At 32.2% G+C, this 60,369-nt stretch overlaps 8 protein-coding genes and 2 pseudogenes across 12 annotated transcripts; 7 read left to right on the forward strand and 3 right to left on the reverse strand.

The window, feature by feature from the left end:
* Positions 1-4,046: 4,046 nt before the first annotated feature.
* LOC100801579 (uncharacterized) lies at positions 4,047-5,048 on the reverse strand. Its single transcript, XM_003544611.4, has one exon. The coding sequence runs from the start codon at positions 4,967-4,969 to the stop codon at positions 4,184-4,186; it is 786 nt and encodes a 261-aa protein (XP_003544659.1). The 5' UTR covers positions 4,970-5,048; the 3' UTR covers positions 4,047-4,183.
* A 1,038-nt stretch (positions 5,049-6,086) lies between these two features.
* Positions 6,087-10,296, forward strand: LOC100803155 (mitochondrial import inner membrane translocase subunit TIM50). Its single transcript, XM_003544613.5, has 10 exons — positions 6,087-6,495; positions 6,692-6,780; positions 7,243-7,279; positions 7,925-7,986; positions 8,094-8,207; positions 8,518-8,622; positions 8,712-8,810; positions 9,096-9,255; positions 9,445-9,547; positions 9,881-10,296. Exons 1-10 carry the CDS (start codon positions 6,306-6,308, stop codon positions 9,921-9,923), a joined length of 1,002 nt encoding a protein of 333 aa, XP_003544661.1. The 5' UTR covers positions 6,087-6,305; the 3' UTR covers positions 9,924-10,296.
* A 625-nt stretch (positions 10,297-10,921) lies between these two features.
* LOC100804220 (pectinesterase QRT1) lies at positions 10,922-14,275 on the reverse strand. Its single transcript, XM_003544615.4, has 5 exons — positions 13,406-14,275; positions 12,608-12,803; positions 11,828-12,031; positions 11,496-11,731; positions 10,922-11,258 (listed from the first exon to the last, which is right to left on the reverse strand). Exons 1-5 carry the CDS (start codon positions 13,711-13,713, stop codon positions 11,111-11,113), a joined length of 1,092 nt encoding a protein of 363 aa, XP_003544663.1. The 5' UTR covers positions 13,714-14,275; the 3' UTR covers positions 10,922-11,110.
* Positions 14,276-18,804: 4,529 nt separating this feature from the next.
* On the reverse strand, positions 18,805-23,117 carry LOC100775690 (pectinesterase QRT1). The gene is made up of 5 exons (XM_014766887.3): positions 22,768-23,117; positions 21,660-21,915; positions 19,688-19,885; positions 19,291-19,526; positions 18,805-19,136 (listed from the first exon to the last, which is right to left on the reverse strand). The coding sequence occupies exons 1-5, from the start codon at positions 23,037-23,039 to the stop codon at positions 18,989-18,991; spliced, it is 1,110 nt and encodes a 369-aa protein (XP_014622373.2). The 5' UTR covers positions 23,040-23,117; the 3' UTR covers positions 18,805-18,988.
* Positions 23,118-28,690: 5,573 nt separating this feature from the next.
* On the forward strand, positions 28,691-30,360 carry LOC100806181 (serine acetyltransferase 1, chloroplastic). Its single transcript, XM_003544619.5, has one exon. It carries the CDS (start codon positions 28,888-28,890, stop codon positions 29,941-29,943), a length of 1,056 nt encoding a protein of 351 aa, XP_003544667.1. The 5' UTR covers positions 28,691-28,887; the 3' UTR covers positions 29,944-30,360.
* A 1,465-nt stretch (positions 30,361-31,825) lies between these two features.
* On the forward strand, positions 31,826-36,060 carry LOC100808133 (proteasome subunit beta type-7-B). Of its 3 annotated transcripts, none has more exons than XM_014767108.3 (9): positions 31,826-31,901; positions 32,090-32,242; positions 33,374-33,515; positions 33,664-33,760; positions 33,843-33,912; positions 34,002-34,106; positions 34,561-34,659; positions 34,754-34,841; positions 35,765-35,972. In XM_014767108.3, exons 2-9 carry the CDS (start codon positions 32,102-32,104, stop codon positions 35,836-35,838), a joined length of 816 nt encoding a protein of 271 aa, XP_014622594.1. In that variant the 5' UTR covers positions 31,826-31,901; positions 32,090-32,101; the 3' UTR covers positions 35,839-35,972. The 3 variants fall into 3 exon arrangements, with proteins under 3 accessions (XP_014622594.1, NP_001347345.1, NP_001347346.1); NM_001360416.1 differs by having other exon boundaries at positions 31,850-31,998; positions 35,765-36,060; NM_001360417.1 differs by having other exon boundaries at positions 31,850-31,956; positions 35,765-36,060.
* Positions 36,061-36,834: 774 nt separating this feature from the next.
* On the forward strand, positions 36,835-40,548 carry LOC100809570 (pentatricopeptide repeat-containing protein At3g06920-like; annotated as a pseudogene).
* Positions 40,549-41,173: 625 nt separating this feature from the next.
* On the forward strand, positions 41,174-43,782 carry LOC100776234 (desmethyl-deoxy-podophyllotoxin synthase-like; annotated as a pseudogene).
* Positions 43,783-45,846: 2,064 nt separating this feature from the next.
* LOC100776770 (desmethyl-deoxy-podophyllotoxin synthase) lies at positions 45,847-48,467 on the forward strand. The gene is made up of 2 exons (XM_003545053.5): positions 45,847-46,937; positions 47,628-48,467. The coding sequence occupies exons 1-2, from the start codon at positions 46,035-46,037 to the stop codon at positions 48,246-48,248; spliced, it is 1,524 nt and encodes a 507-aa protein (XP_003545101.1). The 5' UTR covers positions 45,847-46,034; the 3' UTR covers positions 48,249-48,467.
* Positions 48,468-49,873: 1,406 nt separating this feature from the next.
* LOC100777311 (intracellular protein transport protein USO1) lies at positions 49,874-54,930 on the forward strand. 3 transcript variants are annotated; one of them, XM_006595633.4, is made up of 5 exons: positions 49,874-50,294; positions 50,400-50,489; positions 52,126-53,078; positions 54,205-54,559; positions 54,659-54,930. In XM_006595633.4, the coding sequence occupies exons 3-5, from the start codon at positions 52,211-52,213 to the stop codon at positions 54,681-54,683; spliced, it is 1,248 nt and encodes a 415-aa protein (XP_006595696.3). In that variant the 5' UTR covers positions 49,874-50,294; positions 50,400-50,489; positions 52,126-52,210; the 3' UTR covers positions 54,684-54,930. The 3 variants fall into 3 exon arrangements, with proteins under 3 accessions (XP_006595696.3, XP_040865104.1, XP_003545102.3); XM_041009170.1 differs by lacking the exon at positions 50,400-50,489; XM_003545054.5 differs by lacking the exons at positions 49,874-50,294; positions 50,400-50,489 and adding an exon at positions 51,804-52,052.
* Positions 54,931-60,369: the final 5,439 nt, after the last annotated feature.

The raw sequence follows: 60,369 nt of genomic DNA on the forward strand, positions 1-60,369 counted from the left end.
AAGAAAGAATAATCCAAATCTAATGTTATTAAATAGATATGAAGCTAAATTACATCAAGAGTAATTGACAACCAAATTTCTAATAAAGGGGTTTAACCTCTCATTGTCATGAAGACTTTACAATTACAAAGAGAAAAATATTTAATAAAGGAAGAAAAAATAAGAAAAAGAATAAAAGGAAGAAATAACTTCTAATGTTTACTTCTCATTCTTCTCATATTTTCGGTGTCTTCTCATTCTTGTCTCCTCTTCTTAATTAGTCTTCTTTTTTTAATTATCCATGTTTTCCTTACCTAGTATGTTTTTTTTTAATTATTTTAAATTCATCAATTAACTTGCTTTACTTAATTAGTTTTACTTTTCTTAATTATTTCCATCTTTCTGAATTATCTTGTTAATTTAATAATTATTTGCTAAAAAAAATTAAAAGAGAAAAATTATAAATTTTTATATAATTTAATACTAGAATATACTCATAATTACCCGTTATGAGTGGAAATCTGGTAATTTTTTAAAAGTATCCTTGGGCATTTACATTCTTAGGCGTGCCTTACTTAACAAAGTATGGTACATTGATTATTGAACGATATAGTGGTCGTAACTTCGTAAGTGTGCAACGTAAGTGTTATACAAATAATTATTTAACTCCAAAAAATGTTATACATATAATATCCCTCTTATTAAAATACAAAAGTTGTGGATGCACGTAAGTGTGCAACACAAGTTAGAAAAAAAAAAAAATCCAAATCAGTTTTCCGAGATATACTTAAGTTGGCCTTTTAACATGCTTTGTTAGACTTAAGATGACATATGCAGAGTCTACCGATGCTAGAATTTAGAACATCTCAGAAAACACTAATAGTTACTTTCAAGAGTCCCCCAAAAGATTTGGTGTACACCATGTGTGCACTCCACTTAGATTTCTATTCATGTATTTGCTTTCAAGCGCATTATTGACATGAAATCTGTGATGTAAATCAATTGCAAGCATACACCTCCCATTTCTCATTCTCTTCATGAGATTAACCCTATTTTCTAGGGGCTAAGCCACCGAATTAACAGACCCCACTTCATTATTTTGAATATATATAGAAATGCATTATTAGTATCGAAGGGACAATCATATCTACTGTCATCATCAATGTGATTTATGCATACAACTTCATATGCTTAGTTTTACACATCAAAAGCGACTTCTTCTAAGCCAACTAATCAATAATTTTATCTGTTATAATTTAATCTGTGAGAAGCATCCTTGCCACACGATATATTGCTCATCTTCCCTTTTTTTATGTAACAATATACACGCACTTTTCCTTATATATTCTTCATCTTGGATTTGCTTTTTTTGTATTGTATTAATTATTGCCTTATTTATGCATGCATGAATCGGTACTTTGTACGACACAAGGATAGTAGTTTTTATCTAGAAGGAAGATATATATCTTTAGTTAGACTATACTACTATTATGTAGTTTTTGTCTCGTGAGAGTTAGTCTTAGTCCCACCAAGTTTGGCAGGGTCTTTCCAGACCTCACCCACCTTGATATCCGCTCTACAGAGAGAAATATCAAACAAAAACCTTTCACTTTCGAGACTGACTTCACTTTGGTAGGGAGGATCCACTTGGGACTTAGCTTCATTTGATCAAAATCCATTTAAGGCAGTGAAAATGAAAGGCCCATAGTTTTGTGCCTTATCAGTGTAATGGCATTTATGATTTTTTGGCCATATGTGCCATACCATGTAATTGACAAACCCTTGTGTTGCTTTCAGAAATTAAAAAAAAAAAAAACTCTCTCTATTCTTATACTGTTATACTAACTTACTGTAGTTGTTTCAAGTCTCTAAGTTGTGCTGTTCCCATATATCATGCGTTGTCCTTGTTGTCTTTATACATGAATAGATTTAGAAACTTGATATTGAGCACAAAAGAGTAATCCCTCAGGTTTCAGGCCGTCTAGGACCATATTTCTCCTGGTCCTGGCACAGATATCAATATGGGTTGGATAACAGAGAATATCCCAGAGCTGTAACATGGTCTAATGTGTTTGAATTTGAGAAGGGTCCAGAAAATGGTAGTGCTGAGCTAAACTTTCGGGTGAAGTTACATTTTGTGTGGGAATGAAGGTGTCACATCAAGTTTCATTTTTGTTTACAGTGTTATGCAAAAGTGAAACTATAGATAAATCATGGGGGTATCTGGCTGCAAAGAAAAAAGTTATTGCATGCTAAGTTTGATTGATGGATTCTGTTCCTTGCGGATGCATTATGCATATGAAAATATAGGCATTAATATCACTTAATAAACCTGGCTATACTTACCACTCAGAAATTTCACAACAGTGTCTGTTATAGGCTATAATTGTTTACAAAATTAATTTTTGGAGACAAAATGCGTATTTAACACCTAATAAAAGAGAGAAAAATATATAATATGATAAGTGATATAATGTAATAATAAAAAAAGATAAAGAGAAATAATGAATGTTAATGAAATGTTTGAAAAAGTTGAGTGTTCAAATATCATTCTTCTTGCTCAATTATTTAAGGCCTTGAACTTCAAGAGTATTATATATGTTACCTATTAACATTAAAGGGCAAGTCAAACCAAATGGCGTGTAAATACTTGATAGATAAGTATGTCTCATAAGTATGCGGGTAGAAATAAAATCTTAAGTGCATGAAAGAACATATATTAGAAGATGTTAGCTGTTTAAATGAATTATTAAATCATACCTTGAAGTATTAGTCTATGATTTGCGGAAAGTTTTTCTTTATCGAATTTAGAAAGATTTCCCAAATAAGATTTCTGTATCAATTCTTTGAAACTGAAAGAACTGTGTCAAGTATTGATATATTCCTGGGCCATCTTCCGATTTGATATTTGTGAAACTTCACTTTCGTAATAAGGTCGTCTTATGTTGGGTGCATGCAATCATTGACTTGCATTTGCTCCTAGTCCTAGCCACTTTGTGAGACTTATCCGTACGTGCTTCAATCTTTCTAAAGCATAAAATGTGAATTTTCCGTGTTTGATGTAAGTAAAAAGAATAATAACAAAAGGACAGTGCGTTGAGACAAAGTAACGTTCGTTATAGATAAATAACCATTCATAAATGGCTAAACATGCAAGTACTTACAAAAGACCTGGTTTTTGGCATAGTATGCAAGTATCATACTTTATAATTATTTTTTTTCCCATAGCTACTATGTGTACTAAAAGTGTTCTTACGAAATTTATACAAACGATCATGGTTTAATATTATTGGAGGGTGTAAAAGGTGGGTTTTTGACAGACATTAACAACGATAGTAAATTGTAGTTTTCATGCATACATCTTCATAATACCTCTTATCACTAACTAAAATTATAGTAGCTCACACAAAAGAAGGAATTTAAATTAAATTACCGTAAAAGTAACTAGATTTTAAGGGGGGCAAAAGCCTCTAATAAACCAAATGGATAAATTAAAATAATAATAACATAAATAATAAAATCGTACAATTTTGTACTTTGCATTATCTTTCTTAGCTATAAGCCACTACCTAACTGATGGGCTGACCTGTATGAATCAGATTTGTGATCGTGTACCATTTGCTCTGGCTAATAAAATCGCAAATCATGATGAAATTTCGGCTGAAATGTTACAATTTTTTATTATAAAAAAATACAAAATAATGGACCCTATCATCAATCACACGAGTTTTGAGAAAATCTAGTATAGTGGATTAAATAGAATAGGTGAATTATTATAAATCCTCTGATAATTATTTTCAATTCCTATGATAAAAAAAATCACGTGAGTTTTTACATAAAATTTGTTTCCTTTTCACCCTATTTAGATCATATCTTATCATTTAAGAATAACAGTATCCAAATTTATTTCTATTTCGATGCATGACATCATGTTATTAAATCCTAACAGTGTATCGCATAGATTAAATGAGTTTAGTGTAAGGGGATAGTTTTGATTATATCCTCAAACTGTGTCATATATGCGAATTTACTTCATTAACATTGTGATCATGTGCTTGGTTTCTGACTTCAATTTAAACAAAAATTTCATATCCAAAGCCCTTTTTTGCCATCAACATAGGAGAAATGCAGAGAAATAAAAGACCTAACAAATAACTAGGCCTCCCTAAGAAGGAAAAAAAGGAAGACCATGGTTGTTACTAAATCAAACCATGACTAATTGCCGTTGAGCTTCAATTCTTAGATCTTCCTTCATCTTTCTAATGAAATCTTCAAACTTTTTGTTCAACTCCTCTGTGCTCAACATACAGCTTTCTTCTTCTACATCTTCTTCCTCCTCTTCTATGCTTTCTTCAATCAGAATGTAATCAGTTTCTGACCCTTTATCTTCCTCTTCATCACCTACATCCAATAGTTCAGTTTCTTCATCTAGCTCCTCCTTCTCCTCTTCTTTCAAAACCAAGCTACTTCCTTTTTCTTGTCCTTCATCTACCAAAACGATCTTCTCAATGTTTTCTTGTACTTCTTCTTCAGCACAGTTTTCTATTTCTATTACTTGCTCAACTGCAGTGTTCTGTTCATCAGGCTCACTAGTTTGTTCCTCAGTTTCCACTATCTCCGACATTAGCTCGTTGGCTTCAATAACCCAAAACCGAGATTGTGAACCATCATCTTTAATATACGCAGAAGGCCTATAATCATCACAACAACTAGACCTGGAGAGAGATTTAGTTATACCAACAAAAACAAGGATACCATTGCAAAGTAGAAACATGGAGTTCTTGTCTATGTTGTGTGTATAAAGTTGGAAAGGGAATGCAGAGAGATAGAATTTGAAGTAATATAGGAAAACAAGCAAGGAAGAAGGTGAGAAGATGAAGGAACACACGGATACTGAAACGAATAATTGAGTAAGCTTAACTAGATAGTAAAGAGGTTTTAGGTTGTGAGTCATGGTTGCTATATTTTGGTTTTTAAGTTGATAATCCATAGTGTTTAAAGGAAAGGAAGTGAAATGACACTAGGGAGGGTTGGTGACAGAGGTTCTGTGAGATGGTGTGGTTTGGTGTATGAGGGAGGCCTCTTTATATACAATGGTGATTGGTGGGGTGGTGATTCTATTTTTTGGGGGGTTTCCAAAAATGCCCTTGGATGGAAAATTATTGTGAGGCAGATGGCATATTAGGCTCACCTGCTCTTTAGAGACTTAGTCAATTGTCATGAAGGGTAGTATCCAGTTGTCAGAGTACTATTTGAAACAAAAATTGACAATTGTTTTCTTCATGTTCACTACATGTCAAGTGGAATTGTTCAAAGTAAGGGCCAGATAGAGAGAAGGAAGCTTAGGAAGACAATCACCTCCAAAGTCACCTCCCACTTTAATCCCATAATATAACTGCTCAATGCTTATGTATTGAGTAATTGTGCCTGTTAGATACAGTGTGATTGTGTTTCAGCGTCCCCCATATGAGTCAAAAATTTAAGAAGACCCAAAAGCAACATTTAGATGCTTCAGATTGGAGGTGGATCACAAATGTCAAACCAGGTACCACCTGATAAGTATATTATAGACAATTAAGTGTGGAGATTATTTTTTTTTATCGGTAAATATTAATTTATTAAAATATTAATTTTTGTTAACAAAGAACTTTCAATCCCTTTTATGTTTTTTTTTTTAACTATCTAGCTCACTTTATATTAAGCTGGATTTTAGGTTATTTTAATTTAATTAATTGTTTCAAGCTCGAGTTCTCAAATGACTTGGAGAGAAATTTTTGCTTTTTATAACTTGAGTATAATTTACAACATATATTAATAGAATCATTTTAAGGTTTTAATGCATTATCTTCATGAATTGTTGCAAAAATATAACCCAATTATATGCACTTTTGTGCGATTTATGTGAAATTTTTAACTGAAAAATAACACAACACAACACAACGGCACTTATTTAAACTTTTTTTCTTTTCTTTTGCACTTATTTAGATTTTCTCGTGTACAGTTGAACTGTTTGGTGGAAGGGCTGTTTGTTTGTAGACCTGCCCGTGTTTTTCTTTTTTATGGGCGGGCCTTTTTATCTGTCGATTCGTTCATAAAAAACACGAGGAAAAGAAAACTAAAACAGTACAAAAACCCTAAGCACAACCAAAAAGATTAAAAAAAAATCCAAAGTCCAAAGCACGGCTTAGCTTACGAAATAAGAAATGATGGAATAACTGGTAGCCAAACAGGGCATAACCGAAGTTGGTTCTGTTTCTGCAAAGCCCAAGACCAAAACCCTACTTGAACCCTTTCTCTCTTCGTCACCGCTCACAAACATCACAACTATGTCCTTGGGAATTCTTCGATCGCGAGCGATTTCATTGGCATCGAAGCGATTTCTCTGCACCAATGCCGCTTCGGCTCCTCTCCCCCCTCCTCCTTCCGCCGCTTCTCCCAGCCGCTGGAACTTCCTCAAATACGCCGTCGTCGGCGCTCTCACCGGAGGCACTGCCTTTGCCGGTTACGCCTCTTACGGTTCGTTTTCCTTCATGTCCACTTTCAGAGTAGCCATTTAGGGTTGATCGATAGAATCTAGTAACATTTTTGTGCGTTTTTTTTTTCCCTTTAATTCGGTGTTGTCACTTTGATGTGTTACGGTTGTTATTGAATCATTTTGATCTGGAAATGATGTTAGTTGAAGACTTTTTTTTTGTTGGAATGAAACATGCAGCTTACAGTTTGGAAGAAGTAGAAGAGAAAACGAGGTCGTTTCGTGAATCGGCCAAATACGCTGCTGGTGATGGAGCCACTGCTCTCGATGTCAGTATTGACTACTTCTCAGGCTTTCTTCATTTTCATTCTTCTTTGCTAATTCTATGTTTTAGAATCATATTGGGGGTTTAAATATCTAACCTGAATTGGGTTGATGAGCTGGTCATTGGAATGTTGTTTCCTGTTATATGAAATGCTCTGCACATGCTATGAATTTAACGTTTACATTTGTTCAACAAATTTACTTTTGGCTCCATTTCATTGCTTGTATAGTTTGGGTGACAGTTTCGTCGCTCTACGTAAATATACAGTGGGTTTTTTTTTTTATTGATTTTGTAAAACGCTTCAGTGATATCGGATTAAAGCCTATTATTTTGCTTCGTGGAAATGCCCTAAGTGGACCTTACTTTTACTTAATTTTGGATTCTGCCTGGTTTTGATATGTTAATGATAAGTTTCTTAAGTTTAATGTATAGTAAGGTGACATGTTCTAGTCCATATCTTGCGCAGAAATTTCAAGGTTTGCTATACTCAACTGCAATGACAGGTGTGTTCCCCGAGCTTTATTCTGTACACACCTATTCTGTATTACTGTTATTATGTTCCCTTAAATAAGTTGTGCTTTTGTTTCTTCACGTGAACTTTTGTTTCCCTGAAGTGTTGCTGTTATATGAATAGGAAAACTTGAGCTCGTCATTTAGATGGTTCTATATTTCTTGTTTTGTGATTTTATGAAGTGCTCTTTGTTATGGATAAGCATGGACATCTTTTTAATTTTACTCAACTGAAAATAGTATGTAAAGGTCCCATGGGGAAAACACGGTTTCCATTAGTATTAAGTGCAACAAATGCTAAAATTAATGGTCATTTTCAAATAAACCATAGGGGCTTCCCAATCATAGCCATTATATGCCCCTACTTTTGCTGCAGAAAAAATTTGCAAATGGATGAGAATGTGGGATATAGCATGTTTGTTGCCACCACCTTTGGAGGGTAGGGGGTAGAAAAGGCAAGTGAGCAGTGGCAAGAACTTGTTGTATTGTAGATGTTGAAGAAGATCATTGCCGACAAATTAACATTGTATGCACTTCTTGGGGGGTCGGGGTATTCAACTCCCAATTAGTTATATTTATGCATGCCTTTGACCTCTGTTATTAACAGCATGCTGATTCTTTTGCATGTGACACCTCAGTGCCTGCTAAAGCAGTAGAGCTTTATTTGGATGCAAGAAGGCTAATTGAAGAACAAGTTAGGGTACATGCTTGCTTTTTAATATGCTGATATTGGTTTTGACACTTCTCATTTAAAATGAATTATTTTTCCTTCCTTTGTTTTAATACTGTGCTTTTGCTTCTTTTTAGAGTTATACTGAACCATACACAGACAAGCTCCTTCCTGATCTGCTTCCTCAGGAGCAACATGTGTTTACACTTGTTCTTGATCTCAATGAGACATTGATTCACTATATTTGGACGGTAAGACATCTACTGCAAATTCACCCTTTTTTGTTGGTAGAAATATGATAAACTCTTCATTATTGGTTGAAATTCATGTTGGGTGCACTAAATCAGTAGTAGGAGACTAGGAGCCACTAAATAGGGAATGAAACTCATGAATTTCAACCATCAGTAAAAAGTGTGTTGCTTACATTCCACTTTCCTTTATGTACTTTATGTCATATAAAAAATGCATTGGATCTCTTATTGCCTTGCTTCTTGCTGGAAGTCCTTACATATTATAGAGGTATGGCTACAATATTAAATTTTACTTTTATGGTATGTAAAGCGAGATACAGGTTGGCAGACTTTTAAAAGACCTGGAGTTGATGCCTTCTTGGAACATTTAGCTCAGTTCTACGAAATAGTGGTGTACACAGATGAGCAAAATATGGTAAGCTGATCCTTCTCTATGTTCTGAATGGATACTTGCTCGTATAGGTATTCTTATTCATATGTTCTTACATTTGTTGATTTGTGCAGTTTGTAGACCCTGTTATAGAAAGGCTGGATACCAAGCATTGCATTAGATACAGGCTATCGAGGCCAGCTACTAAGTATCAGGATGGGAAACACTTCAGAGTATGTGTTTATGTTCTTACATTATTCTCTTCCAGAATTAATTATATACGTAAATACCTGTGGAAGTAGTACAACCAATCATGGCAAATAATATGAACAAGTGCCTTGGAAATATTATCTTTTTATCTATAAGATAATAGCGAAGTAATTTTGCTTACACCTGAAGAATATAAAATAAAAGACCTACAGTTTTATTATGATACATCACATGCATAGTGTACTAGTGGTGTTCTGGGTATTTTAATAATGGGTTGTTCTTTCCCTTTTCCATTGTTTGCTTGGCAGGACCTCTCAAAACTAAACAGAAATCCAGGAAAAGTTCTTTATTTAAGTGGCCATGCTTTGGAAAGTTGCCTACAACCCGAGAACTGTCTCCCTATTAAGGCTTGGCAGCAGCAAGATATAGATGACACAGCTCTTTTGGATTTTATACCATTTCTTGAGTGTAAGCATTCCTTAAGATATATTGAAGAATGAGTTCATGTTTGAATTATTGTTTTTATTTTCACATCACTCCTTGAGTGTAAGTCCATTCCCTTAAGATGTGTTTATAAATGAATTCATGTTTGAAGTTACTGTGGTGACTTTTTATGCTTGTAAAAGTTGCACTACCTTCTCTGTTATCTATTTGCAGTTGTTGCCCGTAGTAGTCCACCTGATATAAGACCAGTGCTAGCCTCTTACCAAGGATGTGATATTCCAAGTGAGTTCATCAGGCGTTCCAAGGAGCATCAAAGGTAATATTTAATCTTTTAGAAACCTTGAAGATTATAATATTTTCAGTATTTCCTTAACAAAATTTTGAAAATACAAAATTTCAGTATAGAATTTGTGATTATAACGAAAACATAATTAATAACAAGAGAACTATTCAAATGCGCTCTTAGGGCATTTGGTTTGTTTCAATTCAGTTATGTTTTTGCTGATAGTTATGAGAATTTAGTGTTTTTACTGAGTTCATATTGGTGGTTGAAGGTTTCTTTTGTGTATATAGCTGACGTTACATTAATGATTTGTCCTGTGTTGTGTTCAACCCACATTTTTACTCTGGGTGTTTCCAAATGATGCAGGAGAATGCAAGAACAAAAAAATCGTGGTCGCTTCTGGAAATGAGATTCAGTTTCATTGCAAGTTGATAACAAATGTTCTTTGTTGAGGCTAGATAATGAGATTGTCTGTTTCATTACAAGTTGATCAGTCAGTTCATCCAAGATTTTGAAGTCACTGCAAGTTGACAAGTGATTGAATTAAATAGAGAAAATGTAGATTTTGTTTTACGCAAGTCTTGCAACTCATGTCTTGAACCATTTTTTTTCTTTTTGCCTATTGTAATTCTGTTGCTGGAAAGCACTTATTAATTTTGGGGATGGAGTTCTCAATGCTAGATGTTTCTTGCAAGGTGATTTAACCTTGAGTACATCTCTGCGCAGAAGTGGTTATGGATGACCATAAAAACTGAATTGACATAATAAAATATTTTACTTGATTTTGTTGTTTATTTTGTTGGAATTTTCTGTTCTGACGCCTTGATCTAGGTACAGAATCTTGATTTTAGGCATTCATTATACAGTGACGTATATAAGCTATATATATTATTGATTACATATATATAAAATTAGGGATAAGATCTATTACTGGTAGAAAATTATAAAATCAACAATTATTTTCCTATTAATACTTTTTCTTTTTTATATAAAGAAAGTGTTGACGGAGGGGGGAGACTATTGTTTGCCCCCCCTTGAATCTGTTCCTACCCACAGGTATCACATGACACAAAGTGCATTAATTATTAATGCGAAATTCTCTTATGAATTAGATGAAAATGAGATTGAAATTTAACTTTTAAATACTAATTTTGTTTAAGCATACTATTCTGTTTTATATATAACTTAATATGAAAATTGCAAATAAATTAAATTATAAAGTGATTTTGTGGCATATTTGAATTTTATAATTAGACAACCTCTCACTTTTTGTTTAAAAAATAGTTTATAAAGGTAATGGTTAACCTCACTTCTATAAGAGAGGCATTTCCTTTATAAATAACATGACAATGGTAGTGCTTTCATATTTAGTGTTGCTTCAAGGATTGACAAGAGTAAGAGCACGTCAGGAGTCATAATGATTTATGATTATGATCCAGATTAAGCATCTGTGACCCCGTACATACATATAAAAAACATCCCTTGCAAGATAAAGAGTAAGCATCAAAATGATCGTTTGGGGGATATGTAACATAGTAATAAACAAGCATATAAATTAATAATGAATAATTGTCATGTAATCGGTGCATCATAATGCTACAGTCTGAGCCACTGGTCTCCATCTATGAAGCTCTTGTAAAGGAAAGGACTTGCTTCCGGATAGCTGAATGATTTTGACCAAGGCACCCTATGTCTTCTATCTGCTCCTCTTCCCTTGCATTGATACTCAGCAAACACTGCAGTCCTGAAGTACCATATATGCTTAGACATATTCTGCACTATGAATTCTAGGAATGGAATATTAATGTCATATTTAAAACAGAGAGAAAAACTAGCAACACACTCTTTACTATTGGTTAGAATGTATTAGAAATCACAATTTGTAGTTTCTAATGAATTTTAACCAACAATAGAGTGTGTTAAAAAAATATATTAGAAATTGCATTGTTAGTACTTGGAGCAAATAATAATACTATCATACTTCTTCCTATGTGAATGATTCCAGTCTGACCACCCTTGAGGATTAATAATGCCATCCATATTACATTTGGAGTATATAATTCTTGAGTAGTTCCCCCATGCTCTGCCAAGGTACACACTGCCAGATCCTCTAATACTGCAACTTACAAAAGAAAAACCTGTGTCGTCTGTTGGTGAATCCCTATGATGTGCTGCTATTGCTCCATAGTTCTCAGCTATTGACTGAAGACGACACTTCTGTTCCATAGTTCTCAAAGGGTCAGAATTAAATTACATAAACTTGGTCACTAGTTTTGTTTTAGTAACATAGAAAAAAGTTCATCTTAAATTTACCTCATAGAGTGATTTTGCGCTGCCACAGATAAAATCAACTTTTCCTATGATGCGACACTTTAAGAAGTAATGATTTCCTGTGCTGTCCAAGAGAGTGTCCTGTGTTCCCTTAATCCTCACTCGATAGAACATTGCTTTTGGACTGCTTACCCTCAGTGCCACTCCTTGCATCCCTTTTCCACCAGCCGATGCAATCACTGAGTTCTGCAACCATGCACCCAAAGATTGGCATTTGACATAGTCCAAAATGCACATGTCTTGTGTTGGAATTGGATTTAGTGCATTCACTTTTCCACATATTCAGTAAATTTATAACCATTGAATGAAAATTGGACTGACTTAGATTTTTAAATGTGTTTTAAGTTGATTGACTGAGAGAAAATGAGTCGTTTAAGGCTGAATGGTCATTTTGGTATCTGAAAGTGTATAGTGATTCTAAGTAAGTCCCTGAATTCAAGTAAGTTTTAAAAAAAATCCCTGAAAATAACTTCTTACATTTACATAATTTGTTAGTTTCAAATGTTATCATTAAAATGCAGTTTATCCCTTATATGTAGGGACTTTGCATTTTAATGATACCACGCAGTATCTATATGAAACTAACAAATTATGTGAATCATAAAAGCTACTTTCTGGAACTTTTTCTAAATTTATTAGAATCTGTGGGGACTAATTTGGAACCGCTGTCGTTTAATCTTCATCCAATAGTTCTGAAATGTTGAATGTGTTGAAAAGTGAATGCAGGGAATCCAGGGTACCAAAAATTGTGTGTGTCCTTACCTCAAAAGTGATCCCAGTTGCACAGAAATAATCTGAGTCCACTCCCACTGTTGCTGAAGCATAGGTGCCCAATGCTGTGCCATTTGGGCCTTTGTCAGATGATTTACTGTTCCAAGTAATTATAGGACTTGCTGTTCGATTTCTTTTCCCTATAAATGATACATAAGGCTTGGTCACAGGCACACGCACTTTTTCTCTGCACAAATTGCATATAAACAAACGTAAGGACAAGGCCTTGATGACTCGCGAAATTTTAGGAAACCAAATAAATGTAACTGTTGGATCAAAAACACCAACCAAACCCAGCTCGTTACCCCAAAAACAAAAAAAAAAACTGTATTTTTTCCAAAATATGGATTAATCAGGCAAAGAATTAAAACAACTGCTTTTGATTAGAACTGAATAATAATGACACAATAGAATCTAATTGTTAATCCATGTATTTTATCATCAACTTGATGAATTAATTTCAAAATATAAGGTTTTTCCATTATAGCAGGCTGTTAAAAAGAATTTCCTGTTCTTCCATAAAATATTTTGCTTTTTCCTGGATACTCGAGTTCAGATATTCATGGATTAGGTGTTTGTTTTACTGACTTCATATAATTCAGAAAAAAAGGACAAAACTTAGATTTTGGAGTTCTTCGATCAAAATCAGAGTTTCACCTCAATAATTCAAGTTGACAATTTAATCAAAATCTTCAGCATGCATATGGATATTACTGAAATGAAACTCCTATTATAATAGAAAACAACACCCAAAAAGTAGTATGAAAAAATATGCAGTTAAGTACTGACCTGTAAATTCCTGGAAAAATGAAAATTTTGACCCTTTGTCTGTTATTATCAGGAACCATATTCACAGCACCTTGAACAGTTTTGGAATGTCCCCCACCATTCTGGTTAACAGTTATAACTCGAACCTGGTTATGGGACGACTTCACGGCCAACCTTTGTTCATTCACCTGCAAATCTTCCCAACTAATGTAATTTCGAACAGCACCACCTTCTGCTAAATCCACCACCTGAGCCCAAATCACGAAAATCGAAACAACAAACAAGAACACAACTCTGGAAGACACCAACCCCATCATCATCATCATCATTGCGTTGCCACGCAACAAATAAGAAACTCAGCATGAAGGTTTGGGTGTTAAAAACTGTTGATGATGTGTTATTATTATAGGAACAAAGTGGGAAAAATAAAATCCATAATGAGAACAAAAAGCTTGTGTTACTGATGAATATAGTGGAGTAACGGTTTTAGAGTTGAAGCGTGGAGTAGCTGAATGCAATAAATATTCGAGCGTTATATATGGTGATAATACACATACGTCTGTTCCAATCCTGATATATTAGGCATGCATATGTTGACGTTGTTATTATATATGAAATATAAAGAAGGAGAGTACTAGCTAGGAAAATAAACGTGGCTTTGTTTTTGAGTTTAATAGAAGCAACATAAAAAAACCTTTTCTCTTGTTGAGAAAAGTTGAATAAATTATGAGACTTGCCAAATGCATCAGTAGAAATAGAAAGAGTGTTGAGTAACTGAGAGAGTATTTATTTTTATAGAAGAAGAGCGGTTGTAGATTCATGGGGTGCGGATATTGGGTGCAACTGCCCCCAACTATGCTCTTCTCTTTGTTCTGTTTAACTGGTTTTGGATCTTTCTCTATGCATGCCTTTCAAATGTTCTTTTTTTCCCTCCTTTGTATATATGCTAAGTGCAAAATAATCACGAAGGCATGGAAGTTAACTGTATGTATATTTTTTTTAAGTAGTGATTTGTTTTAAAAAATTATAAATGCAGTTTGAAGTTAAAATAAAAGGGTATAATGGTTACTGATTTTTAATAGTTGGAGATAAAAATGTCAAAAAAAAAAGAATACCAAATAGAGTTATTTTCTTTATGATAGTTATAGAATCATAAACTACTATGTTAACGTTCACCACTTGTTCAATTTTAATTTTCGTTTAGCAAAAAATTATTTTGATATTTTGAATTAATAATGCTATGAATGATGAGATTTTGGACAATCTTGAATGTTTGATTTTCATCTGGTAATAGATGCATTATATTTTTAAGTTATGGTTCAGCTACTTCTAGGAATGTGAATATTTAAGTGTTTCCTGCAGAGAAAATGTTCAGTTTATGATAACGATTTTAATGAATTAAGAATTTGGTTCCTCCTAAACTTTTGTGTGGGCAGTGACAAAGTGACACTTAATATTATTGCAATTGTTTTACCTATACCTATGAGATGAGATGATGAGATCAAATACGTAAAATGCAACTGAAATTATTTCATCAACGTAACAATTAATAGATATTTATGGTCGTGCTTGACTTTAATAGATTGGAAACCATTTTAAATTAACATGTGTTGAGTAATTGCCCTCTCTCGATCGGGGAGTGGACACTTGTTTGATTTTTGGGTGGTAATTAACATATTGAGTTATTTAAAAGTTGATCAGTCCATTGATTATTAATTACACTATATTCATATCTATAATTTTCAATTAACATTTAATCAATTATTGGGTTGGATTGCATAAAAAAAAAATGGATTCTAATAGCGTGAAGCCATTTCTTTAAAGTGGTGGTGAGAAACCTCCACCTGCTTTATTAGAAAACATAACAAATTATGGGATTGAAAATAAGGACAATAAATGAAGCTATTGTATGATCATAATGACTGATTAAAAAAAATTAGTGAGGGCAAAAAATAGTCTAATATTTTTTAGAATAAAAAATTATATAAGTTTTATTAAAAATAGTAAAATTAAAAGGATAAAGTGAGTAAAATTAATATTAATTTATTTTCTCTTTTATCTTTTATAATTATTCACATTCATCTTATTAAAAAAAATTATATAACATCTATTTTTTATAGGAACAAAAAAAATATTTATTCAACGTAAATTTTTTTTTTTTTACTTTTATGAAGCAATTACTTCCATTACCTTCCATGTAGAGTCGCGAGTCATCATTACGATATAAAAACATAAGTGTGCTGAAGAGTGACGAGAGTGAATATTACTTAAATTTTTACAATGGCAAAAATCATTTCAAATTCTCCCTTCATTACAGTCCTTGGCCATTTAAGGTAAAAACAATTAATAAGCTTAACTCATGAGTCACGAGTTGATGGTGTCATGAATCATAACTCTCTCACACACACGCTTCCATCCCCCGTTATATTATAGGCAAGAATTTGTTAGGCTCATAGATTCACAGATATGAATTTGCTTCATTTACTTGTTGTCCACCGTTTCACATAAGAAAATATAAAGGAAGTGCTTATTAATCACAGTAAAAGGCTATGGATAAAGGTACCTCGATCTAGCAATATCTTGCATGCATCTCAGCCCTTCATTGATCATTGTACAACAATTAAATAAGAGAGAATATATATAGTGAATGCTTTTGATTTAAACTAAAGAGAAAATTTTGATGAAGATCCATATTGCACAAACGGTGTTAAGCAGTGATGCTTAACAAGCTTTGTGTCTAATAGTTGCTCCCAAATGAGCATTGTTCTTATTTAGATTGTGTTTTCCAATCTTTACTAAACACCTATTATATAGAAAGAGAGAAGAGAAAAGGATGTATATATGTGATATGACGATACAAAGAAAGGAATAGAGTATTTAATTAAATGTGAAGATGTTCACTTATCAACAATGGAAGAGAAAGCATTCACACGTTGACTTTTATTTTTCTGTTTTCGTCTAGATTTTCCCGTGCAAGAAATTGAATTTTCATATGAAAAGTTAATTTAAATGTAATTAATTAATATATTTACTATAAAAGAATACTTTGACTCTATATCTAAGAACTTTATATAAAAATTATATTGACAAATATTTATGATGGTATTAAAATTTTATATATATATACATATATATTAAAATTTAATTTATAATAATTTTCAACATTTTGTGCATTACATAAATAAGCCTTAATAATATTTTTATATTTATATTGGAGATGTGTGTAAAATATGAATGATGATTTTTTGACGATTTGCTTGGTAGAAGAGCGATGAGCGAATACATGTCTAAAATCTTATTATGCAATAGTTGGGCTTTTTTATACCTTTTTTTTCAGAAATTATCATTTTTTGAAAATCATCCAATTAGGAGTAAGTCGTGATTGATATGCACGACTCCACGATCGATGTTGAATATGCTACGACTCTGAAGTTATTATTTTTTTATTTTCTCTAAAAGATATCACAAATATCTTTATAGCTTTTATCTAATGTCAACCATTTTTTTAAGAAGTCGTTTAAACATTTCTTACTTAAGTTTTTTTATATGACAACAGCAAAGTCATAAAACTCTTGCGATTTCAGTTTTTTTTATTAATTGTAAAAGGAAGTTGTGACTTCATCCATGACTTCTTTGTTTTTTTTTTTTTAATTTTGCTATTATTGTTGTTCACGTATTTTTATTGTAGGGTGGTTTCATTTTTTTTTAAATATTTTTAAAATATATTTTGTTTTAAAAAAATTATAACGCTATTTTTTAATTTATTTTAAAAAGTGGTGAATTATTTTTTTTCCTAATATTGTCAATTATTATTTGTTATTGTTTTTTTAATTAATGTAAACAGAATACTTAAATTTTTTAATAGAACCCCAACGATAATAAATTTAAATAAAAGAATGTCTTACAAGTGAATTTTTTTAAAAAAGAAATTAACAGTGAGACGACGTCTCACACTGAATTTTTTTTTTAATTTCATGTTGTGGTTAATTTGTGTTTAGTATTAAAATAATTTTATTAAATAAAAATTATGAAAACAATAAAAAAGATACACAACTAAATTCATGGAATAACTTAAAAAAATATAATGGAAGTCGTAAAATAAATTACAACTTTTTTATGTAACATTAAAAAATAAATTTAATATTAAAGTCGAATTTGAATACCATTCCTTTAAAATTGGTCTAACGCAAAAAGAAAGTCATAAAAACATTTACTACTTCTTTCAGAGAAAATAATAATTTCAGAAATCATAAATTAGTGTTCCACTTTGAGTTGGGTCAATTATGACTTTGATCGGATAATTTTTTCCCTAATCCGTAATTTTTGGAAAAAAATTGTGCCCGCGTGGTAAAAAAAAGCCGCTATAGTTACACACTTGGATATGACAAGAAAATTACTATTAGTGGCTATTTCTTCTAAATTGTCGGATAACCAAACGTTGAATACAGGTACATATATGGGATTATTAGATCCCTCTTGACCCCAAACTCAGATCAATTCCGTCACTTAAATTTTTTAAAATTTTTGCATAATTTAATCAAAAGGCCTAAAATTTTTATTACTAGTTAATTTTATTTTAAATTTTTTACATAATTTAATATTCTTTTCTTAACGATTTTTGTAAACACGTGCGCTATAATGAATTTATTGATATATAAGTAGTTAAAAATAAATATTTAACAATCAATTTATTTTTTTCTAAAATTAAATTTTTGATATTTTCTTTAAAAAAATTATTTTTTTTAATTTGAATCGGGTACGGGACGAGATCAGGGATATCCGATACGGAGATGAGATAATAAATTTTAGTCTGTCGGGATATCGGATACGAGTATGGAGACATGTTGGTATACAGTGCTTGTGTAATATTTATGGTCTTTTTTTTTATAAAAAAAACTGTTAAAAATACTGTTATTTGTTTCTTATAAAAAAATATGAACTTATTGGATTGGTGTTCTACGAGAAGGAATTGTCCCTTGGCTTGGTCTGAGAACACGCTGGAACTCCAACCAAAATGTACGGTTAATTCATCTTATCTATGTTTCTTAATTAACTTGATGTCTTGATCTAATCATTTAGCCTATTGGTCATTTGTGGTGCTAATAAATTTTGTAACTCTATATAACGAAATGCTTTAAGTAATTATTTTCATGGAGTCTGTAAGGCGTAGATTTAATTTATGCGATTTTTTTTTGTGTTGTCTTGTTAGGTGTTAAAACTTTTTTTTCCCACATATATAGGGGGAATCTGTGATTATTACTAACCTAAACAATTTATTGTAATAGACTTGGTGTCAGTTTATTATTACTAATCATTGTAAGAGTTATTGAAGTTTCCTTTCACGTACTTCTTCCATGTTCTGGCCAAGGTCCTAATTAATACTATAATTTAATTAACACTTGGTAGAGAGCAGAAAAAAACTTTTGAACTGAACACAAAATTGTTTACAATTATCCATATTTAGGATTCTATGACAACTTGTTTGTGTGTCTTGAACTCTAAGCTAGTTAGCACTCATTTTTTGGTGGTGCTATGTAAATAAACAAATAAAGAGATGAATAGAGAAGCATGTATATCATTATGATACAGTAGGAGAAGTTGCTATTATAGTCTAAGCCATCCATCTCCATATATGTAGTCTCTGCTCAGGAAAGGCATAGCTTCCTCACTGCTTAAAGCTTTTGACCATTCCACCCTCTCAGTTCTGTTTGATCCTTTTCCTGAACATTCATACTCCCCAAACATCGCAGTCCTGTAGAAACCAGAAAAGAAAAAAGTTGTGCTTTTTTTATCATTTCTAATTTTTCAAATTTTTTTTTTCTTATAATGATTAATTATTATGCATTCTAACAGAATTCTTGTTTGATACTACATTCATTCATTCACATTTGAGATTGAAATGATACCCTTGTCTAGATGGATCACCCCAATCGCTCCATCCCAAGGGAAGAATAACATGATCCATGTCACAGAAGGAATATGTTGTTGCTGCATACTTCCCCCAAGCTCTCCCAAGAAAAACACTCCCACTTCCTTTGATTGTGCAATTAACAAATGAAAACCCTGTATCTTCATCTGCTGAATCCCTGTGATGAGCTGCAATTGCTCCCCAAAACTCGGCTACAGAGTCTAGTACACACTCCTGGTGCAACAAATCAACACCAATTCAAAGTGTTAGAAAAAGAAAATGAGGCAGCTTAGAAGTAAAAGTGAAAAATGATTTTGCATAATAAACTGTACAAGTTTGTTTCAAAAGAAGTAGTAAGTAAACATTAAAAACAACCAAAGTGGCAATTTGTTTACATGGAACAATGATTTTGCGTTGCCACATATAAAATCAACGGATCCTTGAATGTAACTTCGGTAGAAATAATGGATTCCTGTGTTATCCAAGAGAGTGTCCTGCTCCCCCACAAGCCTAACTCGATAAAATACAGCTTTATCACCGTCTACACGCAATGCTACTGCTTGACGTTTATCTGCATCTTTATCCACCAAATTCTGAAAAACAAATATACACATGTTTGTTTTTGTATTACTTAGACTTGAGTCAGTACATATTAATTTTTCTAAAAGCAATAATGCATCAATTATATATATATATAGTCATTTTTGTCCTTAAATGTATAATTTGCTGAAAAATGCATTTCTAAAAGATTAAAATTCAAAATTTAGTTTCAGAAAATATAAAAAAGTGCGACAAATTTATTCGACCGTTAAATTTCATTCGTTACCATTAATAAAATAGTCTGCATGACACAGAGTGACGAATTTGTTACAAAATTGATTGTCAATGTGATCATATTGAATAGATTGAACGAAAATATCACTAAGTTATCTTTGTTGGACCTAAATGTCAGTAATTTTTTATTAAAAAAAATGACCATAATTTTGTTGGAACCAAAATGTTAATACATTTTTATTGGACTAAAATATCAGTAAGTTATCATTATTGGACCAAAATATCAATAATTTTCCAATGTATCACATGTCAATAATTTTTTATTGGACATAAATGTTAGTAATTTTTTATTTGACCTAAATATCAATATGTTTCTATTAGAGTAATTTGTTAGACCCCAAATTTCGTTTCATTTAAGGATAAAATATAATTTTAAGGTAAATTTTCATCCTTTTTTATCATTTATTTATAGTAGATTGTGACTAATTATTATAATTTGGATAAATTTATAATGATTGATACATTATTGCAATGTTTATTTTGGTAAATTGGTACAATATTTATTTTGGATAATTTCTATTGTGACAGACAAATTATGGTTGTTAATCAATATTATGGTCATTATTATGTTTGTTTTAAATTATATTTGCCAAAATATTTTTTAAGTGATTATTGTAATGTTATGCTTGTAACGATAAAAAAGACAAAAATTTACTCTTAAATGAAACGAAATTTGGAGTCTAAAAAATTAGTCCAATAAAAATATATTGATATTTAGGTCTAATAAAAAATTACTGACATTTTAATACTATGAAAAATTACTAGTATTTTGATCCGATAATGATAACTTACTAACATTTTGGTCCAATGGAAACATACTAATGTTTTGGTCTAAAAAGAAATTATTGACATTTTCCTTCAAAAAAATAATTTCTAATAGTTTCATCCAACAAAAGATTACTGACATTTTCGTTGACAATCAGTTTTGTGACAAAAATTTTCCTCTGTACCACATAGACTATTTTATTAACAGTAACAGACCAAAGTTAATGACTAAATAAATTTGTTGCATTTTTTATACTTTCGAGAATTAAATTTTGAATTTTAATCTTTTATAAACGAATTTGTCAATGAATTACACATTCAAGAACGAAAATAATTATTTACCCTGAAAAAATGAATTAAACTTCTCTCTTTCTCATACACTAAATAATTTATGCATAAATTAAAGTCAGCTTCCATAGAAGTTAAATGATTTTAGGTTAATTATCCAAAAATGTTGATTTTGATTTATGTATAAGTTAATTTTAACTTATTTTTATGTGATTGGATGAAAAGATTTTATTATAAGCGGTAAGTTGGATTTTCAAAAAGAGATTATCGATATGGATGGAAAATACTTCAAACCAATGTCTAAGTTTAATAAATAAAATAATTATACAAGAGCATTCTTAAGATTGTCTAATTGACTAATTGGTGCACTCTCAAGATTGTGTAGTTGACTAATTAGAGAAAAGTATTAGTTTTAGTAACCCTCCCTCTAAGAAAAGAAAAATGTAGGTAGCAAATAGCAATAAGTTAGTCCTCAATTACCTCAATTGTAAGAGCAGTTGCGCAGAAGAAATCAGATTCTACCCATACAGTTGCTGTACTAACAGTGCCCATTTCTTGGCCATCGTTGCCTTTGTCTGATGCCTTAGTGCTATTAGTGATAATAGGTATGGCATTCGCTATCTCCGTTATATTTTGTGCATTCGCCGTTATATTTGCCTCTCTCTCATTCATTGTTATATTAGGTTTACCTATAAATGAAATAAACGGCTTGCTTTTGGGCACATGCACTCTTTCTCTGCATATGCAAAACATTATTGCATATCTCAATTATTACAAAATATTGACATCTAAATCGTGCATGTGATTGATGAGATAGATGGATGCATGCTTTATCTCATACAAAGACAAATACTAGATAAAATTTCACTAGCAACCCAAACCAAACCATTTGCCATCTTAAAAAAGTGACCCCTTTCCTATTCATACCTTTTAAGATGTATTATTTCACTTCCCACGAACTAATTTAAAGAGCATTTCGCTTATTTGTGACTCTTATTACTATTGACAACTAACTGTAAATATCTCATTAAAGAGATGAAAAAAAAATCACATACTATATTAACTTTGCGATTTCAAGTTTTGTTTTATATTTTAAAATAAAATCCCAAAGTTAATAATACATATTCAAAACTAGTGAAATTGAAAATTGTAAAGAGAGGAAAGGTATATATATCGCTTAAAATCTAACATTTAAATGGACTAGAGTTTAAAACATTCAAATTCTTTCATATGGTATTTAATTCAAAAGGAGAGAAAGGAAGAAATTAGATGCCAAAGATTAAAATATATATAGATGGAAGATTTATTAAATCATTTAAACTATCTTCTCTTCTCTCGGGAAGTATAATATACTTTGTGTATATATCACAACTGTAGCATATATAATTCATACCATATATATATATCACTTTTCCTTTTAAAAAAAATAATCGTTTAACTTTTTCATGTGGAAATGGAGAACTAGCAAAGAAAAATAACAACTGCTTGTAACTGTAATTAGGATGTAAAAGCCAAGAGAAATTTTATGGAAAATGTTAATTATATGATGAAAATGACAATGAAAATTAAGTTAATTGTTATTGCAAACCTATAAATTCCAGGATAAATGTATATCTTGACCCTTTCTGTGTTGTTTTGGGGAACCATATCTACAGCCCCTTGAACAGTTGTTGAATCTCCCTTACCACTTTGATCGACCACAATAATTCGACCACCAACATTGGATGTTATACCTTGTTCATCCACCATGAAGTCTTCCCACGTAATGAAGTTTCTAGCATGATCACTATCAGTGTCACCTTGCACCTGAACACACTTCAACAACAAAACCAAAGAAACCAAAGTTGACAATAAACTCATCTTAGCCAATGCTCCTCCTCTAGCTACTACTACTAGCTAAGAAATAATAACGCACTTGAAGGAATTATTATAAGTTCAATGAAGAGAATCATAAAATGAAACTCAAAGGAGTGATCTTGGTGATGTTAAGTTTATAAAGAACTCAGCAACAAGAAGAGCGGTTGTAATTTCATGGGCCGTACGAAGGCATTGGATGAAATATTTCTTTTAAATATTTATATTGAAATCATTTATATTACTTAGCTAGGATAAAATCTGATCCTTATATACACCAGTGTTTAAGATCGGAATAGTAGTTCCTCAAAAAGAAAAGAAAAAGAACGGAATAGTAGTTGTAACATTGCAAAGTACCATGTGGTGATAATAAGAAAGCCGACTTAGGTAGTTTAGAGATACACTTTCTTATATTACGTACGAATAGTTTTTATTGAAAAAATTAATTATACGGCTATTCGTGCTTAAAAAAATTATTTAAGAGTTTAATTTATATGCATTATTAAATAATAATAATAATATGAAGAAGTTAATATCTATTTTTAAGTATTAAAATTTGTAATAACTATATTTTGATTAATAATGAGTTTTTCTAATAAATTTTTATATATAAAAAGTCATACATTACATTAAAAAAATATCTAATAACAAATATATTGTGCTTAATGAATATAGCATTTAATATATATAATTTAAATTGGTTATATATAGTTAACAAATGAATTATATTTGTATGTAAAGATGATAGATGTCAACTGCAAACGAATTAAGAAATTGAGTAGATTGACAACTCAGAAGAGGGAAATTAAGCAGTGGTTCATTTGAGAATTTCAAGTTGTACACAGCAAAAGTTAGTGCTTAACTCATGGCTGGGGTGAAAATGAAAAGAATAAATAAGCCGTTCATTTTTAGTGTGACAATTAAAATCTCAGTGCCTTCAGACTATAACGGTAAGTTACTGCTCATTTCAATTCTTTATTCACATAGTAACTCTCACGTACGGGACAATGTTGACCAAAATAATTAATAAAATCTACCTTCATTCATGGCCATCGCCTTCTTTCACTACCATCTATCTACCTCCCATACGACCACTATTTCGTTAAACTCAAAGAAAGTGCCTTGTTTGGTAGAGAATGAAATTTTGTACACTAAAATATATTTTTTATTTTTTCTTTCTTTCAAGTTTAAATTTTATTATTGTTATTTCTTAAAGTGTATCTTTTATATTATATTTGTCCTTTTGATAATTTACTATAGGTTAATTTGTTAATTCGGTGAGAATGATAAAGTGTGAGAAATATCACGTTAAATAATTGTTTGTTATATTTGTCAACTTTAATATTGTAAGTGTAAAAAATTGACAGAAAAATTAATTTGGTCCAATAAAAACACTTTAAGTACAAATGATAATGTAGAGTTTGATAGGATATTATACTATCTATCTCTAATTCCATAATCTCATTTGAGAAAAATATTCATTTCTGACCTTATCCTCATGTCAACAGCAACTTTAATCTTTATTTTTGTACTTAATGGTTACTTATATAACCTCGCACACATTTGTTACTTGTATTTAACTCAAAGTGTAAAATTAATTAATCAGTCAATGAAAAATAATAATTGAAAAATGGTACAACTGAATATAAAAAACAGGGACATGATCATTTAGCATAATCATCATTAAATGTAATGTTTTAATTCTTAAAGTTGATTAAATCTAACGATAAACTTAAAAAACAACTATTTCTTAAACTTGGACGTCATGTGTTATTATTTTTCAAGACCCGCCTAAAAATAATACATTGACACTTTATCTCATTTGTACCGACTAAAACATTCTTGACCATTTTCTTTGATATTGAGTACTTGATCCCATTGTTGCACTAATCTCCATTAAACTTATAAATCTTTGAACCTTGATCTATCCCTATTGAAGAAGCTTTTACTTTACCCATTGCTAGTATTCGTAAGGTCTAAGTATTATCATCCCTAATTATATGAGACTAAAATAAACTTTTAAAACTTAAAGAATTCATCTGAAAAAAAAAAGTCTAAAATTGTATTTTAGCTCAAATTATTACCTAAAATGTTGTTATTTTTATATATTTAAAGAATGTAAATGCTGAATTGGGCCCTATTGTTTGACCTGGATCCTCCGTATCTGGGCCTGACATTGTTTACTAGGCCCATAAAGGGAATTAAAAAACAACAGATGAAATAAAATGCCAGAAATAGAATGCCAGAATCTGTCATCAAATTGCTTCCTATAAACCAAGATATTTTAGGTTTTCCTGTAAGATGGTCTGATTGGAAATGTACCACATGTATATAAAAGAATATTTATCCTCTATCAGGGCTTTTAAACTGGAAAACACTACTGGTAGCTTTAAATATTGGGCATATATAGATTTTGGGATTTATTCGAAACATGGAGTAACCATATTACACAACAATCAACATGATCAAATATGCACAGTTTTGGTGGTTACTGGCTCATCAACATCTTCAGTAATGCAGAAAGCAGGTTTATATTACTTGGCCAGGCATGAAATGCTTATATAAGAATACGTCTTTCTCTAGACTGGCAATCGTTTGCCCCTTTCCAATAATAAGAAGAGTATATAACTTTCACATGCCATAAAGCTCATAATGTGTTTGGCAACATTTTTCACTTAGTTCAGAGTTTATTTTACTAGATAAAAAGTTTCTTTAGGCAAAATGCATGTGTTTGGTAAAATAACTTATTTAATAGTTTTTGATGATTTTTTTTTTCAAAAGCCACCTAAAGTCACTTTTATATTATTTTTTTAAATTATTAAATATAACTTATTTTAAGAACTAAAAATAAACTAAACACAAATAATTACAACTAAAAGTTAAAATCTCAAGTAAATTAAAATATGAGAAATAGAAGTGCAATCAAACTTTTATATAAACCAGCCGCCTAGCCTAGGAACAAGACAAGTGTGTCTCGACTGCCATGTTTGGTCTAAAAGAAATATTAATTTTTTAGGTCCTTTACTTTACAATGTCAATAATACAGTTAGCTTTAGAATACACAAGTTTTTTTAAAAATATTTTCCAAGACCTTAGATATCAACCATACGCGAAAGATACCCCTTTTTTGTAAACAGTTTCTGTGCCATATGATACAAAAACAACTTCAACAAAGAATAAAGATTCGCACGGGACAAGATATATATGATATAAAATAGATATTGCCAGACATAATAAATACTGAAATATTTGACTACATTTAATATATAAAAAAGAGTTATATACTGAAACACAATTATTGGATTATAATAGGATAAGTTTATTGATTTTTAAAATAATTATTAATTATAATTAAATAATAATATAAAACTATTTTATAATAATAGTGTATAAACAATACACTCTTTAATATATCTATACAAATTTAATAGTACAACAAATTACACTAACATCTAATTTTTTTTAAAGAGTTTAATGATGATGTATTTGTGTTATAAAATAATATATAGTCATTTTAACACAAATTATTTAATAGTTTATGATTACATCATAGTTTCTTTTATTTAAAAAAAATAAGAGTGTCAATATGATGTATTTCAAATAATTAACATAAACTACTTTAATAATGGTTTAAAAAATATAAATGTTTTATGCGGTTTCAAGAAATTATAAGATGTCGCTGTAATTTTCTCTGTAGTGTTAATATCTATTTAGAGACGATAACATTCACAATCCATAATTCTCTAGCACTATAATATTTTCCTTTTTACTGTTTTGGCGATAAATCTCGTGATCGATCTTTCACCTTTTTTCCCTATACTATATGTATCTTCTACAAAATTAATAGGAAACCATTCTTATTGAACCAAAAATATCCACACTATGGTCAGATAGATTCTTAAATAATTTTTTTTCACACTTAAAACTCGAATTTCGGGACCTTAAAAATTAAGCATATACTACTTAAATCAACCACTCGTTAGTATCCATAAATTTTCATTTTATGTACATTTGATAATAGATATTAATTACAAAACATTCATTCTCTCATGTATGTTAAAATCACCGCTAATCAAATAATAAAATGTTATAAATATAGATTATAGAGTAATTTATATACTCTTTAATATGTATATTGGATTTGGAGGTGGCTAAGCCAAAGGAGCATATGTTGAAGCTATGATAATGGTGATGTCATGGGTTACATGGGAATAGGAATGACGAGGGATGGGAATTGGGTGGTAATGTATATTTTGAAACAATTTGACTCAATGAAACCAAAGGTGGACTTTTCCTTTTACAAAACTGGCAGGTTTTAAGACTTTCAACATATAATTAAATAATTCGCCTTTATAAAATCAAATAATTTCTTAGAGTGAAATAAATTTATTATATTATTTTTATTCTTAATGCATGTAATTTTATTATTGAAATTATTTTATGCTTTCCAAAAATAATTAAATTAATCAGTTTAGTTTATGTAATTTCCCCCCTTTTCGTACGTCAAAAGTATATATTTTTTAACTTTATTTTATATGAACTTGTTAAGATATTATTTTTAGTTCTTACTCTCTACTATCTATATTCTCAAATTAATTATTTTTGTGTGTACTATATTAATTCTTCTAAGAAAATTTACTAATTTAGTCTCTTTGTACATTTCCTTACAAAAAAATGACACGTAATTTTTGTTTCTAAATTTAATTTTTGAAAGTTATTCATGGTTACCTTTTTTTTATAATCTTGTATATTTTATTACGTGTTTCAAAGATTATTCTACATGAATTGCATTTATACGTTTTTCATAATGTTAAATATTTCTGTCTTAAATAATTTTTAGTTTATATTTTGAAAATTGAATTAAATTTAGACATATTCTTATAATACACAAAATATTTTCTAGTTATAATTGTTGTAAAGGAAAAATGCAACAGTTAATACGTATATCATACATTACATTGGAGTTTTAAACTTCCGTAATTTTTTTAGAAATAATCAAACGAAGATCAATTAAAAAAACTTAAAACTATAGTTGTAATATGCATAGCTAATTTATAATTCTTCATAGAAGAATACTTTAAGATTTTAATATTATATATATATATATATATATATATATATATATATATATAATTAAAACGAAATCATAGTTACTAGCTAGATAAATCTATTATTATATTATAAATTATAATACATAACTTAGAGGTAGGACTTTTACTCACTCTCACTTTCTTAATCGTTTTTTTATCAATTAACTAATTTTTTTAATATTTACTTTCTTTGTCTTTTAGACTTGCATTTAAAGCATTATTCAAATAATAATAAAAGTTTCCTCCAACTATCTCAAATTACTTTTTTTAGCCTTTCGTCTGTATTTTATTTTTTTGGGTGTATATTCTTTTGTTTTTCCTTGTCTTGATGTCTAAATTAAATTTAAATAATTAATTCAATTATCAACATTTAAAAAACTTTATGTCATAATTTAACCTAGCTATTTATTATATGTTTAAGAATATTTATTTATTAAACTCAGAAAATATAATTTTTTTAATATATGGTGCATACAAAAATATTATTAGTTACTAGTAGGGACAAAGGAGTAAGGATAGTATCCTGGAGAGGATATTATGCTCAAGACCACCAAAAAATGTATCTTTGACAACCTATCAATGATAAACGTTTCTTTCACCTTATAAAATGACGGTGCATATGCATTTTTTCCTCTTAAAAAAATTGATAGTGTAATTGAAATCTGGTCTCTTGAATCTCCAAAACCTTCAACCTTGTTCTTCCCTTAGATTAGGGGCACATATCACATATCATTCCTTCCAAATCTTCTCCTGAAAACAAAACCATGATGAGAAGGCGTTCCCTTGTGACTGCATCACCAAAACAAGGGTCCGTCTTCTTTGTTGGCCACGACAACAACCCAACAATTCATCCTCACACTCACACCCTTCTGACTCCATCACCAAAACAAGTCACAGAAAACCATAATCACTCCAAAACCTTCAAACCCAGTTCCAATCACAACAGGGTCAACACCTTGCACACTGGTTCCACCGTACAACATGTTGAAGCGGATGAGGCCGTTGAACTGGATGTGTTGTGGACGAAGATGCAGGAAGAAGCCAAACTCGATGTCACTGTGGAACCCTTTTTGTCTGATTACTACAACACTTCCATTCTCTCTCACAACTCACTGCAAACCGCGTTGGCCAATCACCTTGCCATGAAACTCAGCAACTCAAGCCTCCCAAGCAGCATACTTTCTGATCTTTTTGTGACGGTTTTGGAGACTGATAAATCCATCATGGATGCTGTGAAGAGTGATCTGAGAGTGGTGAAGGAGCTAGACCCTGCTTGCATAAGCCACGTGCACTGCTTCTTGAACTTCAAAGGCTTTCTGGCGTGCCAGGCTCACAGGGTGGCTCACAAGCTATGGCTTCAGGGAAGGAAGATTCTTGCTGTGACGATTCAGAACCGGGTTTCCCAGGTTTTCGCGGTGGATGTTCATCCGGGGGCTAGGATTGGAAGTGGGATTTTGCTGGATCATGCGACTGGTATTGTGGTGGGAGAGACTGCTGTGATAGGGAACAATGTGCCAATTCTGCATGGTGTCACTTTGGGAGGGACTGGTAAGGTTTCTGGGGACAGGCACCCAAAGATTGGTGATGGGGTGCTGATTGGTGCTGGAACTTGTATCTTGGGGAATATTAAGGTTGGTGATGGGGCCAAGATTGGTGCTGGTTCTGTGGTTATTAAGGATGTTCCTCCAAGGACTACTGTTGTCGGGAACCCAGCAAAGCTGGTAGGAGGGAAGAACAGCTCTGTTAAGTTGGATAAGATTCCTATCTTCACCATGGACCATACTTCACATATTGCTGACTTTTATGATTATTGTGTTTAGACTTTAGAGTGTAGTGTAGTGTAATGAAATAATCCTCAGCCATGTATGCTTCGCAGTTTTGTGTTTGGGATTTTAGGTGAAGTGATTTTGATTTTTGATTGGGGCTGTTTTTTTTTTACTATTTGAGTGTGTACAATAGCAGCAACGAGATTTGAACCTAGGACTTCATGTAGACTACTCAAATCTCTTAACCACTAGGCCAACTCTGGTGGCTACTGGGGCTATACTTGTTTGTGAGTAATAGAGAATTCATGTTATCCTGCTAACAATAATAAAAGCGAAAATAATAGTAACAGCCTAACAGGACCCCTTGATTACATGATGTTATTGTTGGGTATGTACAGAAGTTGTATTTATGTATGTATGATTGTGTTGTTGTAAGTTGCTGTATATGAATTTCGGTTTTCATTGCTTTCATTATCTATTCTTCTTGTAATGTTGCTTTTCCTTGTTGGAGATTAATGTGTGAGTGGTAATCTCTCTGGGCTGTAGTTTAATAAAATTAATGTAGATTGTAGGCCATGAAGATATATATTGGATGGTATGCACCTTAATGTTGATAAGGGTAGTGCTGATAGGCTTTTCAGTCGTGCATCCAGTGCTGTTCTTAGTTTGAGCACTCGTTTGGAATTTATAATTTTCAGATTGTTCAAATTTCCATTTTTTTTGTATAAAAGTCCAAGACTGGGTGTAATAAGAGTAAGAAAAGCCAGTTCTTTCAATCATCAACATCAAACCATCTTTGCAAGAGCTTAGGCAACATCAAATTCAGATCCTTCATGTTTATGTTATTAACCAAATGTGCACTGTTTTCAGAAAATATGATTTTATACTTAGTATGGTATTCCTTCAAAAAGTATGTTTATTTAGGGAAAAAAAAGAAGGAAAAAGAATGAATGGAAAGTGAGATGGTTTTAAAGGTTGTTTGATTGTATACTTAAGTGGAAGGAAAGAAAACAAATGTATATAAAATGACACAAATAATCTAAATAAAAAAAATGTATAAGAAATGAGGTTTTTTTTTTTTATAAAAAAGTATTTTTTTTAACCCATATATATCTCATAGGTTGAATAGGCCTACTTAGACCCACAAGCCTATAGACTTTTTTTTATAAGTGTATCATAAAATAAACTTTTAAACACTAAGGTTAGATTATATCTTAAGAAAATGTTGCTAAAATAGGTCATATAAATATAATGTTTTTCTTTGGTTTTTGGTTTTATGAGTTTTCATTTTATTGGATCGATTTGGAGATCTGCAATAGTTTTAAACACTCTTATTTGTTGATTTAGTTTTACGTAAAAAAATCATTTCAACTAAACATAAAACAACAACTCATTCAATTTGATTTGAATGCAATATCCAATTTGAAACAAGTAAAACTAATCTTTTTGTAACTTGTTTATGTTTTTTCCTTATTTTTTTTTCAATTTATTTTATGTTATACTTTAAAATATTTCTAATTAGACAAAGAACAAAACAATTTGATACGACGTAAAATATATATATATATATATATATATATATATATATATATATATATATATATATATATATATATTATTAAGTAATGATCAACTATTAAAAATAACGTTTAATTTTTATTAATTATTTGTAAAAATAATATATTTACTAATCTGAATCTAATGGAAAAAAATTCAGAGACCTAGTTAAAAATTTAGTAAAAAAAAAAGTGAGACCCGCGGGTCAATATAACAATTTTTTATTTGATCATTTTTCAATTTATTTATGAATTTGGCAGTTTAAAATAATTATTGGTTGAGACTTGAGATATTTTCTTGCAAAATATATAAGGAGTGATTTGCAATTTGTATAAACTTGTCACGTGACCCATTGTGCAAGTAATTGAGGGGGGGTATTTGATTGATAATCATTTGTATCGAAGAAAGAAGGGACCCAAATTTTAAGAACTTGGCTTTGCTTCCTTCAAAGTGAGGTCTCTAAGTTTCACTTTCTTTGCATAGGGCAACCTCCTTTCTCTGTGACTCTGAGTATCGTATCGTTTTATTATTATTTCTAATTCTCTCTTATCAGTATGTATTCAAAACCCTAGCTAGGTTTTTGGAGCTCCCTTTCTTTCTTTCCGATCCCACCGTCAAACTTGTCATTCTATATGCTTTGCAGGGTCCATTGAATATGTCTCCGTCGTTGGATCTTCCTCCCAAGGGTGGCTTCAGTTTTGATCTATGCCGAAGAAACGCAATGCTTCAAAACAAGGGCCTCAAAGCCCCAACCTTTCTCAAAACTGGCACCACTATTGTCGGTTTAGTTTTCCAGGTCTGAAATCATTCCCTCGCTCTTTTCATGTCTATTTAACCTAATTTTATCTTATTATCATATATGTATGCATCGCTGTGTTTTATTTGTTTTTCTATGTGTTTATCTTCCCTCTTTTTTCTTTGCTTCTTTATTGTGATTTTTTTATACCGAAATTGTGAGTGGGTTCCAATGGAATAATGGATACAGACGCAGGATGTGAAGTTATGGTTCGGCTTGGAATCTCGAATGAATTAGATAATTTGTTTTGGTAGATAGATGTCTGGCCTTGTGAGGTTTCGCTGTGCGGGTGAAGGAAGTTCACCTTATGTAAATGCTATAAGTTTGGTTGAGTTTGGTGTTAGTGTTTGGGAGCATTTGCTTAGGTTGTGAATGTTGAATTCTTTTTTTTTTTTTTTAATGTTAGGGCAATAGTTGGTTCTGAAGTTGTGCATTGTTTTATAGCGAGAATATGGGGAGCCTAGTCTGGCTCTGGATATCTTGATTTGTATGTTTTGAAAATCTACGTGACTGTTTTTGAACTCAATTTCTATCTGTAAAGTAGTACTTTTAGTCTATTACTACTCTCTCTTTTCTCTGAGAAATTTGATTGAGTTTTTATGCTAAAACTATCTTAAGTAAAATGTTAATTTTTATTCTAAAGTATATGGATGATTTTCCTTTAGAAACAATTGGCAAGAAATAAAGTCATAAAGCTCCTGCATTGATTTATAAATTTTGTAATATATAAGTGGCTACTTCAATAACTGCTAATCATATTGACCTCAGCAGTGGATATTGAGCATGGTTGAGCTTTTTTTCTTGTCTACATTGTTCCATCTAGCTGGGGAACAATCAACAAGGTTGTGATTTTAATGTTACAGCTGAGGTTTAATATGAAGATTTTGTATCATAAATTTGAAACCAAGTTGCTCTGTCTACAGAGTACAGACTGCTTTATTGTGAAACAGTCCACTAACTGGGAATTGTATCATTTGGTATTTGTGCTATTAATGAGACTGTTCATGGCAATATTATCTATTCCAAACAAAGTTTTATGACTTCATATGTTGATTGCATATTTATTTTTAATGTTTAATTTGTATATTGTAATCTAAAGCTGAAGTTTCCCACTTAATAAATCTGCCTCAGGATGGTGTCATTCTTGGTGCTGATACTAGGGCAACTGAAGGACCTATAGTGGCTGATAAAAACTGTGAGAAAATTCATTATATGGCACCCAACATATATTGCTGTGGAGCAGGCACAGCTGCTGATACAGAGGCTGTAACAGGTATTTGTTTAAAATGCATCTTTCTTGTTACACATTTTTACATTATGCCTTATGGATAGTTGCATATGGACCACAACTTTAGCTTTTGCTTTTGTTATTATTAATGTAGTAAAACTGTTGAAAATGAGAAGTTTGTTATTTACTGTAGACATGGTTAGCTCACAGCTGCAATTACATCGCTACCATACTGGTCGAGAATCAAGAGTTGTTACAGCGCTGACCCTTCTTAAGAAACACCTTTTCAAGTTGAGTTTCAGAACTTGCACATCAAGTGAATTTTCTCTCTGTATCAACCTCTGAATTTGACTCTTTTAAATTATTGTGCAGTTATCAAGGGCATGTCTCAGCTGCTTTGGTGCTTGGTGGGGTTGATATCACTGGACCTCATTTGCATACTGTTAGTTCATTGCTTAAAACTTTTCTTTTATGCTCAAGTTTCCTTGTTTTGGATGCCTATAGCTCAATTTCTCATGACTTGTTTTGCAGATTTATCCTCATGGGTCAACTGACACCCTCCCATTTGCTACAATGGGATCAGGTTCACTTGCTGCAATGTCTGTATTTGAGTCCAAGTACAAGGAAAGTTTGAGTGTAAGTAAGCATTTAAGGCTCACAGCCTCACACATCAGCAGAGCTCTTCGTTAGAGTATTTTTGAGGAAAGTCACCCTTAGAGGAGTGCATTTGATACATTGTTGTTAAATGGAGGTGCCATGGCGTGATGGGTTTTGCCAACTGCCTACTATTTGTGAAGGGAGGCCTGCTATGGTGGTGCCATAGACCACAATGGCATGCTTATATGGAAGAATTCTGGCCTTCCGCCATTGATAGCACTGATTTGATAATATTCTGTCAAAAGTTGTTCAATTTATAATAATTTCAATGGAACAATATGAAGCAAATATGTTAATTTCAAATCTAAATGTAAAAATTGTGCATTATATTTGTTATAATTGATACTGGTGGCGTTTGTAACTTTTTATCATGTTGAAATGCTGCATTTTGATAGAGATTTTAATTTGATATAAACATTTTGATGTGGTGTAGAGGGATGAAGGCATTAAGCTAGTTGTTGAGGCGATATGCGCTGGAATATTTAATGACCTAGGAAGTGGAAGTAATGTTGACGTTTGTGTGATAACCAAGGTGAGTGCTTTGATGCTCAATTGTGCAGGTTGTTCTTTGATGAGAGTCATCTAACTTTAATTTCTGCACAATTTTCTTTATTAATGCTTCACAGGGACACAAGGAATATCTCAGGAACCACCTTCTACCAAATCCTCGTACCTATGTCAATCCAAAAGGCTTTGATTTCCCCAAAAAGACAGGTTAGTTGCGATTTTCGCTAAATTAATATACCTGAGACTGCAATAAAACTATATTGTTTTGCTTAGTATTGTGTGTCAACCGTCAATAGTTTGTAATCTAGCATGACATAGTATCTCACCTTGTGAAAAATATGATAATCTTGGGAATTTGGTGTTGTGAAGTATCAAACTTAGATAATAGCTCAAGTTATACAAGCCCCTTTCAACTTGTTGCTATATGATTAAATAATTGACATTTGACAGAGTTGTCAATTTGACGTTCATGTTTTTCTGATTAAAGAATATGTTAGATGACTAAGATGAGTGCTCTTTAACTAAGGGTTGAGATGAGTGCTCTATTAACTAAGGGTTGTGTTACGGTGTGGATGAGTTTTGGGTCTTAAAAGACCCAATCCACGAAACACAAATATGATTATCTCTTTCCTTTTGAAGTTCCTATAACAAATCTACTCCACTTCTTATTGTTGTTGTTTTAACACAATGTTTACACAAATACACAAGGCTACATATAGTAGAGGCTGTATGCACATTACCATGCATGATGCATGTCATATACACAATTCCGTTAACTATTTAAAATAATAGATATTAAGGGTTTACTTATGCAGTCTTACAATTTAGGGGGTTGATTGCTTCAATTGGAAGCACAAGGAGGCAAATTACACATAATCCTAAGTTGAGGAGTCTTTCTATAATTTTTCCTAGATAATATACATCCGTGACATTTTTATATAAAGCAGAATTCCTATTGAGGGCTTGAGAAAATGATTGATCATTGAATGGCCTGCCCTTTCTGTGTTTGCCCGTATCTCGTGTTTCCTTTTTTATTTTTTTTATTCTAGCTGATTGATTAGGCAGTATGGAGAATATTCCTTTATAGAAATTATTTTAAATACTGTACTAATATACATTCTCCATTGCAGAGGTCCTCTTAACAAAGATTACCCCGTTGAAGGAGAAGGTGGAAGTGATTGAAGGAGATGCTATGGAAGAGTAACAATCGTTCCAAAAAATATTTGGTGTTTGAGTATAAAACTTGATTGTGCAATGGCTGTGATATTTAGTTATTGTACTTTCACAACTTTGGCTTTCATTACCAAAAATTATGTGAATTTAATTAGATTGTTGCAAGTTATTTCCTCAAATTTCTTCATTTGGTTGGATTTTGGCTAGAAAATGCTTAACAAAACATTAAATATATACAATTTGATTGATGAAAGATGTTACTTGTTTTGTTTTTTATTTTTCAAGCTTTATATAAATATAAATTGGTCTGAGATTAGCTTTGTTAGTAAATTGACAACTTAGACAGGCGTATTTGATAGCAAGTTGACAACTTTAGGAATCAATCTGTATAAGGGAGGGGTTTTATGTACAGGTGAAATACTATGCCTGCCACAATCTGTGTTGACAATTAGTTTTGACAGTAGAGTGGTTTTATATCGTTTTGTTCAACTTAATATAAGAAATTTGTGAAAAAAATGTAGATTAAATTCATCAAATTAAGATAGTGGAAAGAACAAAAGTATAATAAAATTATTGTTTGAGCGAGATTTAGGTGTAAAAGCCATTTATCTTTGTTTTTTTTAGAAAAGAGTGTAAATACCATTAGAACCTTTTTTTTAATGCAATACTATTAGAACTTATGTTATTGTTTTAGTAGATAATTTCTTTCAATTAATAACATATTAATGCTAATTTATAAATATTTTGAAAATTAAAATTATTTACAAAAATAGAGTATTGTATAAATAATGGTATTTCAATTGAATATTTAATTAAAGTAAAACTTATTTTTAATATGAACTACAATAATATTGACATTATCACTTGTGTCATGTACAAAAATTATCTTAACAATTTGGTCATTCAACATTCATTTATTTATTTTTGATAAATTCTAAAATAATTTGTCATTTGATATATGCATGAGTAGATAAGAAATTTTAAATATTGCTAACATAATTAAATCCTTTTTGGGACCAAAATTTTGTATTTACAAAAATAATTTAACCTAATTTAAATTTAGTTTCAATTGAGTCTTATTTTACTTTTGAATGAATTGGATGAGTTTTATACACGAACGGTTGGATGGTTAGTGAATCTAATTGCCACCCTTACTCAATATCTAACAAAAAAAAAATACCAGAACAGAACAGAGAAAAAAAAATGAAAATCAACCTTTTTATTTTTCCTTCTCTTACAATTAAAAAAATTTCAACTAAATAAAAGTCATTCCCATCTCCTTTCTCTTATTCCTCTTGAACGAAAAATATATGTGAAGGATGCAAGAGAACTATTTTTCTAAAATTAAACACCGCATTGTAACATGTACTAAACGTGTTAGTATAAAAAATGATTTATAAAGATTAAAAAAAACTCATTTTAATAGTTTCTTTTTAAATTTCTTATATCTCGAAGTATCTCGGAATGAATTAATTATCTACCCTGATAGAAAAAGGAAAAAAGAAAGACCACCTTACAAATAAAAAACAACACTACGAGCTTCTCCTTGCTCTTGGCTCTCGCTCCTGCTTTACTCTGTTTCTCTTCACTTTTTTTTTTTTTTTCTGTTAATCTCTCTCCATTTCTGATTTTATAGTGTGGGTTGGTGCGTGGGGGTGGGTGTGGGGGTGTGTGTGTGAAGATTCTCTCAAGGGCACAAGGTCTTTTTTTTTTTTCCTCCTTAAAATAATTGCATTCTTATTATCATATACCCGTTTCACGGTTACAATTTGTAATCTGATTTTCATCTTTTAATTTTGGTTGCAGTTCTGAATTTACGATCTGTTTTCAAATGTGGGAAAATAGACCCTTTGTCCTGCAAGTTTTCATCGTCTTTTTCAAATGGGTCTCCGCCTGAAATGTATGGGAAAGTTAAAGTTAATTCCTTTATGGATGATGCCTCCCATTCCCAAGACAATGCATTCAAATCGGAGGGCATGAGAAAGACAGTGCACGATGTCTGCCGGGTGTTGGACACATATCCTTGGGGGCCTGCCCTTGAGGATGCCTTCAACACGTTTGATGAAATGCCTCAACCAGAGTTGGTTGTTGGAGTGATCTGGAGATTGAATGATGTGAGGGTGGCATTGCATTATTTTAGGTGGGTGGAGAGGAAAACTGAACAACCGCATTGCCCTGAAGCCTACAATGCACTTCTCATGCTTATGGCGAGGACTAGAAATTTGGAGTACTTGGAACAGATTCTTGAAGAAATGAGTATGGCTGGATTTGGACCCTCTAACAATACTTGTATCGAAATGGTTGCTAGTTTTGTCAAGTTGCGGAAACTAGGGGAAGCTTTTGGAGTTATTGAAACAATGAGGAAGTTCAAGCTTCGCCCTGCTTATTCAGCTTATACAACGCTGATTGGTTCTCTCTCTGCAGCTCACGAAGCTGATCCCATGCTCACTCTCTTGCGTCAAATGCAGGAAATAGGTTATGAAGTAAGCGTGCATTTGTTTACCATGCTTATTCGTGTGTTTGCTAGGGAGGGCCGTGTTGATGCTGCTCTATCCTTGCTGGATTAGATGAAGAGTAACTCGTTTAATGCTGACCTTGTCCTCTATAATGTATGTATAGACTGTTTTGGAAAAGTTGGTAAGGTGGATATGGCCTGGAAATTCTTTCATGAATTGAAATCACAAGAGTCGGTGCCCGATGACGTGACGTATACTAGCATGATAGGGGTTCTTTGCAAGGCTGAGAGGGTGGATGAAGCTGTAGAGATGTTGGAAGAACTTGATAGCAACAGGAGTGTTCCTTGTGTTTACGCTTATAATACCATGATAATGGGTTATGGTTCAGTTGGGAAATTTGATGAAGCATACAGCTTACTTGAGAGGCAAAAGAGAAAGGGATGTATACCTAGTGTAATTGCATATAATTGCATCCTGACTTGCCTTGGAAGAAAGGGAAAAGTTGAGGAAGCACTGAGAACCCTTGAAGAAATGAAAATTGATGCAGTTCCCAATCTTTCATCCTACAATATTTTAATTGACATGCTTTGTAAGGCAGGAGAACTTGAAGCTGCCCTGAAAGTTCAGGACTCCATGAAAGAGGCTGGCTTATTCCCTAATATCATGACTGTAAATATTATGATTGATTGACTGTGTAAAGCTCAAAGACTTGATGAAGCTTGCTCCATATTTTTAGGATTGGATCATAAAGTTTGCACCCCTGACTCAGTAACATTTTGTTCACTCATTGATAGCTTGGGCAGACACGGCAGGGTGAATGATTCCTATATGCTTTTATGAAAAGATGTTAGATTCTGGTCAAACTCCAAATGCAGTGGTGTATACATCCCTTATTAGGAACTTCTTCAAGTGTGGTAGGAAGGAAGATGGTCACAAAATCTATAAAGAGATGATGCATAGGGGTTGTTCTCCTGATCTGATGCTCCTTAATAATTACATGGATTGTGTTTTCAAAGCTGGTGAAATTGAGAAAGGTAGGGCTTTATTTGAAGAAATAAAGGCTCAGGGTTTAATTCCTGATGTTCGGAGCTATTCAATTTTAGTTCATGGTCTTGGGAAAGCAGGTTTCTCTAAAGAAACATACAAGTTGTTTTATGAGATGAAGGAACAAGGACTGCATCTGGACACCTGTGCTTACAACATAGTTATTGATAGATTCTGCAAGTCTGGTAAGGTCAACAAAGCTTACCAACTACTGGAGGAAATGAAGACAAAGGGTCTCCAACCTACTGTTGTAACTTACGGTTCTGTCATTGATGGACTTGCCAAAATTGACAGGCTGGACGAAGCATATATGTTATTTGAAGAAGCAAATTCAAAAGGTGTTGATTTGAATGTTGTGGTCTATAGTAGTCTTATTGATGGGTTTGGGAAGGTGGGAAGGATTGATGAAGCATATTTAATTTTGGAGGAGTTGATGCAGAAAGGTCTGACTCCAAATACATACACATGGAATTGCTTACTAGATGCATTAGTGAAAGCTGAGGAAATTGATGAAGCTCTTGTCTGCTTCCAGAACATGAAAAACTTAAAATGCCCTCCCAATGAAGTAACTTAAAGCATTATGGTAAATGGTCTTTGTAAGGTTAGAAAATTTAATAAGGCCTTTGTGTTCTGGCAAGAAATGCAAAAACAAGGGCTAAAACCCAATACTATCACACACACCACCATGATTTCAGGACTTGCAAGGGCTGGAAACGTTCTAGAGGCAAAAGACCTCTTTGAGAGATTTAAGTCAAGTTGGGGCATACCTGATTCTATGTGTTATAATGCTATGATAGAAGGATTAAACAATGCCAATAAGGCAATGGATGCATATATACTTTTTGAGGAAACTCGACTTAAAGGTTGTCATATATATAGCGAAACATGTGTTGTTTTTTTAGATGCGTTGCATAAGGCAGACTGCCTTGAGCAGGCAGCAATTGTTGGTGCTGTCTTAAGGGAAATGGCAAAGTCTCAACATGCGACAAGATTGACTTGAGAACAGGATGTATATATGTTGTATTGGTACCAGAATAGAAGTCTGGCTTCTAGACCAAATTAAGTGGTGGTATTCTCAGAAAGTTCTTGCCTCAATACCCGTTCCCACTGATCAGGCAAATTGAGTCAAAACGTGAAATTTTCAATGTCCCCAGTTCTTTACAAGGGCCATAAGGATGATTTTTTTATTAACATTAGATTTTTTACATTAATTTATTTATCAAGGATGATTGAATCGATGAAGCGCCTGTTTATCTTAGCATTTAAAAATGTTTTTTATGCTTTTTAATAAATAAAAAACTTGTGTTTTAATATAAATTTATGATTAAGATCAATTTAAATTCACATATTAATTACGTTTAACTGGTTCAAAATTAAAATTAATTTAATCAAAAATCATTCTATCTAACTTTAAAACAAATTAGCCAAAAATTTAATATCTTACAAAAATATTGAACCAAATAACTTCAGTAATACTTATTCATTAAGTAAACGAATCTCTTTCCAAAGTTTACATTTTAAACTATTTTATTACAAATTATCATTTATCTTAAACATAAATTATATTAATTACTTTCACAATATCATAAGATTATAACCTCTGTTCGTGAATATTTGTCTACTTCCTCTATGTTCTTTTGACAAACCATAACTTGCTTGATTACTAAATCTTAATTAACTCTTATGTGTAACCAACTTGATTGATTATAATCTATGTTCGTCAATATCTGTTCATTTCATTTTCATTTTAATTAACCTCAGCGTTGGAAAATTCAACATTGTTATAATTAAAAAAAAATAATTCAACATGGGGTTCATAAGTTCATTAGCCAAACCATACTTATTCTTCCAAGTTTTTGCTTCTCCTGATTATAATCTTGATTTAAAGAGCCACTAGTTGACTAGCCTGAGCAAACTCACTAGCACGGAGATGGAGCTTCACATTTCCTTATCTACAATCCTTCCTTTCCTCATCTTAGTGTTCATGCTAATAATCAACCTAGTTTGGAGATCAAAAATCAAGAATTCAAACTCCAAGTTGCCACCAGGACCAAGGAAGCTACCTCTCATCGGAAACATACACCAACTTGGAAATCTGCCTCATAGATCCCGAGCAAGATTGGCAAATCAATATAGCCCTCTATGCATATGCAGCTTGGTGAGCTATGTTGCATAATGGTATCTTCGCCCGAAATGGCGAAAGAAGTGATGAACACACATGATATCATCTTTTCAAATAGGCCTTATGTGCTTGCTGCTGATGTTATCACTTATGGCTCTAAGGGCATGACCTTCAGCCCACAAGGAACTTACTGGAGGCAGATGAGAAAGATTTGTACCATGGAACTGCTAGCACCAAAGCATGTTGACTCCTTCAGATCAATCAGGGAACAAGAGTTGACAATTTTTGTCAAAGAGATATCTTTGAGTGAAGGGTCACCTATCAATCACAGTGAGAAGATTAGTTCATTGGCATATGTGCTAATATCACGGATTGCTTTTGGTATAAAATCCAAAGACCAACAGGCTTATAGAGAATTTATGAAGGGCGTCACTGATACAGGTGCAGGGTTCTCTCTTGCTGATCTGTATCCTTCCATTGGACTTCTTCACGTTCTTACTGGCATTAGGACTAGTGTTGAGAAGATCCATCGATCACGGAATGGATAGGATACTTGAGAACATTGTTAGGGATCACAGAGAAAAAAATTTGGACACAAAAGCTGTTGGTGAAGAAAATGGGGAAGATCTAGTTGATGTTCTTTTAAGGCTTCAGAGGAATGGAGACCACCAACACCCCATGTCTGACTGTTGTCAAAGCAATGTTAGTAAGTTTCTGTTACAAATCTATGCAAATTTGCGAAGATAATTATATTAGATCAAATATTTTGTAGATATTATCTTTAAAATTTTCTCAATTGATGATCGTTTAATGCAAGTCAAAGTAGGATTGATAATATTGGTCTTGAACACCTTTTACAATATTGTCAACTTGTTTTATATTTTACCTATAGAAAACCTAGCAAAATTCCACATGAGTCACTTAGTATCCTTTCTCCTATGATCATCAAGAGTCGTCCTGTTTTAATTTGTATGTAGTTATATCCTCATCTAATATTTTGAACTCAAGTGCTGGTTTTAAATTATTCACACTTGGACTATGATGATTTACATTAAGCTAAACTGAATAACTGATAAAGCTATGTTCAGAGTACTGTACATTTCCGTTAGACAGAGTTCTGAAAGTACTTTTGGTGAAGGATATCCTTTGCATCTTTAATTCTGAATGTATTTTTAAAAGGTTTGCAACTGTCATCCAAACATGCACTAAGTTTGATTCTGTGATGAATTTTTGGTGATTATTTAACTCGTTAGTAATGTAATTTAATGCCCCAACATTTCTGTCAGGACATTTTCAGTGCTGGAAGCGACACTTCATCAACAATTATGATTTGGGTAATGTCAGAACTAGTGAAGAACCCGAGGGTGATGGAGAAAGTGCAAATTGAGGTTAGAAGGGTCTTTGATAGAAAAGGATATGTGGATGAAACAAGTATTCAAGAAGTGAAATACTTGAGATCAGTTATCTAAGAAACTTTACGTTTACATCCACCTCTTCCATTGTTGCTTCCAAGGGAATGCAGTGAGAGATGTGAGATTAATGGTTATGAGATACCAACCAAAAGCAAAGTCATTGTTAATGCATGGGCAATGGGGAGGGATCCTAACTATTGGATTGAGGCTGAGAAATTTAATCCTGAAAGGTTCCTTGATAGCTCAATTGATTACAAAGGTGCAGAGTTTGAGTTTATCCCATTTGGAGCTGGAAGGAGGACATTCCCTGGCATCAATCTTGGCATTGTTTGCAAATTTTCTTTTCCATTTTGATTGGAAGATGGCTCAAGGGAATAGTCCCCAAGAACTTGATATGACTGAATCCTTTGGCTTGACAGTAAAAAGAAAACAGGATTTGCAGTTGATTCCTATCACTTACCACTCTGCTACAAGTTAAGAAGAAATTATTGCATAGTGCAGATCACTCTATCTGGACCAATCTGCATGTGATACATAATTGAGTGTCATTAACTCATTATCATAAATTGAACACTTCAGCTATATGATGAACAAAATTTCTTTGGACTTAGGACCATGGGCATGCAATCCAAGACCATAAAATAATTTCTCCAAGCCATGGCCATAAGTGTTGTGTGTAGTTCCTATCAGGCATTGGCCACATGTGGCCAACAACTATTGTGTCATCCCTTCTTTTTCTCTTTTTAAAAATTTGGCTTGTATCATAGAGCAAGCCCTTTAAATTTATTTTCCGTAATTCACAGCCATAACTCCAGAAATTGGAATATCAGTTTAATTAATTTTAAAAATTTTCAGATTGTACGAGAAATTGAGCAAGGAGTTTTAAATTTTTTATAATTTTAAATACTCTTTTAGTAGTTAAAAATCGTCCCTACATTAATTATGTGTGCAGAATCATGTTTAAGTCACTAAGTATTATTTTATGTCGTCTTTAAATTTTTTATAATTAATTCTAACTGTCTTTATGTTAAAATTATTAATTAATTCTAAACCTATGGAAACACCAATTCACCTGAATTTAAGACAAAGGATTAAATTAATTTCTTTTTAAAGGATAAGAAACTAATTGAATCTAATAAAATAAGATTTTTTTTAGTAGAAATGATAAAACAGACACTCTCAGTATTATGGGCAGGGTGTCAATGCCATGTTAGAGCTTCCAGTAGAGGTCTATCTAGTTCTGACTATTCAACTAGTTGCTAGATGCAAGATGATCTCTTTAAGAAAGATTATCCATCAAACAAGAAAAATGAGGTAAAGAAGATTTGAATCCACACCTATGTAATTTAGCCTATTTTTTAAAATACTTAAACTCTGTACCCTAAATAATATAAATATAACGTTGATTTGCAAGTGAAAAATAATATAAATATTTATATAGAATTTTTTTATGAAAATAAGTTTATATCATTTCATTAATAACCAAATGAACATCCTTAAAAAATAATAATCAAATGAACAATACACAAAAGAATTTAATTGCTAAAAAATATGGAGACTAGAATAAGATGGAACTAGGATAGGATTGTTCAGGGTTTGGTTACTCAAATAACCATAAGCATAATCAATTTTATATAACTGGTTATGGTTTAGTATAACCAAATATTAAATTCACCAATAAAAAAATATAACAAAATACTGTTTTTAATAAACTGGTTATATACTTGGGTCTCCATGAATTCATAACCTTTTATGTTTAGATAACTTGTTATGAATATATAACCGATTTTAAAAATGAAGAGAGAAGATAAGTGATACACTGTAAATAGGTTTATATGGTGAATTCTAATCAGTTAAGTATAAAAATATTTTAAATGTGCATACTTAACTTTTAGGCTCAAATTAAAAAAATGATTTTTTTTAATATTTACTAAATTTTTATAATTGATTTTATGCATTAATAATTATAATTATAATAAAGGTATTTTATGATTATAATTAATTTTTTTATAACATTATCATGAGCACCCTAGATAGAGCCACCCTAACAAGAACATGTGCCAACATCATTAGCCTGATGAAGTATTCATTTTGTCCACCACCAGTTTGCTATCAAATTCAAAGAATAGATCTAAATAGGAAGAGCTTCAACTTCTTCAACACTCCATTCTGGCAGTGATAACATTCCCATGGATAACCCGAAGCCTGTGCAGTTCAGAATTCAGATCCGTGAACAAAGCAAAGCAGCATCGCCATCGGTGTTGCTAATTGCTATGCTTTAGATTGAAAATATCCCTGATTAACTGGCCATGTGATGTGACAAATTGACTCAATATTGGAAACACAGATGGACACACTTCTGATCAAATTATATGGTTTTTTTTTCCATTAATTTATTTATCAAGGACTATCAATCCATTGATTGATTAATCCATGAAGCTCCTATTTGTTTTAGTATTTCAAAATTAATTTTTCATACTTTTAATAAAAAAAAAACATGTTTTATGATAAGTTTATAGCTAAGATCAATTTAAATACACACATGCATCTTAGTTACACTTAACAGTTCATAATTAATTTAATTAAAATCATTTTCTATCTAACTTTTATAAAAATAAACTAACCCAAAATTTAATGTTTATAAAAAATTATTCAACCAAGCAATTAAGTTCAATAATACTAATTCAAAAAGTAAATAAATCTTTTTCTAATGATTATATTTTAAACTATTATATTACAAATTATCATTTATCTTTTATATATATATATATATATATATATATATATATATATATATATATACTTTAAAACATACACACAAAATAAATAAATTTCTTTGACAGTATCATAAGAATTAAGATTATAATCTCTGTTCGAGAATATCTGCTGTTCATTTCTAAGAACTAATCTAATGACTAATATAGACAAACCTCAGCTTTGAAAATTAAACATGGCCAAAAGTCGTGCTTGCAGCCATTTTTGAAATATTAATTGTCGACAACTTTTCTAACTACTTTCTTTGTTTCTAATTAAAAATCAGTCCATTTTCTGATAAGCTAAGAAAGCAGCAGCAGCAGCAGTACCAGCTATATTTCCTCGTTTCAGCACCAAGCTGTGAATTTGTGGTTTAAACCTCAACATTACTTCGCAGCCAAACCATATTTTTCCAAGGTTATAATCTTGATTTATAAGAATGGGGTTGGAGCTTCATATTTCCTTATCTATAATCCTTCCTTTCTTCCTCTTGGTGTTCATCCTAATCATCACACTTTGGAGATCAAAGACCAAGAATTCAAACTCCAAGTTGCCACCAGGACCAAGGAAGCTACCCCTCATAGGGAGCATACATCATCTTGGAACTCTGCCTCATAGGTCCCTAGCAAGATTGGCAAGTCAATATGGTTCTCTCATGCATATGCAGCTTGGTGAGCTATATTGCATAGTGGTATCTTCGCCCGAAATGGCGAAAGAAGTGATGAATACACATGATATCATCTTTGCAAATAGGCCTTATGTGCTTGCTGCTGATGTTATCACATATGGCTCTAAGGGCATGACCTTCAGCCCACAAGGAACTTATTTGAGGCAGATGAGAAAGATTTGCACCATGGAACTACTAGCACAAAAGCGTGTCCAGTCCTTCAGATCAATCAGGGAACAAGAGTTGTCAATTTTTGTCAAAGAGATATCTTTGAGTGAAGGGTCACCAATTAATATCAGTGAGAAGATTAATTCATTGGCATATGGGTTACTATCACGGATTGCTTTTGGTAAAAAATCCAAAGACCAACAGGCTTATATAGAGCATATGAAGGATGTCATTGAGACAGTTACAGGGTTTTCTCTTGCTGATTTGTATCCTTCAATTGGACTTCTACAAGTTCTTACTGGGATTAGGACTAGAGTTGAGAAGATCCATCGAGGAATGGATAGGATACTTGAGAACATTGTCAGGGATCACAGAGAAAAAACTTTGGACACAAAGGCTGTTGGAGAAGATAAAGGGGAAGATCTAGTCGATGTTCTTTTAAGGCTTCAGAAGAATGGTGACCTCCAACATCCCCTGTCTGACACTGTTGTCAAAGCAACCATTTTGGTTAGTATGTTTGTTAAAAATCTATGCAAAAGGAAAAGATAATTATATCCAATCAAATAGTTCTAGATATGGTTTTTTTTCTCTCAATTGATGATTGTTTGATGCAGTCAAAAATAGGATTGATCATATTGATCTTGAACATCTTTTACAATAGAAATGTTAATAACAAATTCTCCAATATATTATTTTGAACACATGAAATTTATTAAAATTACATATTTGTAGGTCATATTTCTTATTTATTAGCCTTATTTACGATTTTATAATTTTTAATAAATTTTAACCAATAGAAAGTATGTCAAAAAGACTGCTTGTTGCTCAACAGGCCAGAGAGGATCCGAACTCGATGGATGGAAGGAGTGCGTTAGAAAGAGTGTATCAAAGCAATCTTGTTGTTTAATATTTTACATATAGAAAACCGTGCAAAATTTCCAAATCTGAGTCATTTAGTAGAATACCTCATCAGTCATCAAGAGCTGTCCTGGGTGCACTTAATATTTTAATTTATATGGAGTTATGTAATGAATATTGATCTAATGTTTTGAACTGAAGCGCCGGTTTTAGGTTATTCACACTTAAACTATGACTTACATTAAATTAAACTGATAAATTTGTTTCTATGATAAATTCTGGTGATTATTGATTAATCTCATTAGAAAGGTAATGCTAACACGTTAACATTTCTGTCAGGACATTTTCAGTGCTGGAAGCGACACTTCATCAACAATTATGGTTTGGGTAATGTCAGAGCTAGTGAAGAACCCAAGGGTGATGGAGAAAGTGCAAATTGAGGTAAGAAGGGTCTTTGATGGAAAAGGATATGTGGATGAAACAAGTATTCATGAACTGAAATACTTGAGATCAGTTATCAAAGAAACTTTGCGTTTACATCCACCTTCTCCATTTCTGCTTCCAAGGGAATGCAGTGAGAGATGCGAGATTAATGGGTACGAGATACCAACCAAAAGCAAAGTCATTGTTAATGCATGGGCAATTGGGAGGGATCCTAACTATTGGGTTGAGGCTGAGAAATTTAGTCCTGAAAGGTTCCTTGATAGCCCAATTGATTACAAAGGTGGTGATTTTGAGTTTATCCCATTTGGAGCTGGAAGGAGGATATGCCCTGGCATCAATCTTGGCATTGTTAATGTTGAATTCTCACTTGCAAATTTGCTTTTCCATTTTGACTGGAGAATGGCTCAAGGGAATAGGCCTGAGGAACTTGATATGACTGAATCCTTTGGCTTGTCAGTAAAAAGAAAACAGGATTTGCAGTTGATTCCTATCACTTACCACACAGCTAGAAGTTAAGGCCATAACTATTATGTTATTAAAATGAGGTTGCTCTCAAACATTTTAATAGCATGGATTTCTTTTTTTTTTTTTTTTTGTGAATGGAGCATGGATTTCATTTGATTGTTGACTAAATCAATTTGTTAGCCAAACTAACCACTCTCAATCTATATCACCATATGGATTAGAATTTGTTAGTCAATAGTCAAGAACTCTATGCTAGTCAAATCTTTGAAATTTATGTTGTGTACTTATTATTAGTCATTGCCCATAATAACACCTATGTGAAATTTTGTATATCTAAATTGTTGGAGATTTTAATATGAAATATTTTTTTATATGATTTTCAAGGTAGATTTTATTTTTATATTTGATAAAGTATCTTTAAATGCATGATTATAAAACTAATTCTTTTAAGGATGATGGCCAAATAAAGTTATTTTCAAAATAACAATTCTTGAATTCCTATTATTGAAAGGAAAGTTTATATAAAATCATAATTCATTATGGTGGTTATTAAAAACATCATTTTCATTAAAATTATAGATACCATTAAGAAAATAATTTGATGACGATAATTAATATAAAATTTTGAAATTTCTACATTTTAAGAATATTTTTAAATTCAAACACATGTATTTTTCTTCATTTCAAAGAATCACCCTTAGGTAAATAATATAATAATATTAATGATATTATATTTTATTAAAAATATGTATTTTAAGATTGACTTTGATTTTAAACACATGTATTTTTTACCATTGGAAAAAGTTTGTATCTCCATTATTAAATAAAAATAATTTATAGATAAAAAGTAAAATTTATTATATATAATTTATTTGACTAATTGAATTAGTAATATTTTAAAATTATCCTATTCTAAATAATATAATATTCTGGTAATATTCAATTTTTATGATATTATAGAATAAAAATATTATTTATTTTTATATTTGTATATAGTATTTCTTTCAAAAACTATCCAAATTTCAGTTTTGGTACTTTGCGACGTGACAAAACAAAAAATATATGAAGTCAAAAGAAATACTCTATTTAATAGATAGATTGTGAAAAACTCTGTATATATTTTTCATATAAATATGCATCATGTTACAAAATTACCAAATATTTTAGTCAATAATTAATATTTGTACTTGATTTTATTTAATTTTGACTAAATTTTTAAAATTTTCTATGTACTATATATTTCCTATAGATCTTATAGTTTTAAATAAGTTAAAAAAAATAATCTTAAAAATTACTTAATAGAGCTTGGTTGACTTAAATTTAAAATCTTATTATCTAAATTTGGAATTAAGATAATTTTATGCTATATCATTCTTGCCTTTAAAACATATAATTTGACCATTATGTAAAATAATTTACTTTAAAAATTAGTTTAGTTTTATATCATGCGAACTTTTGCTATATTTTAAACATAAAAGACAGAAAAAAAAATCCCCAGCAGATGAGACATAAGTGTTAGTTTTTTTTTTTTAAAAAAAAAAAAACAGCAAACAATTGTCATTCACTTGGTACCAGTGGTACCCAAATAAAAAAAATATTACAAAAAGAGAAAATCCAACTTGAAGAAATGAGGTTAAGCTGTATTAATATCAACTAACATAGGAATATCCATTAACCTCAAGCTAACAGCCTGGACATCTCAAGGAATCTGCATATTTGTATATTAGAAAATTATACCCACCCCAGATAACATATCCCTTCTCCTGTTACAAAAAACTCTGCACCTTCTAGCCTTATACCTCTTCCTATTGGAAGAACCACCTTACCCATTCCAACCCAAAACACAACACCACAATGTTGATCTCGAGTGTATAACTCTCGGCCCAAATCACCAAAGCACTCCGATTGACCAAACACAGAAGTTAACATCCTGTACCCTATCAGAACTTTGAGCAGAATCTATATCAAAAACAAGGTTATTCCTTTTCTTCCAGACACAAAAAATTACTGCACTCCATATAACCATCCATATATTGCATTCAGCTGAAGACCTTCCAATGCCCGAGTGTAGCCAAAAATGATCTTCAAGTGATTCCGGTAAGGCCAGAGCAAATCTGGTGAGATCCAACTGTGACATTCTAACCAGATTTTAAATACAGCTTCACAGTTTAAGAGTGCATGGTTTCCACTTGTTGATTACAGAGTGGACACATCAACTCAGCTTCATCTGTGATAATTCCCCTCTTCCACGAGTTATCTTTAGTGGGAAGCCTATCTCTCAATGTTCTCCAGGTTAAAAACACAACTTTCCTTGGTATATTTATCCGCCATACCTCTGCTAAGGTGATGTGCAGGGCCTCTGAACCACCATCTAGTGTTCATTGTGAATATGCAGAATTTGTAGACTAAGTGCCCAAAGGGCTTGCTCTCTAAATCCAAGAATCAACAATGTTGTTATGCATCTGCAAAGTTTCCAAAAGGGTTATTAGCTGTAAAAACATCTCCCTCTCCCACTCAAAAGGCTCTCTTCTCCACCAAAAACTCCCAAAGACCATATGCCATTCCTCTAAACTCCCCATATTCCCGACCACCTTCAACTTTTGTTCCGAGATTAAAAATAACCTTGGAAACAAGTTTGCCAACAATTTCCATCAGCCCAAGTATCAACCCCAAATCTCACTTTATCCCCGATTCCTATTTTCCACTGGATCCCATTATCAAACCATTTTTCTTGATTAAGCTCCCTACACACCCTCTTTTTAAGTCCCTCCACCACAAGCTTTCCAACGAAGAGTTATCCTTACTCAAAAGACCACACCACCCATCATATTTTAACTTAAGTACATCAACCCATATCCCTTTTTGATTGTGAAAGAGATTTCACTTCCACTTCTCCAAAAGAATCTCACTAAACAACTCAATATTTTTTACACCAAGACCTCCATTCTTACTTTGACAAATATCATTCCATTTCACCCAAGCTAATTTATTAATATCATTACTCCCTTCCCACAAAAATCGCCTTTGTATTCCAACAAGTTTAGGGCACACTACCATAGAAATTTTGAAAAAGGAGAGGAAAAATAGTCATATGGATGATAGGACGGAATTTATCAAACAAACCCTCCCCCAAGAGAAATATTTTTATGCTTCCACAACGCTAATCTCTTCTCAAATTTGTAAATAATCAGTTGCCACGACCCCAACCGTCTAAGATTAGTCCCAATCAATAATCCTAGATAAAACAATCAGTAAAGAAAGGATTCTACAATTTAACATACTTGCACACCGCTCCTTCACCTCATCCTCCAAACCAATGGATATTTGGAGGCATAAATGTTAGTACTAATGGATATTTGAAGTTTCAAGAACATCTATCATCACCCAATAAGTGATAAATCCTAGTAGTAGTATATAGGGCTAAAATCTCGTGTATTTTAGAGAGTATAAAAATATTAGTCAAAGTCAAATTACAAGCAATGTGAATTAATGCATGAGTATATATATATATATATATATATATATATATATATATATATATATATTACTTTTTTTTACCAAATGCATGAGTATATTAGTCATTCCAATTGGGTGTAAACACAGAGTGTTTACTCACTAGCAATTCGTCCTTTTAGTTTACCCGTTAAGGAAAACGAAACTGAAAAGGTGTATTGGTCTTGTTTGACATACAAACACAAAACTTTACTCATTCAAATCCTTTTTATTTCCTTAGGCTTCAAAACTTGCTTTGGTTTTTGTTCAGTAAGGCCTTCCCTATTCCTGTTCTACTCACTTCATCTTCTTACTCTCCCTACCTTGAAAAAACGTGTTTTTTTTTATAGAAAGCGCAGCGTGGTACGTTCAAATCTCACTCCTTCTTACGTTCCTTCATTCTGCCACTGATTTTTGCTTTCTTTCTTTTTCACAGGAACTTTACTTGTAGCAAGCAATTGTAACGCAAGCTTCTTCCTTTTCCCATTTCCCCCTCAAAGTTTGCGACTTTTGAGATTCTCATGGCCTTCCAACTCAAACCCGAACCTGGGTCTCCGCCTATGTCCACTTCCACCACCCAGAAAAACTACAAAGAAATGAGCATTTCTCAGCTTGTCTCGGTTTTGCGTGTTTCGTTTCAAACGGAGGATTTTGATAAAGTTGAGGAAGAATTGGCGAACAGGGACGCCAAACTTAAGGCGGAGATTGAGCCACTCCGGGAGAAGATCGAGGTGGAGAGGCTCAAGAGGATTGAAGCCGAAGAAAAACTTAAAAATAGAGATGAGCAATGCGAAAAGGGGAAAAGAGCACAGCAAAACTATGAGCAGTTGTTGAAGGAAGTGAAGAAAAACGGTTTGGTTGAAAAAAACACGATTGAGGAGTTAAGGCAAATGAGCCTCGCTTTACAACGTGAAAATTGTGAGCTGAAGGGCTTAAAGAAAAAATGGCTAGATGATGGCAAATCTGTGGGTGAACTTAGGAGCAGGATCAGTGTGTTGGAGGAGGAGAAGAGTGCTCTTGATGCCCTTAGCACCAAGAACAGTGAATTGAAGGAAGCAATCAAGATTAAATTGACCGCCATAGAGGGTTTGAGGACCGAAAACTGTAAATTGGCAGATGAGAAGCGCAGACTTGAGACATTGATGGAGAATTTAGAGAGGAAATTTGCGGAAATCGGTGTCAAGATTGTGAAGTTGGAAGATGCAACACAGTCTTTGTTAGATGGCTTAAAAGCTGAAGGAATTACTGTCAATGTTGAAGAGGTTGGTGACTACAAGCTTGAAAATGACACTGGGGGCCATGTTCCCTTCCAAAGGAATGAAGATACTCGTCACTCAATTGATGCTCAGTCTCTTAGCAAAGGGAATAAGGATGCTCTAGGTGCATCAGGTATGGAATTCTGCTTGCATCAGGTATGGTTCAAGGCCCAGCTACCAAGAAATATGAACAAAAAAATGCATCAAGAATTATATTTGCATTTTTATAATGCATTGTTTTTGTTCATATTTCTTGGTAGCTGGGCCTTGAACCATGATGATTTATTGGTAATGGCTGTGGTCAAGAGCCATGTTTTAGTAACTTAATTGAACTGGTGGGGCCACTAATTCTTGCTCAAATTGGATGAATTGGTGACTGAACCAGATCACATTAAAATACTTAAAAGCTCATCAAAGTTTGCAACTATAGTTAGACACAATTTAAGAACATACACTCCTCACAGCATCCAATCTTGTTTTTGAAGTGAAAATGACACAGTTCACCATAAGTTTCAAGTTTGATTGACCATGTTTACACAATGAATTTATTAATTTGGAGAATAGCCTAAGGTGTCTACTTGCAAATACAAGGTAAGGCTGCCCACAATTGATCCACACTGTAGGTCAGACACTTCCTTGGATCCCACACAGAGGGAGCTTTATAGCACCAAATTACCTGTTTTCAGCTTAAAGTGCCTACTTGTGAAAAGAAGCCTAAGGTCAATTTTCCTTTGTTATCTCAAGTCAAACACAGTATTGTTCCTGTTGTCTTCCTTTGATGCTGGACACATGGTTTGATTTGGAGAGTCCTACTCCTGGTTGTTCTTTGAGATTTGACGGTCCTAATTTTAGGCTGTAATGTGGAGGTTTTCTGCTGCTTTATCTTCTATTATATTTTTGTTCCCTTAGAAAAGTGTAAGCCATCTCTTGTGATTTTTTCTTTTTCCCCCTGATAAAATTTTCTTTCAATGAGAACAAAAGAAAGAACAAATAAAAGCAGACAAGATAACTTGTTTCTCCCATACAAACAAGATTACATGATACCCTTCTATACATATTATCTGAATTTGATAAAAGTATACATTGTTAATCACTTGAAGAGCTAGAGGCTGGATTTTCATCAAATGCTGAGGCAACGACCAGTTTTTTATTTGTATTACAGAATCTACTACTGTTTAATCTCCTAGCTTTTGGTTGAAGTATCATGTTAACAAAAATAATGTTATGTAAGTTTTAACATATCTCTTTTGTGCCTGCAGGGTTCAAATTGGAATTGGAAAATGAGATCATAAACCTAGATGATGATGATGATGATGATGATGATGATGATGATGATGATGATGGGTGTACATCAAAAGGATTGCATGGAAAGAAAGTCATTTCTCAAATTATTGCAGAAAATGAACATCCAAGTTCATCGGATGCAATCCAGCACAAAAGCATTTTTACAGAAGCACAAAGGTTTGAAGCAATCAAAAGAAAATGTTTATCTGACACGCAGAGTTCTACTTCCACATCTTCTGATGACGATGATTCATTTGAGTTTGACGAAGGTAATCCCCCCAAGAGAAGAAAAACTGCACCAGACAGTTCTGGAGTAAACTCTTTGCCAAGGTAAACGAAGCAATGAGCTATGTTAAATATCCTTAGCAGCCATATACCCTTTTGTTTGGTTATATTGAAAACAACTAACTCAGTCTTTTGTTTGTCCAGTTACTTCCTCACTCGCAAAATCTAGAGCAGGAGGTTCCCAGCCAATCTTATATGCAGAAGTTTGGATTAGTTCTTAGTTTTAAAAATATACACATGTTGGAATCGTATATTGCAGATATGGTAGTCACAGTATGTTTGTATTTATCAAATGTACTTTATTTATCTGATAAATTCTATGTTATCTACTATATGTGTTTAATTATGTACGGATGCATAACGATATATGTAGAGAAACTGTGCATTCCAATATCTAGTAACGTCCATATCTTTGCTTACCTTCAACTCATCTCAGTGATTAAAGGTCTATTGAAATTTGAAATTCGATAAATTAAGTACGAAGATAACCTAACGTTTGAAGCAGGAAATTGATACCAATTTTAAGTAGCAAACGTTAACTTGAGCAGAACTGATTGAATACTTTTGTATAGTTGAAGTTGAATGTAAGAAGATAATAAGGACAAAGGGAGAAAAGGTAATAAAGTATTTTAAATCTATATCTCTATAAAAGACCGACCAAAACGCACATGTGTTGGCTCCTCCATTTTTTTGCTATTTTTGTATTCCTTCTCCTTTGCAAAAGCCTTCTGCTGGTTTCAAAACCCAGCTACTGTTCACCATCCGAACACATTTCATTTCGTGCTTCTCTACCAATTTTTTTTTTTTATTATCAAAATCCACAATTTCGGTTACCTACCTACACTACCTCTACACCTTCAAGCTACCTAAAATTTTCTGCATCCTCAAAAACGAGAGCCATTCTGCTTTCTTCCAGGTCTCTTCCTTCAAAATTCAAATTCAAATTCCAAGGTTTCACTTTTTCTCTGTTTTCTATCCCTCAACACCAAAAGGTTTTCTCTTTTTCTTTCTCCATTTCTTTGTAGAAACCCTATTTCTTGCTCGATTTGCGTCGTTGATTCGCTTCGATTTTTTTCCTTAGGTCGACAATGGTGTCGCCACGTCGGAGAAAACGATGTCGGCAGCGGAAAATTCCAAGGAATTGGGCACCTTGGAGCCTCCTGCTGATCCTGGAGAATACGCCGTTTTTGGAGGCGCAGAACTGGATGACCTTTCTCTTAACTCTCTCGCCTTCTCTCTCTCTCTCTTTCTCTCTCTCTGGCAACCAATGAAGATTAGACTTGGCCGCTGTTTGAATTTGAACAAGTTTTGAGTCTTCCAGTGCTTTGTTTTATTTGGATAATGTTATATGAGTCTTTCTGCATATTGTGTTTTTTTATTCGTTTTGGACTGATTTAAGAGTTGCAAGTTATGTGTTTGATATAATGCCCAACTGAACTTTGAAATGTTTTAGCTGATCTAATGCCTAAGTTTATTTAATGTCTTTGAAAAGAAAATTACACATGGTTAGCTCAATCAAAAAAATTTATTCTCAAGCTTTCATATGATTGACTTTCATTTACAATGCATTATTGCATGCTTGCTGATTAAGGGAAAAGATTGCAGACCTGGGTCTCGAGGACTCAACCCTTCTATCTTATATGGTTGAAGTGGCGAGATTACCATGTTTTAAGTGAGAAGATGGTGAAATTCAATATGCCTTTTATATTATTCATTTTACTGTGTGTTTGTAGTTATTGAGCCTGGAAAATCATCTTGGATTGCGCTATGAGTGCCCAAGCAATTCTAAGATACAGGTGTGTCCAGAATAATTTGATGGTCGTTATTATTTATTATATTCTAGTTTTACAGTCTGAAAATTAACATTTGATTACTTAAAAGTAATTGTGTTGCCCCTTGTGATTTTGATTAATATATATTTAATGGTTGTTAGTCGTTATTTCACAACTAAGTTTGTATTGAATATTTGCACGAAATTAGCGCCTTACCTCCAATTTATGGTTCTTTTTGTAGGAATTATACATATTTTCATATTTAGTGTGATTTTATATAGTAGATACTCTCATTTTGTGAATTAATGTTGAAATCACTTCAGTTTCAGACTAAAAGAAGAGAAGGTTCAAGTAGCTGATGTCTTGCTAAGCGAGCCAGATACGCTTAGCAAGTGAAATCCGCTAAGCGAGGCATACAGCTCGCTTAGCAGGTTGGGAAACCCTAGAAAAGGATCATTAAAGATGTGCTAGCCGAGCGTGCCGCCAGCTCGCCCAACGAGCCGGTTGTCTCTTCTTGCGCTTAGCACGCCCAGCTTGCTAAGCCAAAATTCACTTACTCTTGCTTAGCGAGCTAGTCTCGCTAAGCGAGCATTCAGAAGCTAAAACGTCTAAGGAGCCTTTAAAACACTGAAGTTGGCGGAAACTAAAGAGAGAGTCGAAAAAACAGAGCACAAGGAGGAGCTGAGAGACAAAAATAGAGTGGCTAAGAAAGCTTAGGTTAGAAGAGTGAGATTAGGGTTTTAGAGGTTGGAGGAGACATCCTCAACCCTTCTTTTCCATTTTCTTTCACTAAACTCTGTTTCTTCCTTGTATTGAGAGCATATTTCTGTAATGGAAGGCTAAGCCTCTTGGTTGGGAAGTTCTCCTGAACCCTTGATGTAATATTCTTCCACTATCTATTTAATATTGTTTCTATGTGTTTATTGCTTCTATTTATGCTTATTTTACATGTTTGTGGCTTGATCACCCATTTGTATGTATAGTTAGGATTTTTAGCATTGGAAAGTGCTTTAAAGCCTTAGAACTTGATAGAACAAGCTAGAAATCTGTATGTCTAGAAATGGAGTGTAGTGATCTAGTTCATATTATGCTGTAGACTTAATGCAAATCTTTTAGGCTGAGTTTGTTGAGGGATCAAATACAAGGTTTAAAGAGAGTTAGACTCATTCACTAGAGGAATCTTGGTTTGAATAATTTCTCAGCATAAGAAAACTAGGATAGTTTTAAATAGAGAAAAATACATAACAACATCAAGGAAAACTCAGTAGAACGACCCAACGCTTCTTACTTGACTGTTTTCGTCTCTATAATCCTAGATATTTAGTTTAAATTCAAATAGAATTAGCACATAATTCAACTTGATATTTACTCTGTTTTAGTCTATACAAATGTTTGCATACTGGATGTACAACGTCTGAGTGAAACAAATTTCCTATGAATACAATACTCGATTTTACTGTTTTATATACTACTTGTGTGAATCGATACACTTGTCGACACACGAACAATGGTGGATTGGACTCTCGTGCCTATAAAATTTTAACACTACCAAATCATGGTTCAATTATATCGAAAATTGCCCAAATCATAATATATAGATATCATTATACATCTTTTCCCAATGAATCTTCTTCAAACAGGGAGATCCATATGTAAAACTATCATGACTTTTTCATTTATGAAACATCACTCCCTAAAGATAGGTCACTAAATATTTTAGATGAGTTCTATTTATGAATTGAACTTTGGAGGTATAGAATTTTTTCACAACATCATCTTTGTATACAATGCTCAATTTTGATAATTTGGTGATAAGTGTGATTGTTTTTTACTGAATCAATGTGTGTATCATGATGTCAAAGGAGTTTATTTTCATAATCCAAAAGAAAAACAAATCTAACAGGAATAATCAATTATATTTTATCATTTGAAGAGGTAACTTTGAAGTTTATTAGTGTTGATGAATAGGTACTCTTCATGTTGTTGGTCTTTAAATAAGAATTATACGGTTGCAATGTTTTTCAATGACATAATCACTTGAAGAGTTTATATTGTAATTTTGTTTTTCAAGAAGAAAATCTTTTTGCTTGTACTCTTCTCTATTTCATTCTTCTTTTGCATGCAAATCGATTTGGGTTTCTTATCTTGATCTTTTAGATAAATCGACAGCTCTTGGAAGATGACTCTGCATCAAAGAAGAGCAATTTAGAGTACCAATCAATTATTAAAGAGTTTCATGCTTTTCTCAGTGACACAACAAAGATGTATTGGATGAAACGACTACGATGAAGCTTTTAGAAAGGTAGTAATTGATTCTTGATATGTCTATTTTTTGGCTGGACATTATTTCTTGGTACATACCTATTTTCTTCGATTTTATGTATAAAGTTCTGGTAGTTTGTGTATATGAAATTCTCTTGAGCACATGTTAGCACATGTTATTTCTTTCTTTTACAATTAAATTCAACAAAGAATGCAGGGAAGTAAAGGACGTGCTTTAAGGGCAGAGTGGAGAATCCAAATCCATGTTTGTGTTGTGTTGATTAGTTTTGTAGTTTTTTTTAGATTTTTAGAATTTAGTTATCATAATAAATTATTCAAGAGGAAACTTCTATCTATTACCTACCCAACAACGTCCACGTGTCAATTTTCGCCTATTCCTTACCTAAATTTGTGACCATTGATCCTTTTTTTACATCAGTGTCATCCAATGGCTCAAATCATAGTCACCTCTTTTAGCTTTCTCCTTACCTAAAAGGCTAAAACCCTTTGTGTTTTGAGAAAAAAAAACCTCTTCTTCATGCAAAACCTTCTTTTTTTCCTCTTCCTTTTTCTTTCATCATATTTTTGAACCACTCAGCACATCTTTGCTTACAAAAAATTGTATCTCTGTTCTTCTCCATTGGCTCAATTCGGCAAAGTTGAACATTGTGTATGTATGTGTCGATTCTCTTTTTTTTTTTTACCTTCGCATCTTCTTTGATTTACATTGTGTAGGTATGTGTCGATTCTTTCTTCTATTTTTTACCCTTGCATCTTCTTTGATTTATGGTTTCCTGCAAATTGAATGTCAATAGTTAATCATATTTTTGCATTTAGGAATAAAAGATAGGTTAAATTAGTTTGTAGGTCCTCATATTTTTTAATTGAGTCTTTATATTAATTTTAAACTTGTAAGCAGGTTCATATGTTAATTGGCCGTGAAAAATCTATTAGATTTGATGGAATATTCCATCATATACACATAGGTAAATGTCAATGTCAACCTTAAACCAATACACTTGAGTTGATCATGGAGGTATGAATCCTAAATCACAAACTAATACAGAGGTGATTAAAGAGGTACAAACAATATTAAAAACAAATTAAGGATGAATCATGCATTAGAATTGAGGTTACAATTTGAGAGATATGGAATTCACATTGGTTGGACTACGATTTAGGAGATAATGGACTATGGGTTGAGAATGAAAAATTAGGAAGTGTTAAGACATTTTAGATTAAAAAAATCAAATAATTTCATGTGTAATATTAACACCATTTTAGTTAGCATGAAATAACATTTGATACATGTGTGCATGTAAGTGATAGAATATTTATTTAAATCTAATATATTTCTCACCACAAATTAAAATGGGAATCTAATTATAAATTTAAAATTAATATAGGGACTCAAATAAAAAAAAAGTATAAGAACCTAATTAAAAATTTGTAATAATATGAGGACTTTTAGACTAATTTAACTATAAAATATTTTAAAGATAAGAAAATATGAATAATTGTATTAAATGAATAAGTAGAAAATATGAATAATGTTGAGAATTTTTTTTATTAAAGAATAACTAGAAATGTGAATAGCCAATAAAATAGTCCATAAGTGGTGGACACGTAAGTCCTATATTGGTACTACGTACTATGTAGATAATGGTTGTTCACCCGTGAGATAATTTTTGTCCACTCGTGAGCATTAACGAGAATGAGAAGTGAGAACAACGACGGGAAATAATGGCGCGAATAGTTTCATGCAACGTATTCTGTGTAAATAGTGTAAATTTAACAAGAGAAAAACAAACATTGGAAAAT

The sequence above is a fragment of the Glycine max genome, chromosome 14, assembly GCF_000004515.6.
Source record: "Glycine max cultivar Williams 82 chromosome 14, Glycine_max_v4.0, whole genome shotgun sequence".
NCBI lineage: Eukaryota > Viridiplantae > Streptophyta > Magnoliopsida > Fabales > Fabaceae > Glycine > Glycine max.

Excerpts from the sequence above, each read along its gene's own strand:
- LOC100801579 (XM_003544611.4), bottom strand. The coding sequence starts at position 4,969 with ATGGATTATCAACTTAAAAACCAAAATATAGCAACCATGACTCACAAC.
- LOC100803155 (XM_003544613.5), top strand. The coding sequence starts at position 6,306 with ATGTCCTTGGGAATTCTTCGATCGCGAGCGATTTCATTGGCATCGAAG. Across the intron at positions 8,208-8,517 it reads TGATTCACTATATTTGGACG|CGAGATACAGGTTGGCAGAC; the intron begins GTAAGACATCTA and ends TGGTATGTAAAG. Across the intron at positions 8,623-8,711 it reads ACACAGATGAGCAAAATATG|TTTGTAGACCCTGTTATAGA; the intron begins GTAAGCTGATCC and ends TGATTTGTGCAG.
- LOC100804220 (XM_003544615.4), bottom strand. The coding sequence starts at position 13,713 with ATGATGATGATGATGATGGGGTTGGTGTCTTCCAGAGTTGTGTTCTTG. Across the intron at positions 12,804-13,405 it reads ATTTTTCCAGGAATTTACAG|AGAAAAAGTGCGTGTGCCTG; the intron begins GTCAGTACTTAA and ends CAATTTGTGCAG. Across the intron at positions 11,732-11,827 it reads GCGCAAAATCACTCTATGAG|AAGTGTCGTCTTCAGTCAAT; the intron begins GTAAATTTAAGA and ends ACTATGGAACAG.
- LOC100775690 (XM_014766887.3), bottom strand. The coding sequence starts at position 23,039 with ATGAGTTTATTGTCAACTTTGGTTTCTTTGGTTTTGTTGTTGAAGTGT. Across the intron at positions 19,886-21,659 it reads CAACTGCTCTTACAATTGAG|AATTTGGTGGATAAAGATGC; the intron begins GTAATTGAGGAC and ends TTTGTTTTTCAG. Across the intron at positions 19,137-19,290 it reads GGTGATCCATCTAGACAAGG|GACTGCGATGTTTGGGGAGT; the intron begins GTATCATTTCAA and ends TGGTTTCTACAG.
- LOC100806181 (XM_003544619.5), top strand. The coding sequence starts at position 28,888 with ATGATGAGAAGGCGTTCCCTTGTGACTGCATCACCAAAACAAGGGTCC.
- LOC100808133 (XM_014767108.3), top strand. The coding sequence starts at position 32,102 with ATGTCTCCGTCGTTGGATCTTCCTCCCAAGGGTGGCTTCAGTTTTGAT. Across the intron at positions 33,516-33,663 it reads TGATACAGAGGCTGTAACAG|ACATGGTTAGCTCACAGCTG; the intron begins GTATTTGTTTAA and ends TATTTACTGTAG. Across the intron at positions 34,660-34,753 it reads ACGTTTGTGTGATAACCAAG|GGACACAAGGAATATCTCAG; the intron begins GTGAGTGCTTTG and ends AATGCTTCACAG.
- LOC100776770 (XM_003545053.5), top strand. The coding sequence starts at position 46,035 with ATGGGGTTGGAGCTTCATATTTCCTTATCTATAATCCTTCCTTTCTTC. Across the intron at positions 46,938-47,627 it reads TTGTCAAAGCAACCATTTTG|GACATTTTCAGTGCTGGAAG; the intron begins GTTAGTATGTTT and ends CATTTCTGTCAG.
- LOC100777311 (XM_006595633.4), top strand. The coding sequence starts at position 52,211 with ATGGCCTTCCAACTCAAACCCGAACCTGGGTCTCCGCCTATGTCCACT. Across the intron at positions 53,079-54,204 it reads GGATGCTCTAGGTGCATCAG|GGTTCAAATTGGAATTGGAA; the intron begins GTATGGAATTCT and ends TTGTGCCTGCAG. Across the intron at positions 54,560-54,658 it reads GGAGTAAACTCTTTGCCAAG|TTACTTCCTCACTCGCAAAA; the intron begins GTAAACGAAGCA and ends TTGTTTGTCCAG.